General features: G+C 46.0%; 3 protein-coding genes and 1 long non-coding RNA gene across 13 annotated transcripts; 2 read left to right on the forward strand and 2 right to left on the reverse strand.

The window, feature by feature from the left end:
- Positions 1–614: 614 nt before the first annotated feature.
- SPRTN (SprT-like N-terminal domain) lies at positions 615–5930 on the reverse strand. The gene is made up of 5 exons (XM_064648822.1): positions 5537–5930; positions 4329–4428; positions 3430–3558; positions 2381–2648; positions 615–2086 (listed from the first exon to the last, which is right to left on the reverse strand). The coding sequence occupies exons 1-5, from the start codon at positions 5839–5841 to the stop codon at positions 1353–1355; spliced, it is 1536 nt and encodes a 511-aa protein (XP_064504892.1). The 5' UTR covers positions 5842–5930; the 3' UTR covers positions 615–1352.
- Positions 5931–6047: 117 nt separating this feature from the next.
- Positions 6048–10375, forward strand: EXOC8 (exocyst complex component 8). The gene is made up of 2 exons (XM_064648821.1): positions 6048–7630; positions 8258–10375. Exons 1-2 carry the CDS (start codon positions 6104–6106, stop codon positions 8864–8866), a joined length of 2136 nt encoding a protein of 711 aa, XP_064504891.1. The 5' UTR covers positions 6048–6103; the 3' UTR covers positions 8867–10375.
- A 9936-nt stretch (positions 10376–20311) lies between these two features.
- On the reverse strand, positions 20312–35371 carry LOC135411366 (uncharacterized). Of its 10 annotated transcripts, none has more exons than XR_010429121.1 (6): positions 34836–35369; positions 30570–31395; positions 30043–30142; positions 25266–25353; positions 25057–25192; positions 20312–22367 (listed from the first exon to the last, which is right to left on the reverse strand). It is a non-coding gene; the product is annotated as an uncharacterized LOC135411366 (long non-coding RNA). The 10 variants fall into 10 exon arrangements; XR_010429116.1 differs by lacking the exon at positions 20312–22367 and adding an exon at positions 25961–26046 and having other exon boundaries at positions 24182–25192; positions 34836–35371; XR_010429122.1 differs by lacking the exon at positions 20312–22367 and adding an exon at positions 24182–24895.
- A 459-nt stretch (positions 35372–35830) lies between these two features.
- On the forward strand, positions 35831–43062 carry RHOU (ras homolog family member U). Its single transcript, XM_064648824.1, has 3 exons — positions 35831–36203; positions 36957–37015; positions 40064–43062. The coding sequence occupies exons 1-3, from the start codon at positions 35873–35875 to the stop codon at positions 40517–40519; spliced, it is 846 nt and encodes a 281-aa protein (XP_064504894.1). The 5' UTR covers positions 35831–35872; the 3' UTR covers positions 40520–43062.
- The last annotated feature ends 27151 nt before the right edge of the window (positions 43063–70213 follow it).

Consider the following 70213-nt stretch of genomic DNA (forward strand, 5'->3'; position numbering starts at 1 on the left):
AAATTCCCCAGGTCAAATCCCACATTTGTTTTCTATTTGTTGTTCAAATGAACAGTTTAGAAGTAAAAGAAGACATTAGGGAAAAAAACCAAACCACATTTAACAATACCCACAATCCTTCCTTCTCCTTTACTCTTATCTGTCACAGTAGGAAAGACAAATGAGGAAACTGATGTGAACAATCATAAGGGAAATATCTCCCAAAAGTGCTTCATGATGTGAGAGACCCTTTGTGGTGCAAATCTTGTCCTCATCTTAAAAACATATGACAGTAGAAATACTTCTGGGTAGTCCCATCCCTACAAATGTCAAATCTCACTGGAAACACTGATAGATGCTGCCGTTTTAGGATGGAAGTATGGAAAATTAACATGGCAAATCAAGATTCAGAATCAGTATTTGTAAAATTTTTCACAGAAGTGCAAGAAAAGTGAAACTGTTTTAAAAATAGGTTGGAAAAGCAGAATTTGATGCAATCTGTATTCACCAGCACCTGTTTTTACAGGGAAATTTAAGAAGGAAAAGCATTAAATCAGAAAGGCTCTATTAAACCAGACTGTTACCAGATATACAGAAGAACCCACTGGTAAGTAGCACAAAATGGCCAGGCTTAATGGAAATTTAAAATTCAGTAACAATTTATTTAGAGTAGGCAAGAACAAAACTATTTACATTAAACTTCTGTAGTGGCATTATTTTTAAAAATACAAAATGTTTAAAAAGAGTTAAGAAAGCAGCAAGTAATGAGGCAAAACGCACAAACCAGGCTGATACAGCCATTGAAAATGACAGCAGCAAGATATAAAACAATTTTGCTTAAAAACTATGCTAAAACAATTTTATGTTTAAGCAAACATATTTACAGTTTTACAGGTGAGGTATCAAGCTATTTAATGTTTAACCCGTTAAATACTTTAGTGCAACAAGAGAACTATTAACGTTTCAGAAAGCTTATCTAGAAAACATTCCTAACTTTTCATGGCACGATGACTTTAGTACTCAACTGACTGGCCTCTTAGGTACTAACCACCAAGCTGACTGGCTTCCAAAAGGAGTAAAATAAAGACTGTCAACTAATGTAACATTTTAATCCTAATTTGACCTGTAAAGGACTGGAAATTTAACTGAAAAAATCACGAAGGGTTTTATGCCATGTCCAGGAACAGTCTTTACCAATATTGCTAGCAGCTTTTACTTACTAGTGTCAGGATATGGGGGTCAGTAACAGTTTAAATTCCATTTCAGAACAGGCACACAGGAATGTAACCACAGCTAAGCAAACTCTGAGCAAAGTAACTTTCAAGCACTGTTTTCAGACCTGATTTATCTTTTTGAGACAGCTTTCTGTTGTTTCATGCAAGACAAGAATCAAGGTGTTCATTTATTTTAGATTCCAAAACCTCAGTTTCACAGACAGGACAACTGACATTTTTATCCTGCCTCACAGGATTGCTAGAACTTGCAGAGGGCTGTCTAAATTCAGCTTTGGTTTTCATAGTTGTATTTATACTTGACGTGACACCAGTACCCCCTTTTTTAATGAAATACTTTTCAAAGGCAGTTTTGTCTTCCATTTTCGGCCATCGCTGTGGTGTATTAATACATTCTAAGCTTTTTTTCTCAGATGAAACCTGAGCTGTTGTTGTCTGCTCCAGACAAATTTGTTTGGGTGGCCGTTTGGGAGACGGCAGAGCCCTCTTGTTATTTGCAGAGCCTTGGTTTGATTTTAATTCCCTAACATGAGCCATTCTAGCAGGCAATCCACTATCATTCTCATAATCTTCTGTGTTAGCAACGGAGAGTTTAGGAAACTCATGCTTTAAAGTTAAGTTGAACTTCTCACTGCCATCATCGGTATGAAGTGGAAAGATGCCACTATGGGGTAATTTTTCAAATTTTATCTCATTTTTAGGGATTGGTCTTGTCCTTACTGCTGAATGATGCTGTGAACCATGTGCTTCACTGTTTCCAATGCTGCTGCTGGCATTTGTGTCTTTTTCTGAAAGTACACTGTCTCCTCCTCCAAGCCGGTAACCCATTCCACTAAAAGGCATCAGATCTTGAGTACCATGCATTTGTGTCTTGCCTGCAAAATAAGATTAAAAAAAAATTAGTAACTTTTCCGTTTAAAAATCATGGGCTTAATATTTGACATGCTTCATACAAAACCTCTGCTACCTGAAAACAGTGCATCAAACAAAACTTTTTACAGACAATTCAGTTGAGAAGGAGCCTAGAAATGCACAAAAACCCCAGGTCCTATTCTTTGCTAGATAACAGTAACATCTAAACAAAGCTTATGTAGTGGTTGGTCCAAAAATGTTCCAAGAAAACATTTGGAAAAAATCAGTTTGGAAAAGGAAAAGAAATAATAAAATACCTTTGTTCTTTGACTTGAAATGTGGAAGTTTTGCTGTCTCAGTTTTATGCTTTGATTTCTTGGAGAAGTTCTCCGGCTCTTTCACTTTCGTGAATGTGCCTCCACATGTCTTTTGATGGTCATCCCACCAGAGGTCGTGTGCAGAGGGTGCTCTGTTCATGGAGCGCTTCACATACCCAAAATAAGGTCCTCTGTTTTGACAAGGGCCATTGCATCGCCACCAGTGCTGGCGGTACACATCAACCTCATCATAAAAGTTATGATAAATCTAAGTAAAAAAACAAAACAAAACAATAAAACGGTCATTCAGAAAGTTTCTATTTTTGTATCAGTAGCTTACAATATTTTTTTAAAAATCCATTACCGGTCCATTTTTTCCACTACTGCTGTGATTTTTACATTACCAGTTAAAAGAGTTGGAGCCAGGTAAAATTTGATCAACATTTAGCTACCATTAAAACAAAGCTTAAAAAAAAAAGGACAAGATGTGTAGGAATATGTCCTGGCTATCTTGTTTGAACTGCAATAAAATCACTTTGGAAATCTATCTACAATTTCACCCTGAGCAACGAACTGTTTAGAATGCATTGCAAACCATACCAGTATTCTCCCTTCAGCTACTACCTTAATTGATCTTATCAGACACATTATTTTAAAGTATCACCGACGTAAGTATCATTAGCTTCTACTGATATAAAATAACTATAACTAAAATAGACTGTTCTTCCACTCCGAACATGGAGCTATTCTATCCCTGCTATCAATAAGCTGTTTCGAGTTTACCACAAAAGCTTAAAGAAAAATACTTACAGAGAGTATACTTGAAAATTATACAACTAACAACTCACCACATCTTCCTCAACCTGTTCCCACCACTGTCCCCAACAAAATAACTATGGAACTGGCACACACTTGGAAGCAAATTTGTACTGGTACCAACTGTTGAGTGTCTGGCAAGAACAAGCATATTACTCATACCACACTGGGCAACTAAAACACCAAATCAGGAAGAAGGCTCTATTAAATCAGGTTAAGAGGATTATGCTTACTGTGACATGGGCTCCAGTCAAGCGATTAATGCGACGCATGTGTTTGCAGAACTCTGGTCCATGAGATTCACGATCTTTGTAGTTATGAGTAACAAAGAGCAAGGCATGGATCATTTCATGCAACAGTGTCTGAAATTATGCAAATCATTAGATATTTATGGACAAGCCATTATGTATAGTTTCAAAATTAAGCTGCAAGTATTTTAGTCCTCTACATCGATTGCGACACCGATCTTATCTTCAAGCATTCACATGTTCAGTGTGGGTCACAAAAACATAATACTTTGACCTATAAAACCAAATTCCCATACTATCAAAACATACTGGAGAAAATTTCTACAATAAGTGACATTCCAAAAAGAAGAAATAATCCTCAAACTTAAGTCACAAATTATTCCCTCTACAATCCAAAAAAAGAGCCGCTTGTGAGAAAGCTGAAACTCTACAGCATTTCTGTTCATTAGGCAAATCTGAATGTTCAGTCAGCTCAAAGAAGCAGTTCTGACAGAGGCACAACAAGCAACACAAAGTCATATTCTATATCCATATTTTCTGCTGTTGGCCCTTTCAAAACTACAGTCCATGTTTGTTTGAACACTAAAGGATAATTTAGGAGTTAAAAACTTGGGGTCTTTTTTTCTCTTTATAAAGTCAGTAAAATAAACAAGTAACTTTAGACTCCTACTTGAAGTTGTCCATTTAGAAACATAAAACTAAAGACTACCATGATATTGCAACACAAGCCACACAAACATAACAGTAAAGCCACCACTATTTTATGATCTATAAGTTACTGTCTGTAAGAATCTCACTAAGAAATGTAAAATGTTCATATGGAGCAAGGTGGGGGGGAGGCACAATAAATTTTATGTGCAGATTCATGACCAATCTTCAAATACCTCAACGAGATCCTTCCTTGGTCTTAACTTTAGTAGTGGCTCACTCAGACGAATGGAACACAATCCACTTTTTTCATGATATGAACAGATTCCAGCAGAGCTGAAAAGAGAGGCAGGAAGAAAATACAAAAATCTACTTGTTTCTGTAGTACATGAAAAAAATGGAGAATTTAAGTTAAAATGCCATCCCCTTCCAACACACACTAGGTCACTCAGAATATGAAAAAACCAGCAAAGAAAAAAACCCGACAAGTACCTTAGAGTAGAAAAACCTGTTTAGGAGGCAGAGGACTGTTTCCTTTGGAACTCGTGATGGAGTGAAATGCACTAAATGGAGGCTAGAGATTCACAGCAGCAAACACTGACTTAACTGCTGGTTGCTTCAATTTCACTCCTCACCCTCCCTAAATTTTTGACTCATACTAAACCATCACTTCTGTGTGCTAATCCATCAGAAAACACTTGCTTTTTAATTTTTTTTCTTTTTTGTGTTACTGAGTTAGTCCTCTACCAGTTCAATATCCAACGACTTTCAAGTGTCTAAAGAATAGCGCAACCGGCAGAGGATATGACAGGGCAGAACTCCAGCCACCAGCAAGTGCACCTTCTGCAGAACTGCACCCTGCACCTCAAAGCTTTCTGGTTTTGTTTATTCTCAGATTTTTGTATGTTCCCCTTCCTAGTCTATTCTAAGTTTTGCTGATATACCATTTTTCGTTCATATTTGCCTCTCTGCTGTGCTGTAAAACTACCGCAAACACTGAGAACCAGAGCAGCAACACGAGTACGTGAGGTTTCCACAAGCGTCAAGTGATTCCTTCCAGTTTAACATCTCTCCGGGCTTGCCCGCACCCCGGGTAAAGCCACTGATAGCTGCCAGGGACGACAGACGAAAGGCAAACCAGACAATGACAGCGACCCACCCATGTCCTGCTGTGCCAGCTACACCAGGGATGCGGGACATTCAAGTATCTGGGAAGAGAAGCACCGCGCGCCTACGGCGGCACAAGTAGGAGCAGCACGCAGCGACAAATGACAGCTCCTCCTCCCTTCCCCGAGACTCCCAGCCATGCTGCTCGAGGGGTGACGGCCTCTTCCCACAGCTCTGATCCCCCACCGGCAGCTGCCGGGGCCCGTCGGAGGTACGGCGGGCAGCTCCCGACACAGAGCGGCGTCACCGTACCACCACCCGCCCCCCGGTGCCGCACCTGGTCATGCGGGGGCTCCAGGACACCGTGACAGCCTCCAGCTTCCTCCAGAAGAGCGTCTGGTTGAAGTGCACGAACAGGCCGTGCACGTCGGGGCTGGGGTCCAGCAGCTCCCACGCCTCGTCCACCACCGACATCGGGCGGGGGGACGCGCGGTACGGCGGGACATCGGCGCGCTTTGCTGCTGCTGCTGCTGCTGCCGCCTCCTCCGCTGCCGCTGCCTTATCCTCCTCTTCCCACTCCCTCTGGAGCTTGAGCGCAAACAAGAAATCCTCATCCTCCATCTCGGGCAGAGCTTCCGCCATGCTGACAAGTCATGCGCCGGGAAACGGCGGCGTTCCGGCGCAGGCGCAGCAGCGATCCATGGAATGCCGCCCCGTCCTTCCCCAATGCGCACGCGCCGGGGTCCCCCCATCGACCCCGTCCGAGGGCGGGGCGTCCCCACGCGTCACCCTCGGCGGCCGCTCCCACTGGCCGGGCCGGGCCGTGCTGCGCGGCGCAGGCGCGGCGCTCTCCCCGGCGGCGGCGGCGGTGAGGCGGGTGCCGGGCGGCGGGATCGGCGGGACCATGGCGCTGTCGCTGGGCGAGGGCGGCGGCGGCGGGAGCCGGCTGCGGCGGCAGCTGGAGTCGGGTGGCTTCGCGGCGGGGGAGTACGTGAAGCAGCTGTCGCAGCAGTCGGACGGCGACCGGGACCTGCAGGAGCACCGGCAGCGCATCCAGGCGCTGAGCGAGGAGACCGCGCAGAGCCTGAAGCGCAACGTGTACCAGAACTACCGGCAGTTCATCGAGACGGCGCGGGAGATCAGCTACCTGGAGAGCGAGATGTACCAGCTCAGCCACATCCTCACCGAGCAGAAGGGCATCATGGAGGCCGTCACCCAGGCCCTGCTCCTCCAGGCCGACCGCGACGACCCCGCGCTGGGCGCCCGCCGCGCCGCCGCCGCAGACCCCTTCCTGCCGCTGTCGGCCAAGGATGCGGCGGCCAGCGAGGAGGGGCGGCAGCGCACCCTCACCACCCTCCTGGAGAAGGTGGAGGGCTGCCGCGACCTCCTGCCTGAGAGCCCTGGCAAGTACCTGGTGTACAACGGGGACCTGGTGGAGTACGACGCGGACCACATGGCGCAGATCCAGCGGGTCCATGCCTTCCTCATGAACGACTGCCTGCTCGTGGCCACCGCGCTGCCCAACCGGCGCGGTGCCTACCGCTACGACGCCCTGTACCCCCTCGACGGGCTGGCTGTGGTCAACGTCAAGGACAACCCGCCCATGAAGGACATGTTCAAGCTGCTCATGTTCCCTGAGAGCCGCATCTTTCAGGCTGAAAACGCCAAGATCAAGAAGGAGTGGCTGGAGGTGCTGGAGGAGACCAAGCGCAACCGGGCCCTCAGCGAGAAGCGGCGCCTGGAGCAGGAGGCCCTGCCCCGGCCTGCCCCAACACCCCCCGAATCCACCAACCCCTTCGATGAGGATGAGGAGGAAGAGGAGGAGGAGGAGCCCTCTGCTGAGGAGGAGGTTGTAGACCTCTCACTTGAGTGGATCCAGGAGCTGCCTGAGGACCTGGATGTCTGCATTGCGCAGCGGGACTTCGAGGGGGCAGTGGACCTCTTGGATAAACTCAATGAGTACCTGGGGGACAAGCCTGTGAGCCAGCCCGTGAAGGAGCTGCGGGCCAAGGTCGACGAGCGGGTCCGGCAGCTCACAGACGTGCTGGTGTTCGAGCTGTCTCCAGACCGGTCGCTGCGAGGAGGGCCACGGGCCACCCGCCGAGCTGTGTCCCAGCTCATTCGCCTGGGACAGTCCACCAAGGCCTGTGAGCTCTTCCTGAAGAACCGGGCAGCCGCGGTGCAGACGGCCATCCGACAGCTGCGCATCGAGGGTGCCACGCTGCTCTACATCCACAAGCTCTGCCACGTCTTCTTCACCAGCCTTCTAGAGACGGCCAGAGAGTTTGAGACGGACTTCGCTGGCAACAACGGCTGCTACTCGGCCTTCGTTGTCTGGGCCCGCTCTTCCATGAGGATGTTTGTCGATGCCTTCAGTAAGCAAGTATTTGATAGCAAAGAGAGTTTGTCAACTGCGGCAGAGTGCGTCAAGGTAAGAGGATCCGAAGAGGGTGGTGGGACACGAAAGTCAAAACAAAGGCTGCAAAGCTTTAAATCATCTTTTCTAACCCGAGTTTAGCTATTGACTCTTAAGCAGGTGTCCAGAGATGTTTCCTGCGTTGAAAGGTTAATATTCATTTGAGGTTAGTTTGGGTTTTTTCAATTTAACAGAGGAAAGCGTTAAGATTAAAAATACACAGCAAGAAAAACCTTGCCTTTATTGGAAATGCAAAATGTGTTTATTCTTAATTTGCCTTTAACCAGTAGGAGATCCTAAAGTTTAGATGAGTTATATTTGAATTATAAGTACATCAAGACTTTCTGTTTGTTTTCCAAGGGTGTCCTGGACTACATTTCCATATTTTTTGGCAAGACTAACTTTTTCAGGTTATGGGTGTGTGCGTGGGTTATAATGTAATTGTGCAGAGTATTTTTGCAGCCAGGGTTTATCTTTCAGTTATTACTTTGTCATTAATAAGAAGATTCTAAAAGCATTAGAAACATGCGAAGTATGAATAACACTTCTCACTTTTCTGACGATGATAAATTTGATAAACTGGTAAGACATAAAAGGGGCCTGCACACTAATAACATCCTTTGCTTTTCATTAATACCCAAGGTAGCTAAAGAGCACTGCAAGCAGCTTAGCGAGATTGGACTGGATCTCACCTTTATCATTCATGCCCTTCTGGTGAAGGATATCAAAGGCGCTTTACAGAGCTACAAGGATATCATCATTGAGGCCACCAAGCACCGCAACTCTGAGGAGATGTGGAGAAAGATGAACCTAATGACTCCAGAGGCACTGGGGAAGCTCAGGGAGGAGATGAGGAGCTGTGGGGTGGGCAATTTTGACCAATACACAGGTGATGACTGCTGGGTCAACCTTAGTTATACTGTAGTAGCTTTCACTAAGCAGACTATGGCCTTCTTGGAGGAAGCTTTAAAGCTTTACTTTCCCGAGCTGCATATGGTTCTTTTGGAGAGTCTCGTGGAAATCATCCTGGTGGCCGTCCAGCATGTTGATTACAGTTTACGGTGTGAACAGGACCCTGAGAAAAAGGCATTCATTAGGCAGAACGCCTCTTTCCTGTATGAAACTGTCCTTCCTGTTGTGGAAAAAAGATTTGAGGAAGGAGTTGGAAAGCCAGCCAAGCAGCTACAGGATCTGAGAAATGCTTCAAGATTGATGCGTGTAAATCCGGAAAGTACCACCTCTGTGGTGTGAAGTGGTCCTGTGGACAGGGTGTGGAAGCACTTACTGAAAATGTTGTACATTGAATATATGAACTCAATGGGGTTTTTTTGAGTCCCTGAAAAATGCAGAACTGTTAGCTGCTGCATTGCAGAAGCTGAAGATTTAGAATCAATGCCTGCAAGCATGCAATGCTTTACTTGGTGGATGGGGGCTGGGAAAGTGAGAAGGTCGAGGTCACATGTCCTCGGATGGCATATCCTGTAAGAAGGGCTTTTGTAGTGTTTGTGATTTGGGAAATAACTGTAATACACAATTTTTGGCTAATTGTCTGTGAAAGTCTTAAATATATGTACAGCATATGACAGGAAAAGATCAATTCTCATCATGTCACTGTAGGAATTCTTTAAGGCAGAGTTCTGGTAGGAGGGGAAGTGCTGGAGCACTCCCAGTGCGTGGTATTCGGTGAGGCATATCCACCATCCAGATGTGACTCAGCACTGCAGATAAATGACATGAGTTTGCACAGTGTGATTTGTGTGGTAACAATGCAGACTTTTCCATTTTTGTAATATTCAGATTATCTTCATTTCAGAGGCAGATCTAAATTAAAAATGTTTTCAGTATAAGTTTTGGTGTTTGGGTGAAGGGGCTTCTTCTTTTAATGAGCTGGCCTGTCAGCTTAAATTGCAGCTCTCTGAAAACAAACCTGCTGTCAGAACCATTTGTTCCCTTCAAGAGGAGTGAGAATAAACTGCTTCCCTTACTCTCTGTGTTCCTCTTCCATGTTTTCTCATGGATTTCATTGGGGTCACGTCCATTGAATGAAGTGTGCACTGTTTCTTGAGGTGCTGTCATAAATGCATTATGGGCCTTTGTCTGCTGATAGAAACCAGAGTGAAGAGGCCTAAATGTTCCTGAGACTTGCAAGGCAGGGAGAGAGTCTGAAGGTACTGTTTTGTTTGGAAGAGACAGAATGTTAGTTTTGCTGTACAGAAGCAGCACCTGATGAAGAGACTCTGTTGAGGCTTTTGGTAAATGATGTGAACTCCAAAATACAGTGTCTCCTGCAAATGCTATCGTTTCCTGTAATACAGCAATAACCAGTGAGAACTGCCTTTTTTGCAGAAATCACAAGAATTTGGTTGGGAACTCTGATGTCAATGGGGGAAGTTTATACAAATGCTTGTATGTTTGGATTGAATGGTGGTGGCTGTCTGGTGCAGTATATGTCTGTGAAAATAAAATAAGCCAAGTCTTGTGTCAAGGCTGGCTTTAGAAAGCTGTCAGCATCAACTTCTGAGCTGGGTAAACTTCTTCCCCTTTGGTACAAACTTTCTTATTTGTGAGAAAATCATGTTACAGCTAAATAACCTTGTACTAGTCCCTCAGTAAGTGTTCTTTACTCTAATAATTGAGTATCCTGTTCCTCTAGCACTTTTGAATTAAAGCTTTTGCAATTTGTGTTGTGTTAATGAATGCCTTGTGACTGCCCGAACAAACAACAGATGTCACTAGTAAAACATTCTGCATAACTGCTTATACTGGAGCTTCTTCATTTCTGCCTATTTTCACAGTGCTAGTTCAATGCAGTTTTCACTTCAGTGGCTGGTTTTTGTTCTCTTGCTCTTTGAATGCCTTTTGAACTGTCAGATTTTGCAAAGCATCCTACTGCCGCTGCTCACTTGCTTTTCAGTGTGTGGGCCTTTTGCTAGCAAATCATGGAAGTCATATAAAATGTTTCTAAAGGGTAACTTAACTCATTGCTCCTAGCTGAAACTGATTGAAACCCACTGAAATAGCTCTAGTTTTGTTTTAAAGGACAGGGACAGTGAGAGTTAGAACTTATGTGAACATGTTATGTCCAAGAGAGAGCCCCATGGGTTATTTCACTAGTGAACTATTTTTGATACCATAACCTAGTGAGGTATAGCAAAGTGATGTTGAAAGTGGGCCAAGATAGCAACCTGGCTCTTAATCTGAGAAATACTTTCAAGTGGATTATAAGTGAGAGCTCTCTGTGGTGATGGGTGTTTTGGAGGAGAGGGAGAGGGAATGGCTTTTTTTTTTTTTAAGAACACAGGTATATTTCATTATTTTCTTTACAGCAGAAGAAAGCAGAATAAATACAGATGAGCCTTTGTCTGTGTGTGTGTGTGTGTGTGTGTGTGTGTGTGTGTGTGTGTGTGTGTGTGTAAGAGAAGGGTAAGATCTGGGACTCAAGACTGATTATGGCAATGCTTGAGGATTTTACATAAGAAGCTGAATTATAGCTTCCTGATTCCCAGCATTGGCATAAGATTGAATAGGAAAAGAGCCCTATTCATGCTTCTATTTCAAGCTGGTGCTTACTCTCATCAGAGGACAAAATGTAGAATGTAAGTCTGCCATGTGTCACTGTCACTGTCACTGAGCCCTTCATCAATCTATAGCACACAGAGCCTACTGATTTTGTCTTTGCTGTCATCCATGGAGCAGTGGGCTTACACTGATGTTGGTTTTAATGGATCAGGGAATCTAGCATTTCATTTGGGTCATCATATATTCTGTTCTTGTGCCTGTCGCAATTCAAACACACCTGTGGATTTGTATAAACTGCACTAGGTAGCATTGATATTTTGTAACTTGTGGATCTATTGAAGTCATAGTAAAAGAAAAACAATAATATGAAGAAATGGTGTGCAATTAAATGAAACATGCTTTGTTAGTTAACAGAAAAAATTATGATAACAGTTTTGTTGATTTGAGAAAGAACTAGGTTGTTGAGGTTTCTTTTCTTTACACAATGGCATATAAAATCTGGTTTCCTTTAGCTGCTGTGAAAAAATTGTGATGTGTAAAATGAAGATTTTTTTTTTTTTTAATTCAGATGAACTTATGTAAGGATTTAATGCAATAACTTTTCTGAACAATGAAGACCATGTATTAAAACTTCTAGCCATATGACAGTAGTGGTGTGTTTCTGGTTTTATTGCATCATCATCAGAAAGAGGACAGTTCACAGTTGGAGTCCACTTAATAAATTTCCAGTGAAGTCAAAGAGCTTCAGATCAGTCCTTTGTGAGGGAGATGTAGGCGGCAGCCAAGTGATGAAAGCCAGGTGATGTCACTTCAGTTACATTCTTACGAAGTCACTTGAGTGAAGTTGGAAGAAAATGTTTTCTCGACATTATATCTGATTCAAATTGAGTACAGGCTGTACTTTAGTCTAATGGGACTTCTGGTGTGTGAGGTATTATCAACACCAAGGCAGCGTAACCCTTTAGGGTCTGTTACCTTCCAGACATTATTTTGTGGCTGGAGTCAATCCATACTTAACTTGAATGCTGAATGTGCAGTACAACCCATCTTCTCACTAGATGGAGCTTTGTGCACTGAAACCTCAGCAGGCCGTGGACAGGCACGGGCATTAAAGCTGTGCTGCCTTGCAGTGTGGCTTGGCATGTTTTGGTCGCCTGCTGGGGGATGAAGATGCTGCAGTGAATGGTTCAGATGCGAGGCTCAGCTCTTTTTCCTTCCTTGGTAGTGCTTTACTTCTGCATTTTCTAATTCTTGTACTGTTCATTTTTTAATTCTTCAGGTTTTCTTTTCCTGCTGTGTTTCTTTACCATTGGCAGGCATTCTGCAGAGTATCTCGCCTTTCTACTTTTCCTAAAGGTATGTACCAACATGTGACTTTTCTTCCGCCTGAGAAACACTCTGCTAGACCTCAAGCCCCTACAGAGATGTGAAAAGTCGCTTGTCCCAGCTTCAGTTGTAAGACGTTCAGCTTAATGACTTCTCAAAGTCAAGCCTGTGTGTCCTCTTGTTGTTTTACTTCAATATTGGATTGAAATTCCTATGAGACTGCATGCTCACAGCGCAGCTTTGCATTCCAGCACAGTAACATGGAAGGTCCCCACCACCAATCTTATAACTTATACACTCGTTATATTCCCTCTGCTGCACAACTCGTACAATTTAATTGGGTTACCTTTTACTTAAAAATGTTAGTAGTTCTGCAGACTCTTCAGTGTATTTTCTCTGAAGAAAATCAAATCCAGGATGGGGCTTATCTGTTAAGCAGCTTTGTGAGCACAGGCTGTAGCCATATCTTTTTCCTCACACATTGAAGGATTGTGATATGAATTCAATCCCTACAAATTCTGAAAAGTAATGGAGAAACATTGCAAATTGTGGGGAAAATAGGTTTACGCTCTTTATCATTTCACGGGAATGGATGACTGGAGTAATAGATCAGAATTTGACTGAGCTACCTTGGACACAGGGTTTTTACCTCTTGTTTATTTAGGAAACTGCTAATAAAGCTTTAGTGGCCTCAGCGTGCCCTGTAATACAGTTCTCAACTTCAGGGTTACAAGCTGAACTAGATTCTCTGCTACAGATGTGCTCTGTTTGACACACCAGAGAGAAAGTACTAGCAAGAGGCCTGGTCTGTGCTGACCTGTGAGCAGTATTACCCTTCCCAATGTGACTGATCAGGGCAGTTTTAAGGCAATTTCAGATCACCCTTCTGTGGCCCTGTGGTATTTATTCTCTCTCCCTCCCCATGCAGTAGCTGGATTCCTTTCGAGGGCCTGAGCATCCCACTTCCCACACAAGCAGAAGATAATAGGAGAGGCTGGACAGAACCTGCTCCCCAAATTACTGGGAGTGAGCTGTGATGGGCATGGTGACCAGCAGGTTCCACAGGAACTCTGTGTTGGTGAGCATCACCTCGGCACAGGGAAAACAGGCACCCGCTGCACAGGCAAGCAGAGAGGATTGCATTCAATTTGTTCTCATAGACCAGTACAAGAGCTAAAAGCAAGTATGAAAGCTGAGAAATTAATCTCCTCATGTTATGGCAGGAGCTGGGCTCTGAGGCATTGGCTTAGATTACTCAAAATATATTTGGCTCTGCAGCTCTTGGAAATCTTGTTCAGATGTGCTAATATGTTGACATGTGATTATTGAATGTATTGCACTAGGAAGGTGAACCAGGGAGAAGAGCAGGTAATGCTAACTTCACTGCTGCTTGGGAAATCCTTGGAGATGCTTGGATTAATGACGATGTTAAGTTATTAAAGAAAAAAAAAAGCATACAGCTCATCAGCTAATTGCACCAACACACAGTTCTTTCTCTGTCCTTCCAGAAAGCTGATCTGGATAAAATTAAAATGCTCATGAAGGTGAGAGAGTTAGTCAAATTCTTTGTGATATGAGGCATGTGAATCTAAACACCTGCAGACTTGGGCAAAATTAGGATCTGAATTCAAACACCCCCCCAACCTGCCTATGGAGTGACGGAAAACTTTGCCTCAAACTTTTCCACACTTCTGGTCTTTGAGTTCCCTGAGTTTTCAGTCATTCTTACTGCTCCTAAAAATCACAATTCATAGACTACAGTCTGTGCCAGTCTGATTGGTTCAGAATAATGTGTTTTGCTGTGTTTTGTTTTAATTATAGCTTTATAGCACTGTTGCAGTCTGGGGATTCCTATTATGTTCATTTTCAGTTCTTCAGACCCAGTATTCACAATAGGAAGGGGCCTAACTCCCAGCCCCAGCTCCTGCAGGATGGGGTTGTCAGGAGAGTACTTAAAGCTCTGCAGAGAATCCTTCCTTCCTCAGGACTCAGTGAATTTTTGTCTCAAAATGCAGGTCTCTGATAAGCAGCTCCCATTCTGCTGTTTTTCCGCCTCACTAACAATTGGCAAGATTGTTTGTTTTCCCACTCCACAATATAACTTCTACAACAGAGGTGCCAGATTGGCTTTGTGGAGGAAGGAGGCCAAACTGCATGTTGGGTTCGTCTGTGTGTGTCTTAACATAATTCAGGCTATAAACCTCCCTGCTTGCCCTCACCAATGACAATGTCACTCGGGAGGAGGGGGACTGGGAGGGTTGCAAGAAAAGATCTTTGTGCCTCTGACCTAAGCACACACTGGAGAGCATGGTATGTCCCCCTGAATTTGAGAGTCCCTATAGTCAGAGGTAATCAGAGGCTAAAGTGCTTTTCATGAGTGGAGCATCAGTAAATTTCTTTCAAATTTATCAAAACCAACTGGCAAAGCAGTGATGGAGGGGCAACACTAGAGCAATGGCAGTGCATGAGCAAAAAAGTGTGTGTTTCTAGGACACCTCGACTCTAGTGTGACAAATTGTTGTCCCAAACAAAGCCTGCCTCTTCTTCAGTGGGAGCAGTAGGCTCCATAAGTCACTACTGCTGCAACTTTCCAGGAGGCAGCAACAATAGAGTTGGACATGCTAAAATGAAGTTGCCTCATCTGACTGGCTGTAATATGTGACACTGTGTTAGGGTGGAAGAAATGCCCTTGGGAAAACAACAATACTTAGTGAAAGGTGCACAGCGAGGCCAGATCAGCTGCTGTTCTGAGATGTGGCACCAGTGCTGCCTCGTATAGTCCTGGGCTCCCGCCACACACTATCCTCCCTCACTACCCAACCCCAGAACTTCCCACAGTGAGCATTTTCTTCCTGCTGTCCACTGGCCTGAAATAGGTCTCCTCCCTCCCAGTGGGATTAAACCCCATCTTGTTTTCTTGGTGACAAATGATGTGTGTAGTGAGCAGAAGGCCCCTGTGCCACCACCACCCGCCATCTTCACACCAGATAGCCCCTCTCCTGGTGTGCCTGTAATCAGTCACAACTTTTTGTTGTCCCTTGAAGTTTATTACCATTTAAATAGCCTTTCAGCCTGAGACTTCCTGGGGTTTCTGCCTCTGCTGCCTCCTGCTCTGTAAAATTAATGCCAGTAAGATTGTGTCCTCACAGGAAAATGGTAAGGATTTTAAACCCACACAAGTCCTTTTGTGGCCCTTTAGCTTTGAGTGGAGCACTTTCTATGTACTTGACTTGGGGATGCTTAGACAGGAAAGTGTTTATTTCCAACCAAAAATTACAGCACTGAATCCTGCTGTCTGGGGCAATGTTTTTGAGTACCGTGGGCAAATTCCATATTTAACTCAGTATGTGTTTTTAGGCCTTGAAGATTTAAGGGCCAGACTGCAAATGCCTTTAATCAGGAAGCAATTAATAGCACAAATTTCCTCCTTGCAGCCAGTGTAACACTCAAACAGGTAATACTCCTTTGAGGCGATGGCTCATGCCTGTTCACTACTTTTATTATTGTATATCTCTGCTAATTAGTTCCTGTTGGATAGTAGGCCAGGTTGCTACAGGGGGTTCAGATAAAAGGTACAATAAGTTAAGGAAATCTAAAGATAGCTTTAATAAAAAAATCAAATGGTTTGCTTTCCTGTTAAGCTTTTTTTTTTTTTTTTAATTACTATTATTTTTCCTAAAGAAAACTCACAAGCAGAATTGATGCTTTTAATGGAAATTGGGACCAGGTTCACAAGGGTTATTACAAGTACCTTGCTGTGGAGGACACTCGACTGGAGCTTTTGCCAGAGCACCACGATGCTCACCCAAGACCAATCCCAAGTAGGAAACACCTAGTTTGTCTCTTTTGCACCCACCTTCATGCCCAGGATCACAGTCCTGCTTCTCTCTCAAAAATGGTGCTCAGCTTCACTTGGAGAGAAGTGTATGGGGAGCTGGGGGGATGTTTAGAGCTCACTGACAAGTCCCTGGGGCAGTGCATACATGATGTTTCACAGAACAGGAGGGTAAGGCCTCAGCTGCCCCTCTGCCCCATGTTCAGGTCAGGGCCGTTGCTCCACCTGCTATTGCCAACACCAACCCTGTTCACTCCTTCAAACACAAGCCTCACATCCTTCCTGTCCAACATGATGGTGAGAAAGAACAAACTCCCTCATTATGCTGTTATTATAATTTACTAGCAGAAACCTTCCTCTCTGCACACACAACTCTTCATGTTTGACTGTTATAATTGTATTTTCAGAGTTATAAATAACACATTAGCCTGGTTTATGTGTTCATGCAAATCAGGCTATAAAATGGAAGATGAATGAAATTAACTGTCTCCAGAATTCACAGTCCTGTCACTTATTCAATTATTTGATCAACATAATTGCTCAGAGCAAGAGCTAATTGGAAAATGACATGCGTTTACCTTCTCTATTGAGGAGGAGAGGCTTATCGGGTATTTTACTGCAGGCATTTTCATTACTTCCAATATTCTGGAAGAAACAAGGCTTTAAAAAGAGCCAGGCCCAAACACACAAAGCTTGTCTGCTAGCCAGATGCTTTCCCATCCTTAAAATAGCTCCAGTATTTTGCTGTGCAAGGGTTTGAACATGTCTGTACTGCAGCACACACAAGTACCTTGGCACACATATATGGGAGCTGCAAGCCAAGCTTGCCTCCAGGATTCTGCAGCACTAAATGTGTTCTTGCTCTGTATATCTGTATTCATGCTATATGTGTTTGGTTCTTTCTATGACTGGCTCCCATCCTGAGGTGCTGATGCAGAAAATATTGTTTGACCAAGGCAGAAGAGCCTCTCAGGAGTAGGAAAGGCAGAAAGTGATTTTTTTTGGTGCTTCTGATGTAGAAAAGACTGTAATTCCCCACCTTGCCAGCTCAAACCCTGCATTAAGGCCACAGTTTGAAACACTGATACCTTGGGAATGATTTTTTTTGTCCCTTGCCTTGCTCAGATGTTCTGGTTAACATTGTGAGTCTGTACGCACACACACACCCTCCCTGACACATCTGTGCACTTTTTTATTAAATTAAAGTCTAAGAAGTGGATGCCTGAGCAGAGGGGTGGGGATGGAAAGAATCAGGAGGTAGGAGACTCAGATCCTAAATTGGTTCCTCTTTCCATTATTAGCTCTAGCGTTGTTTGGGGTTGGAATATTTAATTTGTTTAAATAAGAGACAAGCAAGCAATTTTCCAGGCTGCATGAAGGGGAGGAAGATCATCTATCAACACCAACAGTTTGCAACCTATTGTCTGCAGGCCCTAAGGGTTATCTGCAGGGGAAGGGAACTAAGGAAATCAACCCCATTGTCAGTTGCCCTAAGTTTGTGACAGATGGACTGTACCTGTGTTGGAAAATACTGGGGTTGGAAAATACTGGGGTCTGCAAATTAAAATTGGGTAGAACCCAGCGTTTTCCTCCTGCTGTTTGTGAGCAGTTCAAGTATCAAGTTTTGCTTGCTTCAAAAAAACCCTCCAAAAGTGGTCCATGGAGCATGTGAGAGCTGAGAAACATGCTGTGCCAGGTCTCACCCCCTGAGGTCTAGCTGTGCTGCCAGCACTGCACAAGTGGTACAGGAAACCTCCAGAAATGAGTGCAGCAGAGCCTATTTGTACTTATACCAGGACATGCCTGATAGTGGAGGTGTTTTAGGGTAGGAAGCAAAAGTAGCCACTAAGGAAATGAAAAATATCCTCACTATGGGTGGCTCGGGAGCTTGCAGTGTATATGTCCCGGCTGTCCCTGAGGGAAGGAGAGTTATGTCCATTATGTACCTGTAAGCACAATTTTGTCATGCTGCTTAGTGGGGATGCTGTGCAGTTTGGACCTGAGGGGTGCTGAGGACACTGGGTGTCCTGTGCCTGCTCACAGCTCTGCGCTGCAGACGGCTACAGCAAGCTGCAAACAAGGATGATGCCAAGATTCAGTGTCCTGTGAATGACTTAAGCCAGTGGACAACTAGCCTCAGTGTGAAGCTGTGATCTCTAAGCTGTGGCTAATGGAATAAATCAGTAACCTGATGGCACCACAGGACACCGCACATGGGGCATACAGGATCCTGTTGCCAGCTCTAGGCACAAAGGAAGGAAAACCCCCTTAAAAAAAATAAAACAAAAAAGCAAAGCAACACAAAAAATATTGTGAATATCCTTGTGAATTCAGGCAGCTGTTACGGCCAAATAGGGGATGGACAGGCGCGCAGGGAAGCGGCCGCTGCAGGGCGTCGCGGTGGAACTACCAGCAGGGGGCGACCGCAGCTGCTGCAACCCGGATCCCAGCCCCGCATCCTGGGGTCGCCGCCGCCCCGCATCCCAGCCCCGCATCCCAGCCCCGCAACCCGCGATCGCCGCCGCCTCGCGCCCAGCCCAGCCCAGCAGCCCCTCATCCCCACCTGCCCTGCACCTTTCACAGACCGGCATCCATCCTTACACGCCGCTCCGCAGTCCTGCCACCCCTCCACTCAGCACCCCTGCGGCCTTGGATCCAGCCCGCACACAGCCCTCCAGCCCAACATTTCCCTTTGCCCACCACCCAGCAGCCTCATATCTCCCCAGGTCGGTGTCCCAGCAGTGCCGCAACCAAGCACACCAGAAGACCTGCATCCAAATGTCCAGTTCTGTAGCCCTGCAGACACACATCCTAGCACCCAGCCCCAAATACCTGCATTTCAGCGTCCCCGCATCCCAGCATTGCGCAGCCCTACATCCTGGGAGTCCAGCAATCCCTACCACTCATCCTCACAGCCCATCATCCAGTGCCATATCCAAGTTGCACAGCAGCCCCAGAGCTTCACAGCTCTGCAGCTCAGCCTCCTGGCAGCCCCACAGCCAGCAGCTCAGCCCAAGCAGCTCAGCAACCCAGCCTAGGGCACACAGCAAATGCAGCTGGCACAGTGCTGCTGCTTTGAGTCTAGGCTTTTTTATGTTTTCTGCCCTCAGGGGCAATGACAACTGTGACTGTGGAGGTGGTTGTAGTTATACTGGGGCTTTTTTTTCCTGAGGCCCTGCTATGGACTGTATTGGCAGAGGTGCTATTTCATTCCTGGGAGCTGGAAAAACCTCTCTAGTGTTAGCTTGCCACAGCCTGAGGAGGCAGCTTTACAGGTGTGCAGGATGCAGCCAGCGTCACTGGTGCTCTCCTGGTCCCACTGCTCTGCAGGGCTGGAGGCAGGAATGCTACATGAGGAAAGGCAAACAGCAGCTGCCTCTGCAACTTCTTGGCTCCAATGCTACAGCTGGTACTTCACTGTGAGCTTTGCCTCCATCAGGAACAGTCTCTCCCTATGCACAGTAACAGATTTTTCTGCAGGATTTTAGCATTAGAAATGAATGCTGGAGAACCTGGTGCTTTTGTTACACTGGGGCATTTATCCTGCCAACTGTGAATCAACAGGATTGCATTTCTGCAACTGGAAAATTCAATAAACATACGCAGAAAAATTATTGTCCCCCAGTTTTTGTCTGTTCCTCTCCACTTTGTTGTCCTGCTGAATCTCATGCTAGCAACTCCTTACAGGAGGGTGGCAGCATGTTCAATCTGATGGAGCACTCCTCACCTGGCTTACTTACAGCAGAGCCTTGCTATTATATCTGAGGCTATAGCACAGGTGTGCTGCTCCTCTGTGAACATATTCCAAAGGCACATGTAGCCTATCTTAGCTGGAATTTCATCCTATTTTTTATTCAAGCACAAAATATCTGGTTATTATTTTCAGCCGAGAGAAGGTGCTTGAAATGGAAAAAGTCCCTCAAGTCAGAAAATGGGATCGAAAATGGGATCAAAAATGAAGGTGTGGAAAACATTTGCAGGCAAACAATAAAAATGCAGTTTGAGAAATGGAAATATTTAATTTCAGAGCTTTCAAGATTTTTTTTTAATTAACACTTAAAAGTAAAATTATTTACATAGTAGAAGACATTTGAATAAAGAAAATATTTTTTTAAATGTCAATAATTAAAAAAAGTGATGCTTTGATATTCATAACTTTTTCCTTATTACTTTTATTTGAGAAATGTACTGGGCGTGTCTTCTTTTGTAACTCTCACAATAAAAACAATAGCTTTGAGGGATCAGTATTTTTGAATTAGAAAACATTTTGCTGAAAACTCCTATCTGGAAAAAAGCTGGTAATAGTTAGTGTGAAAAGTCTAATAGGAACCTTTTAGTTCCAGATGTGTTGTTCTGCTTCCCCTGGTATGACAGAGGTACTTAAAATTAAAGTTCAAAGATGCCGCGCCGGTGGAACTAACTACATATTTCCTGACATTTGTGCCTGTCAGCACAAGGGTGGTTAGACTGCTATTTATAAATCCGAACTTAATTCATTGTCATACCAAAGGGAGCAGTCAAAACCCCAGAGACAAATCAGGGCCAGTGCACCAGAGGCTTTTTCCTAACTTATTTCTGGCTATGTTGTATTCGGAAGAAAGATACACATAGCAAACACAGTCCAATCCCAGCCCTCCTCTGCTGAGTCAGAGTCAGCTTCTTAGGTCTTACGGATCTCAAGTCATAAAGGCAGGATGGTCTTGTGGCTTAGGATATGGACTCTGAGTCAGACTAGTTTATTCATGAAAGAAAAATGCTCCTTTCGTTTATTAGCACATTATTCTCTAACTGGCCTAAGCAAATTGCCACTAGGAAGTTTCAGCTGTAGACATTTTAAAGATGAATAGGGTAAAAAAAGGGAAGCCCAATCGACATTTGATCATTTCTGCAGCAACATTGCATTTATCCGTAACTAGCTGTCCTGGTAGGAAAAGGACAAGCACCAGGGTAAATACCAGAAATATTCAGATTTGTGTTTCAGTCTAGTTAAAGTCCTGTTGATTAAGCTGGGAATGTTGATTAAAGACCTTAAGCTGTGACCCCCAGCAATTCAGTCAGGTTACTCCTGCTGCTCAGCAAGGCTTGAGTTAAATTAGAAAGCAGGATAGAGCGTCAGTGAGTTTATCAGCTCTGAGCAGTGTGTTTCTATGCAGATAACCTGCAAGTACCTCTCTGCTCAGCCCCGGAGTCTTATGGGGGATTCAATAGCTTGTCTGTCTGCTGGTGGGAGATATTAGAGTCCTTCAAGAAAAAAACCCTAAAAACTAATCCTGCTTTGCACCAATCCTCTGGAAATCAGTCATTCAGTCCATATAGTTAATGATCAGTTGGTGGGTTAATAGCCAAACTTGAAGTCAAGGGTTATTAAAGCTTAAAAAAAAAATTAACCACTCAGTGGCTGTCGTCAAAGAAAATACTCAGTTATTTTTTGTTGGTTACTTCTCCCTCTAGGCTGCCATGGAGACTGACAAGGGATATTTTAACTTGTCAAGGCAATAGCACCATAGCAACAAAACCCTGAGAAGCCCATCAGTTTGGTGTACAGGACCTGTTTTGCATATTGGGCCTTTGATCTTTAAGAGTATTTAGCACTGCCAATTTTTTATGAGTGTAGTGAAGAGGTGAAATAGGTGCCTTGTTTAAGTAGGACAATTTATTATTGTCACTCAGCTTCTGAAGGACAAGCCATGCAGAAGAGCTCAAGTCAGGGGAGAGAGGCCTTGAACGCAAGAACATTTACGCTTCGGTTAACAGGGAAGCAAGCTGCATGGGGGTTTGCAGCATCCAGTTCTCATTGCCTCAGAAAAAAATGATGTTTTTATTTCTGCACTTTCAATTTGTGTTTTCTCAGTTTACTGACAAAAGAAATTTTAATTATTTGAACTACAGAAGCTAAAGGTAAAGATAGGGCTTTTCCTTTCTGCTTCGTACTACGGCAACAAGATTGTTGGGCAAACTTAGACTGTATAACCTGTGGTGCCACTAGCTGCCACAGACAGCAGAAGAAATTCAGACCAATTTTGAGGGTATCAGCTGAGTCCGTCACTCCAGCAGGGAAGGAAAGAGGAATCACTGCAAATGAAGTGGAGACTTTTCCAATGAGACCAGAGATGGTGTGAAATAGGTAAATGATATAACATAGCTAAGAACAACTGCTTCCAAACACAAAACTGTAAGAGGTAAGAGTCATTTCTTGTTTCTGTGATCTTTCTCTGATAGAAAGCAATCTATAATCCAGGACAGACAGCACTTAACAGCATCTAGCTGTATATCTGACAGGTCTTGACGATGCCTTTCACAGGCTTTTGAGCAGCAGCCGGCAGCATGAGATGGGCCGGGCTTTGCTCAGAACCCAATACCCATTTGTGCCTCACCCATAGAGATGAACAGTCCTTTGGGGCAGTGCCTGGCACTGGGCAGCTGGTCACACTCACACAGAGAAAGGACCCAAAACAGTTCCCATGAGGTTACCCCATCCTATGGTTTTTAGGCTGCACTTCAGGGACACGCCAAAGATTCATGGGACAAGAGGAGGTGGTCAGTGAAGTGAATGGAGAAAAAGTGAATGGAACAGGTGCATCTGCTTTCACACATATAAACAAATACTACAGTAAGAGAGCAAGAACACTGAAATGTATCCTAGCCTTTGTCTAGTTTCCTTTCTGTTGTCAGTGAAAATCACCATGGAGCCATAGCACTTGACAGTGTTTGGATTGTTTTCCAAAAGTATGGTTGGAAGAGCACTGTCAGGAAACACCACTGCACCCCAGCTGCCTAGAAACAAAATCAGCTGTCCCTAACCATTCCTGACAGCCCTGGGTGTCTTACCGTTCTGGAGATGCTTCAGTCCCTGGAGGCAACTGCAATATGCAATTGTCCACAACATTAGAAAGTTTGTCTTGCCATCTGTATTGAGCTTTCCGTGCTGCAGTTTGAGCTCGTTATGTCTTTCTTTATTTACCTCTACATGCTGTGGAGAACAGATTATTCCCTTTCTCTTTGATGTGGCAAAACCAAACAGCGTTCAGCTCCCTGTTGTTCATACAGCCCTCTCATGGGGATGGCCTATCCTTCCCCGGCCTTGCTGCTGCTAGTGAGCCAGAGATGAGCAATGTACCCCAGAGCAGCCCAGGAGCAGCACTCTCCTCAGCTTTCCTTTTCTGTTGCCTTGGTTTTATTTAGTGCTGTCTTCCCAACCTTAATCACTTGCTTGATGTGCCTCTAGTTCTGAGTTCTTTTCCTACCCCTTAGCTGTGTTTCCTTAGGAGCAGCCAAAGCACATTCCTGTATCCTCTGCACCTGCTTTGCTCCTTTGCTGCCCTTCAGGAGGGCTTCCCTTCCTTCACAAAAGACAGCTCTCAAACCTGTGGGGACTGCACCACACACACACATACACACATGCAACCAGCTCTACATTAACCAAGACTCAAGATAACCCAAAACATGAGAACAACAACAACAAAAAAGAGCCCTGTGTATAGTCAGTACCTGGAGCTAAACAGAGATACCCTACCCCTCATATTTTTTTTGTTAATTGTTGCTCTGGACATTTTTGTTTTATCAGATGGAGAAGGACACTCGAGACCTAACTAATTTGTCTCTTGTCAATGGCTCTTTGTTTTCTTTTAGTTTTTTTCCCCCTTATTTTTTCCCTGGCCCTATAATCATTTCTTTGTTCCCTTCAGTAAGCTGGCCACTCAGAGCATTACATCCCTGTCTTAAACCTGGCTGTATTATGTTCATAACAGCAACAGCAGCATCTGCTGGGATAGCAGTGATGCACGGCCATCAAGGCTCCCTTTGCTAGGCACTGCACAAAAAAAAAAATCTCACTGTCTGAATCAACCCAGCTCCACAGTGACCAGGACAAACGAGATGGAACCCCAGAGGAGAAAGCACCTTTTTATTTTGAAACCAATAAAACACTTTGGACTTTTCTCTCACAGGCACTTTATTGCCCTTGCTAATGGCAAGCTCTCTGTCTATGCGAGTGTAAGCTAGCAGCAAGGTACTAATAAATTAATAAAGTAGAGGCAGGGCACAGGCCCAGGCAGTTGCCCATGCAATTAAATGGTTGGCATTGCCCTTGCATGAGTTTGCTGCCAATGCCCAGGCATATTTCAGGAGCTAGTGTGGTTCTCTGCAGGTGGTTTGGGCACAGCTCTCCTGCTCTGGCGGGACAGGAGCACATCCCTTTGGCGATGGCTGGGCATGCCAATGGGTCTTGGGGGTGGAAAACATTCCTTGGCCTCTCCTACTAATTTGTGTGGCCGTAGACTTGGTGTCTCAGCACTGCACAGCTTATAATGGATTTACTCATCGCAGCATCCCTGTGAAGCAGGGAAGTGCCGATAAGCCCCTGGGTCTGAGAGGAAAAACAAACTCATGGAAATGCTGAAAGGGCTACATGGCTCCAGAGAAGTCTTCAAGTCCCACAGCCCTCTTGTTTCTCAACCTCCTTCCCCAGCCCCAAGTCTTGAAGCCCCTCAGGCAGGTGAGGATGAGCCAGCCACGAAGATGTGCCCCCAATCTGGTGGGGATGCTGAGCTGCCCAGGACCACATGGAGCGAGACAGGGGCCACCTCCTTTGAGGTCTGCAGCTGAGAGGAAACCCAGCCTGCTGAGGCTGGGCAGCTTAAAGCATGAACTGGGCAAGCCTAGTCCAGACAACAGGATCAGGCTTGCACTTAACTTGACCCTTAGTGACTTGCAGAAGCTTAGGTAGGAACGTGGCTCCTCCACCCTACACGCTTTGACTTACTGGGATGTACAATGCAGGGTCTCTCAGAGGCCACATGTCAAATCCATATGGATGGTTTGTGCAGAGGAAATTGGCGGGGTCGGGAAGAGTGGAAGGTACTTGGTGCTTTACAGATACATTGCCTGAAGTTCCCCTGCTGAGAAAAACAGAAAGCAGTTCAGCATCATGCATTTTCCATTTTCTATTTTTTCCACTCATTTTCCCCATACCTGTGTTCTGAGGGAGATGATCAGTCATTCAGCTACTGGGTCATCTGTCTCTGTTACTAGATCATGTCCATCACTATGGTGTCAGGGACTGCAAATACAGAGAATCTGTGTTCATTAATTATGGCATTATATGAAAATGCACTGTTTTATCGACAGTCATATTTTGAGCAATACCATTATTTCGATACCTGAACAGTCACAACTGCACCTTTTGACAGAGTGCCCTCAGATTTCCAGGGCTAGCTCCCAGGCACAAGGTTATAGTCCCTGTAGAGCCATGCACACAGGGGGCAAGGATTTGCGGCAGGAGGAGGGAAGTGTTGGGAGCCACAGCTCCCCACCAGCATGTGATGGGTGGCCCTGCCCCAAGACACCCAGATGCAGTAAGCCCACCCCCGGCCATAACCCAGTGAAGAGCTTTACTCTGCCCAGAGGCCAGCTGGAGGCTTCATAGGGTGGATGGATCCAGAGGCCATATGGATCCAGGCTGTGAAGATTCAGCTGTATTTATCCGAGACTGCTTTTCTTCTCAGCTCACCTCTTACTGACACCTGCACACCTCCTGTGTGGTGGAAATATTTGTGCCTTTCCCTGCTCCAGGGTGCTGATAGCAGAGGTGCAGTGAGGGCTCATTACTTGCTCAGGATGGTGCTGCAAAATTAGGAGGAGGAGGCGAAACCTACTCATGGCCTTACCTTAATTATTATTATTCTCCTTGCTGAGTCTTCTCCTTACTCAGTACTCCCTCTGATAGGAAATGTGCTTTTCGTGCATATAATTGCTTAAAAGGAAAAGGAAAACTCAGCAAAATGAAAAGCACCACCACCACAAAAAAAAAAATCCACACAAGAAACCTGGGCCTCATTCACTCTTCTGTTAATTAGCCTTAAAGAAAACAATAAAATGAGAAAGCAAAGAAAAAGCCTAGGAAGGTAATTGGGCTGGGCTGCTGAAGAAGCAAGAACTGTGGGAAACAGGGAGATGGCTGCAGACAGCATCACCTTGCAGAAACCCCACATTTCTGAGGTCTGCCTCTCCCATGAGTCCTGCTTTGCGGCAAATCAGAGTAGACGGGGTAATTATGACAGCTGTGCTTTAGACTGGTTTAAGAAGTTGTATTTTCCTGACTGCCTTTGGAGCACAACAGCAGATTCCTGCCAGCACAGCTTGGCTAAATCTACCAAAACAAGCAACCGACTAGCCTTCTGGAAGAACTTGCTGGGTTATTTTTGATAGGTGTTTGTTTTCAATGACAAGTTTCCGAGGAAAACAGTAGCATTTTAAAATCTACATGTACAGCCAAGAAAGCTTGTGGACTTTTCCCTCCTTCTTTCCAGCAAATACTTTGCTGCCTCTTTTACAATGCCATTTCTAATGACGTAAAGTGAAGATAAGAATTGTTTGCCCACACTGCCTTGCTCAGTTTTCCATGTGTAGCTTCTGGCTGATTTGCCATGTGCCCCTGCTGAGGTCTCAATCCATTTTCAACTGAAAGCGTCTGGGTTCTTGCTTGGCTTATCATGCCGACACAGCTGGCAACCTATTAATCTCCTGTTCCCTATGCCTTTACTTCAGTGGGAAAGCTTGGTGCTTTTTAGTGGTTTGTATTTGCAGCTAACAGAGGCTGGTGCTCAAAGCCTCTAGGACACTTCTCCACAAAAACCCCTCTCCTGAACTACTGGAGCTGGAAGTGGTTCAGCATTTTTGTCCTTCTTGCTCTAACACTCTCTGTCAAAGATATGGAGATCCATAAAGCAGCTGGAGAAGCAGGTTCAAAGACAGGATCACATTATCTACCAGTAATGCTTTACCCTCATTCACATCTTTAGTCTAAGGACTTCAAGACACCTACAAAGCACTTTCTCAAACACTGATAAATTGAGGCTCAGTTTTCACTCAGGAGGTTTGTTTCCCTGTTGAGCTATGTTTTTAGGCACATGAATTCTGTCAGCTCCCTCCCCAGCTAAGAGAGGACACTAGTCTGTCAAGGTTATCCAGTAAAGGAGCCCTTGGAATCTCATTCTGCTTAGAAAACTGTTTTAAAGTAGCCTGGTGAAAACATTGCTGTGTGATGGTAAACCATTGCCTTTTAGAGCCATGCTGGTGATACTGTTCTGGCAACTCTTTCTTTCAAAATCCAGCTCAAATGCACTAGAATGACAATTTCCTGAGCCCAGCCTTGTATGCTAGTGAAGGACTCCCAACTAGAGACAGGATGCCTGAAAGGGAAAAAATCTCTTATATTGTGGTTGGCTTCTGATTTATGCATAACTATTATGGCTGAAAAGTGCTGTCCTGAAAACCTGGGAATTGAAGGTTTTCATCCTGTCCCTGAAAAGACAAACATAATGCCTGTGTAACTGCTTTCCAGTATCCCAAACCAGCTCACAGTTTGCTACGAAAGAAGATTTCTGGTGGGGTGGAGCACAGCATGCTGAGAAGTGCCTGCTCCTCCCCAGCTGCGGCTGCCGGCACCACGGAGGTGGGATTGACTCGGCACTGAGCTGGCCCAGCTAAGCTGGGGATCAGGGAGGCACCCGGGAGCCCCCATGTACAACCACCTGAGCCAGGATGGTGCTGATTTGGATGGCAGCGTTTGCTCCGCACTAAGTGAATCACGGTCTTTGGTTTCCTGCCTTTGTGTTACCATGCAGCACAGAAAAAGCCATGGCTTTCCCTCTTTGCTAAGCTGCCCCGGAGCCAGCTGTGGATGCTTTCCTGAGATGCCTGCCCTCAAAGTCGGGCAGTTATCACAGAAGAACAGACTGTTCACTTTCAATAAAACTGACACTTGCACTGGCTTGTTCCAAGCCTTTTAATCCCCACCAAGAAGATCCTAGCAACTGCTTTCAGAAGAGATCTTTATATGTGGAAAGGGAAAAGGCTTTTCAGCAGCGGCCATGGGGTTCTTCCAAGTTTGATACCAAGAGGAAGTGTCTGGCTCCAAAAGAGATAACACTAGGACCAATTGTTGTTTTTCAGCCTTAAAGAGTAACCAGCTAAAAATGCATGGGACAAACTGTCCACAAAAGCAGATCAGCACAGATCTATTGGCTAGGCCAAGTTTCACTGGGGAGGCTAGATGCAGAAGCAAGCATGAGAGCATTGCTGGCAGAGCAGACAGGTCTCTCTGTTAACCTCACCTCCCAGCACTGTTAACAAAAGTGAAGTCTCCCACTAGGAAGCTGGGTTCATGAAACTTGGGCTCATGCAAGGGCGTGGATGGCCCAGTTTGCGGTGCCTCTGGGGACATCCCCCAGTGGTGGGGAAGTGGTAGATTTTTCCAGGGAGTACTAAGTACTGAATTCTGTTCAGCCTGGGTAGTGATTGTTTCAGCCCAATCTGGGCATATTTTACAAGCACCTTGAGAAATTGCTTCAGCATAACGAAGCTGTTCAGTGTCCTGATTCTCTGTTCTTAGGGGACACACAGACTGTTTGCCCTCTTGCATTCCCTTTTCTCTTGCAATATTTGCATTTGCATTTAAGACGTGCAAAGCCTGTCTCCTTCCACCTACCTCACTGCTCACTGTCTCCCTCTGTGCCCCATCAGCCTGGGTTGTAGCAGCCTCTTCCCAGTTCTCCAGCCTGGTCTGATCGCATTACCCTCTGTCACAACTCATTTGCAAACAGGGACCTTATTCTTAAATACATCCTTGCATCCCAAATGCAAAGAGATATCTTCACATTTAGGTTATCAATATTTAAAAGCATCAGCAATTTTAGGCCTGGTCCAGACACAACTTCTGCATCTCCTGTTGTGCAGCTGGAGTTCCCCAGCACCTCCCAGCCCTCTCTCTGCAGACTCAGGAGGTCAGATCCCTTATATCCGTCATGCCATAAGGATGTAGATTTTGGGGAAGAAACCCCAGGTCTGGCAGGCTGCTCTGGAACCTGACTCCCATTTGAAGCAGTCCTGAGGCCTAAAACTCTGGCAAGGTGAGGGGTTCAGGTATAGCATGTGGGTGGGGTACACAGAACGGGGTGATGAATTTTAGTGCACACAGATTGCTGGGGTTCATCTGCATTCAAAGAGACTCTGGGTGTTTAATCAGTATGAAAACAAAACAGATGCCTCGCATAACCTTGAAAAGAAAACTGATAAAGGTCTTTTAGCTTGTCTAAAAAAGAAAATGTCTCCTGTACAAAAAATACCTCCAAGGTACAAACAACTTCAGGAATATAGACTACATCACTGAAGATGTAGGAGTGTATATGGGAGATGGTGGACTGCAGTCTAGGCTTGGGCATGAAGGCCATAGAGATCTGCCTGCGGGGTCACATGAAGATGCCCATAAATGTAGGTCACCTCAGTTCCAGCATGGAGTAAAGAGAGCGTTCATATCAGGGATAAGAGCAGGGCTGAAGCAGGAATCAGCAGAGGCAGCCGGCACGGTTTCTTCCCAGGAGTGCTACAACTGTCAGGAAGGCTGTGGCAGAAAAATTACTCACTAGTCTGCTTTAACAGGGAGGGGGATGCATAGCAGAAATGAAAGGTTTTCCCAGCTGCTGGAAAGAGCCCCTAGAGAACAGAAGCATGGCAGACTAGGATTTTGACAGCTGTTTTGGGAGTCCACCTGAGGAACCGGTAGGGTTATGGCAGCTAGGAAAACTACTGAGGGAATTCACACATGGACTGGTAGGTGGTCTGGTAAAGAGCACCTGTGCTGCAGAAACCATGTCAGTTTTGAGTGTTAGCTGCTCTGCTCCAGCTCCTCAGTGATGTCTGTCCAAACTAGCTGTTGTTTCTCTTCTCAGCTCTCTCCTCTGTCACTCACCAGTCCCACCAGTGTGCAGCACATTGTCCAAGCATGTTTTCTTCTCCTCCTGTTTAGTCCTTGGATTTCCTCCCTCTCTCCAGATTGTGGCAAACTGGGACTCCTGTGGCAGAAATAGCATGGCAGGTTATAAATCCTAGTGAAAAGAAGAGCAATGAAATGCAATATACCACAGGGCAGGGGCAGTTCCTTCATTCAGGTGTTTGGCAAAACTGGTAACTTTGTTATTTTTCTTACCAAGACATTTATCTGCCACCACCTAGATCTTACCCAGTGTGTCTCCAGCGGTGCCCAGGCGACCTGCTGGGGTGACTGCTTAGTCTCTGCTCAGAGCCAGCAGGGAGAGCCCTCGGAAGAGCTCCCACCTCTGGTGCACTCAGAGGGGTGTGGGGCAGCCCTAGGACAGTGAGGGGCTTACAGGACAAGCTGGCAAATTGGTGACTGTCACACAAAATCAGGACATGCAGTGCTTTTCAGTACCTGACCTCAGATCAGCCAAAAAGGATTTTGAAAGCGAGATAAAGGACTCACCTCCCACTGTGGTTTCCCTGCAGAGGCGCCGCAGATAGAGGTTAGAGTTAATTTGTTTTCTGAATTAAATAGAAATTTGGGAGGCTTGAAGCAATTGTTCTTTGTTTTGGTTTTGTAGGGTTTTCCCCATGTTTATCTCAACAATTGGTTTTGCCTGTGAGTTTTTGGTAGCCTCTTCTCAATCAGAACTTAGCTGGTAGGGTGGCAAAAATTTATTGTGTTAGTAATGTGTGCAACTTCCTGATCCCTTTCCCCAGGTAGTGAAAACGTCCCTGAAATCAATACTTTGGGCATGAAAATGTTATTAAAAAAAGCCCTGGTAAAAATATAATTTTTTAAAACTACAAATCAAATATATAATAAAAGTGGCAGTATCTTGTAGTTCTCTAGCCCTTTCCCCTCATATTTCTCAAAGAACAGTCTCAAAGGCACTTCTCTAGAGACAGAGCACTCCTTTATATAAATTGCCCTTTCCTTCCCAGGTTGCTGTCCTTTCCTTGCTCTCTCTCTTTCTCCCTCCCTCACTCCCTCCCTTCCTCTCTCCTTCCCTTTTCTTCCCCTTTCTTTTCTCACCACCTTGCATGCCACTGACCCGCTCCACCAAGTCACCAGGATCCTGCTTTTTGGAAAATGAAGGGGTGCATTAGAGATGGGGTTTTTTCCAGACCTCAGGGTTGCTCTTTTCAATAAAGAACAGGATCTTGGTGACAGCCGTACAGAGCAGCCATACCCTTCCCTGGAACAAGCAGCAGTGCATCATGTCATGCTCAGAGAGTGCTGCCTCACTCCCTCGCCTCTCTCTGTGTCAAGCTTTTCAAGTTTCTGCAAGAAAAGAAAAAAAAGAAAGCTTTCATTCTACAAGGCCAGTATCTAGTTCATAGTTTTTGTATCACAGGGAAAAAGATAAGCCAGGGTATAACAATGACCTACTTCACATCCTGATAAAATAATTTCCTCTCTCTGTAATTTTTCTTGAAGAATAATATTTGACTAACACGAGCACGTAGGATAGAGGAAGAGCGTTTCTGGGAACTGGCTGATAATGTGTCAAATTCAGCCCTGAGACAGACAACTGCCACCCTGTTGACCCATGTGGAGTTAAGCCTGTTTATCCCCCAGATTAGAGCTCTGAAAACAATTGGGTTCAAACCTGTAAGATGTGTGCATGTGATAGGGTTGAGGCTGAAAGCTCAGAAGCAGGGGCTATCTGTTACAGCATCCCTCCATCAATGCACCCTCAGCCCACCGCCACCACGGCTGCCTGGGAGCTGCTCTGACTTGCTGCTGTGGTGCAAACGGGCCCCCCCTTTGCAAAACAACTGTTTAGCTCATCCTTTTACACAAAAGGCTACAGTACTGGGTAGGGTACATTACAGTATAGGGCAACCATGCAGCTCTGAATCCACTCACATCCCCCCTCCCCAAGCACAGAAACAATGCAGACTGTTATGGCTCACTTGCTGGAGCCTACTTAGCTCAATGCATTGGCTGTATTTGTCTGCTGAAAGTGTTTAAAAATGTCCATGTGGCATTTTTTGCTTGCAGCATTGCATGAAGGGCTTTCTCACATCATCTTTCGATGCTGTTCAAATGGATTGGCACCCAGTGCATATTGCCCGCCCTCTCATCTTCCACCTACAGGATTTTTCCTTGTGGTTTGCAACTTTTCTCTTAAGGAGTTCTCATACAGGACACGAATTTGCCATTTGCCACTGCAGCTAAGAGGTGACATTGCTCGTACATCCTTGTGCCCTCAGTTGTGCCATATTCCAGCTTGGTGTCAGAGATTGCAGAATGCCTGCTCACCTTCTCTTCAGCAAAAATAGACAAAACAGACCAAGGGCGCAAAAATCCATCAGCTGCCATGACTTCAGCAAGACACACTGCCCAAGATGGCCAAAGCCAACTAGTGAACAGTATTTACTGTACTTACTGTCAACGTATTTACTGTGTGCTGACTTCCAGCTTCATATGCTATTCCACAGTACTAACAAGGTACATGATTTATGGGATGGTGCTGAGAGCAAAATGTAGTTAAAATGTAATTATGGTACTCCTTTTATTTCTTTCCTTGAATAAATGTGGTATGAATCTTGTCTGGTCTATTGACTTTTCTCCAGTTTCTTGTTCCCCGAGGTGGAAGGTTCCCCTGGATTTCTAGAGATGGAAAACTACCAGCTGCTGGGCTCTGACAGGAGAAGGGTAACAAGCATTTTGGCACAGAGATGGAGACCCCTTTTGACAGCTCTGCTCCTCAGGCACAACGGGCCTTTCTATCAAAGCTCATGTGTGCAGGAGACAACTTTCTTGGGTACTGCTCAGGGGAAACTACAGCCTTAAAAGCTGTACCTCTTCCCATTGTACGTGTCTTTTGTTAGCATTGCCTCCTCTTGTATAGAGATGCACCTATATATACATTTAGAACCACGCAGAATAAAAATGAGATACTGGGCTGCAAATGTGGTTCTGCCCTCTGCACAGAGCAGTAGGGAGGAAATGCACCAGAAGTAACAGCATCCAGCTCGATGCAGTTCCCCAGAAATGACTGAAGATACTGTTCCTTGTCTTGTGCAGATCCTTGCTACCTTTGGAGTTTCACTGAAAAGTGATTTGTTTTCAATTTAGAAGAAGGGATACAAGTCTGTGCAATTTATCCATTTTCCTTTTGCCTCCATTGAAGGAAAAGAAGGACCTGTAACAATTTATGGTACAGGGACTGGTACCTGATTTTGGTCAGGAATGTGATTGTCACCTGTACCACTCCTATACTAAGCTGTGCAGTTCACTGTTGAAACAACATCGCTGCTCAAGCTGTTTCCACACTACAGGTAGCTCTGAGCTCCCTCACCATTTCAGCAGAGCAGCCACGCAGTGTCTTCTCATGCCTCTGAGTGGAACACCTGCTGGGCTGAAGGTGCCCAGTCCTGAATTAAACACTGTAATTTTGCAGCCAGGTGGCTGTGGAGCACACTTGCCTTTAAGGCTCTGCTATGGAGGGAGGAGCCCCAAGAACAAGCGTGGTAATAGGCTGCCCTGGTGGTAACCTTTCAAACAGCTGCAGCTGTTTGCAAAGTGAACCTGCATCTGCACACATAATGTTTTTCCCTTTTCCAACAAGAATAAGCCATATTAGCATTATCCTGGCACAACTGCATCCATACTCTGGGGAGTTAGCTGCAATAGTATTGTTAAAGCAATTCAGCTTTTCTAAGTAGACAAGCTATAATTACACTAAATTAAAATAGAATGCTTTTGTTCTAACCTCAGCATCCCCACGAGGACTTGCACCAAAATAACCAAAGGTACAAATTAAGCTATTTCTGTCATTTTAGTACATGCCTGAGCACAGGCAGGCTCCCACTCCAGTTCTTCTACCTGTCACTCCTGGCAGAGCTCAGCTGCCTGGGTGATCTCCTCACAGGCTTCATCACAGAGGGGTAAAAGTATGAAAGCACCCAATGGGGAAACGCTTCTTGGTTGTAGCTGGGTGCCCTGTGATGACTCTCTGGGGCTAATGTCATATGTGGTAGCACTATCTTTGTTAATTTAGGGGAACATAATTCTGCAGGACTGTGGTATCCCACGAGAGGGTCAATGGCCCCTCTGGGTCTTGAGCATGAGAGTCACACTGAGCCCCTATGCTCTGCTGGCTGCTCCATCCTTGCCTCACTGTGCTCCTTGCAGGAAATGGGTGCTGCCACCCTGGTGCGGGGCTGCAGGGCGATGTTCCTTCCCCACACCTTCAACTGCATGCATAGAGCATCCAACCTGGGGTCTTCCCAGCTGCCTTCAGCCACGGAGGACCTTGGGTCTGGCCATGCTTTGGAATGCCCAAAATGTCTAAGTGCACAAGTGCCACAACCCTATGGAGAGCCACAGTGACACTTCCCGTGGAAGAAGCCAGGGCACTTAGGAAAACAAGATCAGCTGTACAGAGTGATTATTTGCATGAGGCATGAGCCTTTGCAGGGCCTTCAGTGGTCCGACCACACAGAGCTTCAGGTTTTACCGAAGGTGGAAGATGACATCCCCACAGGCCTGACACTTCCAGCTCCTCCAGTTACCCTGAGACAGACAGATGGGGCATGATGGGCAGATGTAGCATGTGCTGCAGTACTAAACCATCTGCCTCACATGGGTTTCCATTTCAGTGAGGGAAATAGTAGGGCGCACTGGGAACTCAGATGCTGAAAATGGTAAACTGAAATCCCGACTCTGCCACAGACTTATCAGCACTAATTTGGGTAAATTGTCTCAGATACCTGCACTCGATGCCTGCCAAGTGAGGTATCCCAGGTACTCCAGGTGTCACGGTTCATGTTTGTACAGTGCTGCTAAGGTCCCCAGAAGAAATGTGTTAATAACGTTCCCAATTTAGGGCAGAGGCAAGCCATTCACCAGCCTTTCATTTCCATCGTTCAACTGCAAAACCTTCCATGGCCAACTTATTTCAACGGTGCTAAAAATGAAGTGCCCCCTTTCCCACGGCACATGGCCCAGTTTATCCTTCCCCAAGGCTGCCGGTGGGAGCTCACTGAGCAAACACACCGAGAGCACGCCACCGCAACTTGACGGCTCTCCTGCCCTGCTAAGTGCGATCCGCTCCGCCCCTCCGGGAGAAGGGCGCAGGCAGTTGGGGCCCAGACCTGTGCTGGGAAGCCACCGGGGCCGCCGGCGAAGCCCCTGTCCCGCGGCGAAGCCCCGCCAAGGCCGAGGATACCTCAGAGCGGCGCGGCCAGAACGGCCCCCCACAGCCGCACCGCCGGACAGGGGTGCGCGCGGGCCCCGACGGGGCGGGGCGGCCCCGCCCCCGGCGCCAAGCCAGCCAGTCGCGCCGCGCGGAGAGGTGAGCGGGCCAATGAGAGGCGCGGCCGCGCGGCGGCGACCCGCCCCCTCCGCGCTCCCGCGGCCGTCGGGGCGGGCGGCGCGGGGCGCTGCGGCGCCGCCTGGCGGCCGGTGCCGGTCTGTGCCGGGCCGAGCGGCGCCGGCCCCTCCCCGCAGCGCCGCGCTATGTCACGCGGCGGCGCGGGGCCGGCGGTCAGGACTCGGGAGCGCGGGGCGAGGCGGTAGCAGCGCCGCCGGGAGCCGCCGCCTGCGCCGGGAGCCGCCGCTGCCGCTCGCGTCCGGGGAGAGCCAGCCGGCACCGGGGCTGGCTTCGCGGCGGTCGCGCCGCTCCTGCCGGCCCGCCGGGGACCCGCACCGCCCGGCCGCCGCCGCCGCCGCGCCCCGCCGCCCCCCGGCCGGCGGCCCCGGGCAGCGCGCCGCCCCCGGGTCCGCGGGGCTCTGCGTGGCCGCGCGGATGCCGCCGCAGCAGGAGGGCGAGGCGGGGTACATCAGCAAGCCGGTGCCGCCGGGCGGCTGTGAGGTGCCGCCCGTGCCCCCGCGGAGGGTGCGCAGCGGACGGGCGGCCGCGGCGCTGGGAGCGGCGCTGGGCGGCCGCTGCCGGGCGGCGGGGTCCGGGGCCGCGGCCGTGGCCGGAACCGGGACCGGAGCGGGGTCTGAACCGCGGCGGAGCATCAAGTGCGTGCTGGTGGGGGACGGCGCGGTGGGCAAGACCAGCCTGGTGGTGAGCTACACCACCAACGGGTACCCCACCGAGTACATCCCCACTGCCTTCGACAACTTCTCCGGTAAGTGACCGGGGGGACCGCGGGGACCGAGGCGGCGGGAGGGGCAGCAGGGAGCGCGTCTCGGTCGTTCCTCTCCCAGGGCCGTGGCTTGGCTGCTTGGAGGGGCTGATGTCCAGCTTCGGTGATTTCTTTATTTATTTGTGGGGAGCAGGACCCTACCCGGGCAGGACCGGAGCTTGTCAGGCTGCCATCGCAGGCAGCAGCACCAGCCAGTCGCCGGTGTAACGGAGCCGGGCTGGCAGCGACTGTCGTGCCTGGCGGTGCGACCAGAGCCGAGCTTTAATTGGGAACTCTCCACTGTAAAGCTTAGTGCTCTCGGGCGTATCGGCACCGCCTAAAGGTCAGGTTAAATACCTTCTCTAGCCCGTGCGAAGGGAGAGGTTCTGGGGTTTCTCTGTGGTTCAGCGGGGGCTTTTTCTGTCCCGGGCGTGCTGAAGGTGTACGGCGGGGAGAATAAACTAAACCCTCGTAGCAGAATAAGATTCTGGACTGGCGGGCTGGCTCTTGGCGCTGCTGGGGGAGAGCTGGTGCCGTCACCGCCTACATCATCTCTTGTAGTGAAATGAATCGGAAAGCCCTGAAGGGCCTGTGTGTGCCCAAGTGTTAGCGACAGACTCCCTTCCAGCTCTGCTAAATCGTTGAATCTAAACTAACTGAAGAAAGATAAGAACTGATTTTTTTAATTTTTCCGTAATGGAAAACGTGTAAACTTGGACTCACCTCAGTTTTACCCTCCCTCCTTTCTCTCCAAAGCTGTCGTGTCTGTCGATGGGAAGCCAGTGAGACTTCAGCTCTGTGACACAGCTGGTCAGGTCAGTGGAGCCACTTATTTGATTTCAGTGACAGCGGGAGGGGAGAAGTTGTTCCGCAAAGTTGTCCTGCAAATGACTTCATGGATTTGAAAGTACTCCCAGTGTTTGATCATCTTATTATCCGCTATCATTTTCATTGCTGCTTAACGCCCTGCTTTGTCCGGTGTCTGTTGAAGAGTGGGGGGCGTACTGTGCCTCTGTATAGGGGCTGGCCACAGGCTGCTGCTCTGCTGGCTCAAGCTGCTGCTGTGTTTAGCCTGACTAGAAAGGCTGAACATATTGGGGATCCAACGGCCACCTGGTTTTCTCTTTGAGCAGTTGTCACTGTCTTTATCTTTGCTAAATAATTGCGTTTAAGAATCAGGGTGTTTGGGATGTATGCATGCAAAGCATCCACAGCTTTAGGTGTCCAGAGATAGACTGTGTTTTTGAAGAGACAGAGGCTGAAGGGAGAAAAAAGTCCTGTTGGGTGTTGTCCATGGAGACTTCGTATTTGCCGTTCCCCACCCCCTTAAAAAGTGATGCTGCCGCAAAGCTGAGGTTTGCTGTAATCTAAGACCTGAAGAGATGAGGGTAGCTGATGTCTCTCATCTCCTAGTTTGCCTGATACATAAAAAGAGCCCATTTCTTACCGCCTTATATTTTCTGCAAATCCCTGGCTTGTACCACTCTGAGCAGTGTGCAACACTGCTTGCCAGGGGTTGAGGCTGGATAACCAAAAGTAGGCAAAAATATTTGCTATCTCTCTGTAATTTGAAGGCAGTGGGAGTTAGGATCCTTCACAGCTTTGTGGATCTAGGTCTATGCCTTCACCAAAAACATGCTGAAAAATCTCAGTGGCCTTAACATACAAACCTATTTAGATGAGTAGTAACTGGGTGTGCTACTTAGGAAAGGGGTTTGAAGGGCTACATAGTCCTCGACAGCAGTGTAAGACTCCCATGCGCGCTACAAACCAATGCCGAAATCCTACAAATGGCATTCTGCGAGTACCAATGTGAAGTTAAACAGCAAGACTGTCCCATAATTTTGTGTCCTACTGAAGAGATGGGGTGGTACTACAGCAGCATGGGCTGTGCGTGTTCATATGCAGAGTGTGGCAGGTGAAATTGCCGTTGGATGACAGTCTGTGGATATGTAGTGCCTCTGGAAATGCAGCTGCAAGCTGCAGGAGAGATGGGCAGGCCACCCCGGAAGGCAAGAGGTGCCTCTTGCCATTAATGCTTAAGATGTTTGCTATGGCTGCCCAAGGGCAGCTGGAGTGGGTAGAGTCGCTGCCTTTAAAATTAAAAGATTATCTAAACTGGCAGAAGTTGTCCTGAGTAAAAGATTCCTAGATGGATACTTTGGTAAAACTGCTGCTGACATCTGCAGCTAAAAGAGTACTCCAGACAGAGGGAAATTCTATATCAGCTTCTACTTCTATTTCCTCACTAGCCCAAAGAGGTATAGAGTCTCTGCAGGCCATGTGCCTACCATTGAAACAGCAGGAGTGTACTTGGGATATAAAGGGCACTATTTCATCTTGGTGGAAACCCTTAAGATCTGGGTTTGGCTTCCAAACCCATTGAATTGAGACCTTTTGAGCTTTCTCAGGTAGCAAGAAGAGGCAATTACATGGCAAAGTACCTTTCTGCAAACAGCCCTGTTGTTCAGCACAGCATCTCTCAGTAGATGTGGGGGTTTTCTCGAGCCAAGCAGTGAGAGCCTCGTTTCCTCTGAGGCTTAATCTGAGAATCAAGAGAGCTAATGAAGCTTACTTTCTTGACTCATGTTTTATAAATTGCTGTCTCTCCCAGAGATACTGCTAGAAGAAATTCATTTGAGTGGAACAGGACTTCTGAGGCTTCCAGGGGTCTTTAAACTGCGTATCTTGGGCCTCCAGAGGCTTTAAAGCAAAATCTCACCACTCAAAAATTAACATGGAACACGGAACTTGAAATTCAACAGTAAACTGCTGGTACCAGGGAGATGTTTTCAGCTCTATGTTTCTGTGCACTTTCAATTCCAAGCTTTTGAGAACATGGTCCGTTTTAATTAAAATGTCACTGCCGCTGAGGCAAATCCTACCTGTTCAGGCTGCTAGTGTTACCCTGCTTTTATCCTGCTGTCAGCATAAAAGCAGCCTGCCTGGAGTTAACCCTTGTTTCTAGCTGCATTCTTCCCTGAGGATCAGCATGCCTTTGTTACCATGTTGGCTTTCTTGTGGCTAGATCTTGAAGCTGAAAAAGGGCCATGCTTTGCTGGAGTTTGCACTAAAAGGAAAGAAAAAAACCCAGAAAGGTGGTGCTGGGAGGCCCAATTGCAGTTTGTTTGATGTGGCATGGGTGGGAGGGAAAGGTAAAGCTCTTACTCTATGTAATTGGCATGTTAAGCCTGCACATTGTAAACCATTATTGCTCCCTTTAGATTTAAATCCCTGTGCACAATGGCAGGGAAATTATTCCCCTATCCTGTAGGATGTTGTTAAGTAGTTACCAGTTTAAAAGCCAACTCCAGGAAAGGTACCCAGGAAGGTACCTGCTGCCACATGCCTGCTCTCTGACCTGTCAGCAGAGCAGCTTTGAGGTACATGGGTGCTCCTCATCAGAGCTGCTTACTGACTCACCCCTACACCCTAAGAGGTGGCCCTGTAGAAAGTACTCTCTCCCTCTTTAATTTTTGGTTTCCTGTACTGTAACCTGCTTCCCGCAGCTTTGCTTCTTTGCTGAAGTAGGGCAGAGGGCCTCTGTACAAAGAGCAAAGGAAATATTTAAGCACTTGAAATAACCTGTGGCATGAATCAGAATATCTCAGGTACGCGGGGAAGCCACCACCTTCGTCCTGTGTGCCCAGCAGTGGCAGGGTGCCTGCTGGCTGGCAGCCGTGAGACCTCAGGCTGAGTACAGGCAACTTCTGCTTGTAACACACCTTGTTGGGTACTCTGGGTGCTCATTTTGAGGTGCTTTTTGAGGGGGCAGTGGCAGGTGATCCTCAACTTCTCCAAAGGTCAGCAGCAGGCTAGAGCTGCTCTTCTGTGGGGTGCTAATGCAATTTTGTTCCATGCAGGATGAATTTGACAAGCTCAGGCCTCTGTGCTACACCAACACGGACATCTTCTTGCTGTGCTTCAGTGTGGTGAGCCCTTCGTCCTTCCAGAATGTGAGTGAGAAGTGGGTTCCTGAAATTCGATGCCACTGCCCCAAGGCACCCATAATCCTGGTTGGGACACAGTCGGACCTCCGGGAGGATGTCAAAGTCCTCATTGAGCTGGACAAGTGCAAAGAAAAGCCAGTCTCGGAGGAGGCTGCGAAGCTCTGTGCCGAGGAAATAAAAGCTGCGTCCTACATTGAGTGCTCTGCTTTGACTCAGAAAAACCTCAAGGAGGTCTTTGATGCAGCCATCGTGGCTGGTATTCAGTACTCGGATACCCAGCAGCAACCAAAGAAATCCAAGTGTAGGACTCCAGATAAGATGAAAAACCTCTCCAAATCCTGGTGGAAAAAATACTGCTGTTTTGTATAGGGATTACAAGGACCTGAGTGCTGCTCTGAGGAAATCAAATAGAGGCTATATTAGCTGAAATCTCAATTTGCGTTGTCCTGAGTGTATAATGTAGATCTGTATGTATGTGTATATGTTGCTACTGGATATCTCAGTTGCCCTTTTGAGGGTTGCAGAAGGATTCTTAGTTAAATAATTGCTATAAATCAGGTCTGGCATCCAGTTTTGTGACTAAAACTTCTCATTAAGGAAAAAAAGCACCACGCGTCTGTGAGTGTAGAAGGATTTGTCCAAAGGATTCAACTTCTTGTGTTGTAAGGTGTATGTGATTGACTGGGAGGAGCACACACCAGAGGCCTTCACTGCCAGGGCTTCGCAGGAGGAACGCACAAGTAACGGTGGAAGCGTAGAGCTCTGTACATGGACGATCAAAGGGAAAAATAACACTGTGCCTCCTAATTGACATTTTTAGCTTTAAAACCCCATTCCTGCTCTCTTCTCTGTGTCTTCCCAAGCCAACACTCTTAGGGATCACTTTAAAAAGGGTATGCAAGAGGTGTAATCTATACGCAAATGCCATAGTTAAAAAGGTCAAGAGTATACCTTCAGCTTGTGGTGAGGGAATCTAATCCCTTATGGAGCTGACATCTCATTTGTCACCTTCTGACTTTGTGAAAGTCCTTTCTGTCCTCCTTCCCCTGCCTTTCCCAGGAAGCCGAGTGGAAGCCCAAGAACATGACCAAGCTTTAACTCGCTACCTCGAGCAGTGGTGATTTCCTCTGTATTTTTGCAGATGTGATGACAGTTCATCTATTTCAGTTGAAAGGAATGTAAATACTGTTGTGTTGGGGTTTTTGGGTTTTTTTTAAGCGATGTAACAAATATCCGTGCAGCACCATGTAAACCGCATCTGTTTTTTAAGTCTGCAGCAGGGAATTTCAGGATGCCCGTCCTTATGTTTTAAGGCTGCTAAACAAGTAACAAATCAGGCAGATTGAGATTTATAACAAACTGGACTCTAGAAACTGAGGCTGGTGCATCTTCTTTATGATGCTGTTTTCAACCAATTTAGTGTTTCCCTTCTAAAGGGCACCAGTCACTTTTGGTTGAATCTTGTCCAAGCTTATTGTTGTGAAATTGGCTGAGGCCACCCTGGAAATATAACTAATAATTCTTTTTTTTCTCAGATCAGTCCAACAGATTAACTGAAATGTGCCTAAAATGCAACTGGGGAATCAGCGTAGAGTTGAGTGTGACCTGAATCTGGTTCCTACTGAACTAAGCCTAACTGCAGTTGTAATGAGTTTGAGAGACCTGAGTGATAATGCGACTCTCTGCAAGAATCAGTATTTAAACTTATTCTGCAGAGGATGTTTAGTTTGTGCTGTTTGTCTGCCTTTTTGTGGCCACAACTACTTTTTCTTTTCCCCTAGATATTTCAAGATCAGATTATATTTCCTTTTTTTTCCCCTTTGGCTATAGCCTTGAAGTGACCTTTTCCTTATTCTTAAACTAAACTGCAGTGACAGAAGGCTGGAACCTTTTTTCATCAGAAATGAATCAATGCCTGATATAAGGAACTGTGGAGGCCATTTGAGTTGATAAAGCTGACCACAGTTTACCTCCTGGCCCATTAAGGAAAATGACACTGTGAGAATGGATTCTGGGCTGAATTGGCATAGGCTCCACAAGCAATATTTTTTCCTTCTCTACAGCTGAATGAGTGCAGAATGGGTAATGTTCCATTGCTGAAAACTTGAAAATGGGATGGAAATCTTTACCTAGGGCCTAATTCAATAAAAATATGTTGGCTTCTGCACTGGAAGAGCCTGGAAAAACAGTTTCCATAGCACAGAAGCTGGATGCATTTAACTTGGTTTCATCTGGTTGGTAATGGTTTAATGTTTACTGGTCATGAAACTAACATCTGAGCCTTTGTATTTGTTACTCAAATGCTTTGACAGGATTTCAGATATGCAGTCATACTGACATCTTGGAGAAAACCAGCCAGATTTCTCTTGGGTGCTTTGGTTGTCTGTAAAAAACAGTCTCGATCAATCAAAAATGTGGTTTTGGGGAGGAGACAGGCTTGAATCTGAGCAGCTTCCATTTGCAAAAATAACAGAATTTCTTCTGCAAGATTATACTGCTTGGTATCATGCTGTACTGGAAGCAGTGGATTATATTTTATAAGCGGCCTGTTTCATAGTCTGGAGTAGCATTACTTTTAAATATAGCCAGCTGTGACTGTTTCTGAAGATGTGATTTATATACAACTTGTTATAGCCCTTTACTAGGTGTATGTAAACTGAGGTCTAATAACTTTATGGATACTTCTCTACACGGGGCTACACAGGGTCTAGGTTTTAGAAATATTACTTCTAAAATTACCAGTATTTTATGAGCGCAAATGAGGGGGAGATGTCCCTATGTAGTTTATAATCTGATGTGCCTTATAAAAAAAACTCTCTTCTGTTTTCTAAGTGTAGGCTATATTCCAAAAGAAATATTTCATGTGAGAATGATATAAATGAGGTATTTGAAAATAAATTCTGACCTGTGTACGTGTCTGCCTCTGCTGTGTGCTCAAGGAGGCTGAAGGGCAGTCCCTGGACATGCACTGTGCCGATACCCGGCAGGGAGGAGGCAACTGCACTGCCAGCCTAGGACTGTGCTCCCAGTGCCCCATCAAAAGGCCTCTGCTCAAAAAATACAGCCTTTTCCCGCGCTGCCCATCCCCAGGGGGCTGGGCTGGATGGGAAGGGTACGATAGCCGGCATTCTGTCTCACTGCCAACACAGCAGCATCTTGCTGTGTCCCTGTGAGGCATGGGCAGGCTCGTTGTGCCTGGCCCCTGAAAGTGGGGTGAGCAGCCAGAGGAGCACAGCACAACTGGGGACAGCTGGGGGAACACTAAGACTGGTGATGTGGTCTTCTACCTGCTGCACATTGTGCCACACGTGTCCTGGGGGAGCCAGAGGGCATTTTTGGAAGAGTGGAGCCCATTCCCTCTTGACACCAAGGGTCTTGTCACTCCTTCCTGGGTCCTGTCCCTCATGCCAGGGCCAAGGCATGCGAGGTTTGAGGCTTTTCATGCCCAGGACCTGGGTGGCCATAGCAGAGGGGCCTTCTGCACTTCAGTGCTACTGTGTTAGCCAAGTGGGGAGCAGCATCTAGACCCCCAAGCATTTCCACAGAGCCAGTGTCCTGCTCTGAAACTGCTCTGGAGAAGGAGCTTTGCTCTGGATGAAGGTTAGTAAACTGTCCCCATTGTATTTGGTTTTCTGGGAGCTGAGAGGAGCAGACATGCTGTCTGGGATGGCATACCAGGTTGCCCTCCCATGCCGCCTGTCTCTTGGGTTGTGAGGTGGATGCATTTTCAGCCATTAGAATGCACACAACCTTCACAAACTAGAGGAAGGAGATTGTTCCTTTTTCCCATGATTGGTTCCTCACTGAAGCAAAGCCTTGGCTTCCTTTCTGCTTTTTAACTGTGATCCTGGGGACTGCTGTGAGGCTGGTTCACCTTGTTCTGCCTGTAGCACAGTGACCCTACCTGAGAGCCCAACTTGCCAGCAGGCTCCATTCTGGTGAGTACCTGGTGTTGAATCACCACTGCTGTTGCTGGTGCCTTCAAAGAACCACTTCCATGGGCTTTCTGCGCTGGACAGTGTGGTCGATGTGTACTGGCTGGGAATCGAATCTCCCCACCTTTGTGTGGTAACTTTGCAGGAAACGGCGCTGTGCTAGCTGAGAGACCAGAACCTGCCGTTGCCAAGTCCTGGCAGAAAAATCCCCCTGCTACCTGTGGGGCCTTGCTTTTCTGGCATCTGGACAGGGCTAAAGCAGTTCAGTTCAGCTTTATGCCAGGGTAATCTTGTGCATGTGGGTGCTGCTGTGATCAAGAGGCTCCCTCAGCTGCCCTGCTTCAGATACTGGATGGGTCAGTGGCTGAGGCTGATAAGGTCATACTGAAGGAAGCCCACTGTACATAAGATTTTCCAGGAATGCTGAAATTGCTGCTGGTTTGTGATGGATGAAAGTCCCCAAGAGTGAATTTTGTTTTACTTCATACAAAATTAAAGTGCTCCAGGAAAAATTCAACTCTTTTTTTTTTTTTTTTTTTGATGGAGAAAAATGTCACCTTTACAATTTCCCCCTCTGTATTTTCTGGATTGGACACACTTCTAGGATATGATTGAGGATTGACTAGAGCTGATACATTGACAAATATGGCAGTTTTGGGAGAGGGTGTCTGTAAGGAAATTTCACCACACTCTTACTTTGCTTTTGATTTTCTTTCTAAACATCAGCCACTGCCCGCAGAGAGGGAGAGACTGCTGCAGGAGATGGTGTTTTTGTATGACCACAAACAGCTGATCTAGTGTTGACATATGTATTATGCTTAAATACTGAACTTTGCTGAAGCACTTTAGTGCCCTTACAACTGAGCAACCATTCTGAGCTCTAGTAATTGATTTGCACAGAGGTTTGTACAGAAGAGACCTCTATCAATTTCTGCCTTTGATGTTGCCCTGGCATGCAGCAAGGTGAGGAGAGGGGGAAAACAACTGCACAGGAAAGAGTTGAGACATTGTAAACCTGGAGAGAACTGGCAAAGGGATTCCTGGGTAATGGGGAGTAATAGATGCTACTTTTACCGATTTTAGGCATTAGCAGATTAAAAGCCCAATTAGAGTAATGCATGAGGAAATGAACAGCCCCAAGGAGGGCTGTTAGGTATAAAAATACAGCCTTTTCTTTAGGAAATCTCAAAGCTGTGGATAGCTGGAAGCTGGGAGGAAATGTCACTACACTATAGGGAAAAATCACTGTATTTGTTTGGTTCTTATATTCTCTCCCCAAGCATCTGTGCTGACTAGGGACGGGATGTGGCATGAGGTGGACTTTTGGCATCCATCAGCCTGGCTGTCCCAGTGTATTTAATGTTTTTGAAAGAGCAGGATGGGTTTCAGGACAACAGCAGGGCCCCAAGATCCAATAGGACCTTCTGAAGCTTTAGCTTCCCCTATAGCCGGCAGCCAGGAGGAAGACGTAATGGGTGAGGGTTGTTCATTACCCATTTAGTGCAGCCCTCTATGTATAACCTGGGGAACAAGCAGTTGTGTAATTCAATGAATTTTACCATCTGAGGCAGAGTATTCTTCAGCATTACCGATTTATTTCTCCACACTGTTTTAACAGACTGGATACATCAGTGATGTGTATGAAAAAGGGCATAAATCCTTGGCTTGGAGCAGCTTTTTAAATTCAGTCCCAGGTTTTTTAATTCAACAATAGAAATGTGTCTAGAGAAGGAAGCATGAGGAGCAGCCCTGCTGATCTGCAAGGGACTGCACCAATTTTCTGAGGAGCTCCCCTGGCTCAAGGAGACCTGCATCAGACACTGATTGAGACGCTCATGCTGAATGCAACAGTGTCCCCAGGCATCCGTTGTTCCTTAGGTCTGTGCGTTTAGATCGGATCCTGATCTTATTATTTGGAGGCAAAAGAGAAATCATTTCCGCTAGGTCAACAGATTTGCAGACCTATAAAGCTTTATTTTGGCTGAAAAAGACTCAAGCAGGGATCCCTGTTGAGCTTCTGGTGCTGCAGGTATGCTTATAATGACATTGCCTCTATATGGCACTTTCCCCCTGACTTCACTGTGATGGATAAATATTCATCCTCTACTACTGCTCAGAGTTTTGCTGCTCTTTGTGGTCCCCTGGGTCCAGCCCACCCACTTCAAGTCCTGTGTAAATTTAAGCCTGCCATTTCTGTGCATAAGTATTAATTATCCAAAGGAGCTGGTTCTAGTGTTTGCCTAACATAATCACATAGGAGTTCTTTGGTTATTGTTCATCAGAGAACAGGCTTAGTCACTTTGTTTATGCAATCCCAAAACAACACCTGTTGCGAAGTATTGTGGTCACCCTTTTTAAAAAGCGTGTTGTCATCATCAGCCTTCCATGTACCTATCTGATTTTTCTGACTCCTGGTCCACAACTTATTTAGTTAACTCCAAACATCTTTCTAAAGCCTCTCTGACTGGGAGGGTAATTTTAGCAGCAGTGGCTTATTGGGGTTAATATGAATGGGATAAATATGATATGGGATAAGCATGGTCCTTGTTCAGACAGCTGCTACTTTTCCTGTCATGGTGGAATGTCCCTGGCCATGTGTGTGCCATGGGCCCTCTGTGGCCACCTTGCTTGTGACCCTGGTGACAGAATCACTTAGGTTGGAAAAGACCTTTAAGATCATTGAGTCCAACCATTATGCAGTACTGCCAAATCCACCACTAAACAATATCCCTAAGTGCCACATCTACATGTCTTTTAAATACCTCCAAGGATGGTGACTCTATCACTTTCCTGGGCAGCTTGTTCCAATGATGCCAGCCCTTGAGGTGCTGCTACTTGTTAACAGTAGCAGAAAACAAGTTCCAGGCAGAAATGTGACTTTTTTGTTTGGGGTTTCCATTTTCAAGTTGCTGATGGGGTGAGAACTGCATGCATGGTGTCCTGTCTTTTGTCCTGACAGGCAATTGGTCTTCTGTAGTTCAGAATGGATAATAACACCATAAAACAGCTGCACTGCTTTCCTCTGCCTCGCTACACCTCATAGTCTTTTGGTGTAGGAACACTGAACAAGATTTATCTGAGGGCAGTGCTTGAACAATAGGCCCTGCTCTGCCACCCTCTTTTTTCACAGCCTCCTCTTCCTTACATTCCCCTCTCTATGGGCAATTTTTTCATTTACTTTTTATTCGAAACGGCATGTTACCCCAAAGCCTGGTGCTCAGCATTTTTCTGCTGCCTGTATCCCATTCTTCCACCTTTTGAGCTCTGTCATGGCCCTTCCACATTTTAATTACAAGCTCAGCAGGCTTCAGGCTTCCCTGTTCCTCAGGGCTAAGCAAAACCACTCCTTTTTCTTTCCCCTCATTTTTGTAATCTGCCACAACCCACCTGGGTGAATCTGGGGAGACAATGGGCAGCATATTGCAGAGACTGAAGATTGGGTTGTGATAGCGAGGGGGTAAAGTCTCTCCCACTGCTCGCTGTTATGGTGGTGATAAGGCAGCTCCAAAAGCCTGCCTGTGGGGCAGCCGTTGACTTCTTGGGGTGAGGGCGCCTGTATCTGCTGGGCTACAGGCAGAGCCCTGGCCATTTTCAAAGGGCTTTGAAGTACCCTCTGACAATCTCCTCTGGGAGATAAGAGATTACCGGGAGAGGAAGGCGTTCCTGGAAGCAGTTTCAACATGCACGTATGTTTATCCAGGCTGGGTAACCCAGAAGGAGGCCAAAAGCTGGGCTGCTGACACCGGAGAAGATACACGGGGATTCGAGCAGAAAACACAAAGTAATGTGAAACCTCAAGCTTTCAATCAATCCGTTTTCTAGCATCTGACTCAAGCCTGCAGTTGAATGAGGGCAGACATTTGTGGGTACATGCCTGCCTAGTCCTTTCAGTATCTGCATGGAGCTGTTACTTGTGAATTTGCCTTCTCCCTTGCTGATGCCAGCTGCCCAGGCAGCTGCGCAGGACTGCCAGCCCCAGAGATCTCACATCTATTACACAGAAGTATTATGTAAATAAGTATTTGCTTTTCTTTGTTTTAAACTGAGCTCCCATTCATTCCATCACATACCTCCTAGCTCCAGTGTTTTAGGAGGTAGTGTAGTTTACAGGTAAAATAGGTGGCCAGGTGACCAGGTAAATGGCAGCGTGACTCGATCTACCGCCTTCTCTGTTTTGTAGACCACCAAACCACCTGTGTTTGCTTTTTTCCTCCTCAGCTGAAAAATCCCAGCTTTTATTGGTGTCTCCTCATAGAACAGTTGCTCCACCCCCTAAATCATTTCATTTGCTGTCCCTCTGGGTCTCCCTTAACCCCACTGATCCATTCCTAAAGAGCAGAGAGCAGAGATGTAGGCAGGTCTATATCCCACGTTTTCTTCTTCAGCACTGTTTCAGGTACTGCCCAACATTTTATTGGTGATGTTTCAACACACTTTGATGTGGAAATGTTCTGAAAGTCCAGCCATCCTATCCCCAGGACCTCCCCTTATCCCCAAACATGCCTTTACCCCTTACAACTGCAGCAGCTTTCCAAAAGGTTTTCCTTTCACAGAAGACTGGCAGTTTCCCAACAGACTATTGTCCATGTGGTCCACTATGCTACTTTTTATTGTAGCATCCACCCTCCATGTGAACATATGGAAATAATCTTTGTTGTAAGGGTGGTACTGGGAAAGAGAAACTGCCCAGGGGTTCCTCTGATCCATTTTTTTCTATGGATTTTTTATCTTAGTATGAAAGTTAAATATGAAAGTTAAGTGACTGCTTTCTGCCATCATTCCCTCCATCTGGAGGACACGGTGAAAATTTTCTACTGCACCTCAGCACTATAAGGCTCCAATACCCTAGGCCAAGATTTTCAAGCGTGACACAAGCCTTTTGCCACTTTGCAGGGTAGCTCACCAGAGGTTGTTCAATAGTTTTGCTGATCACTGACCCCACGGAAATCAAGTTCCTTTATCATTATTTCAAGTGTGATTGCACAAATCCCCAGTTGCATTTTGCCCTTAGGAGGTTACAAATTCTTGTGCTGCCTGAGGTGGGAGGCAGAGCGGCAGCATACAGTAATGTTCTCCTGCCAAAGCGCTTTGAGAGAGAGGTCACCATGTCCTTCTTCAAAGTATAACTTAGAACTGATTTTGACACACTGGATAAATATTTTGTGCAGAATGTGTCATTTGCCCAGTTACAACAGATACTCAGTAGATTTTATCAAAAGTACATTGAAAACGTTCCCATCATAAATTCAGTTGTTAGAGGCACTTGTGGAAATACAGTGTTTCTAGTGGGGTCACAGAGAGCAATTGGCCCAGTAATTTTAAAATATTCCTAATCTTCTGGGAGATTGTGTACAGGCTTTCAGCAATGTACATCTGCTGTTGCTTGACTTCAGGCAATGGGAACATTTGACTTACTGTTGCTCCAGGCTAGGAAAATAATGGAGTATGTCATTATTATAGCTGCTGCCTTTAGCAGGAAAATGCAAAAGAAGCAAGCAGGTTGGACTCTAACCTGATTTTGAAAGAGGTGAAACTTCCACTTGTTGCATTAGGAGCTTATTGTCACAACGTAGGGAGCAGACTGTGGAGATTATCAGGCATTTTACCGCTATGAATCCAGAAAATCAACTGATTCATTCAATGTTTTTGGAAGTAGGAACATCAAAATACTGATGAGAAGTGGATAGGAGGCACTTGGCAAGCCTGATGAAAGGATGCCTTGATAAGCACTGTTATGGTTTAGGATCCAGGCCAGATTTTTAGAGTTCTTCATCTGAAGGGTCAGCTAAAGTAGTCACTAAACCCCTTTAAAGTGCCACAAATCCATCCTAATTGGGACCAGGTGGTTCTGACTGGGGGATGTGTTTGCTGGTAAAGTTTTCCGGTGTGAGCCAGGACTGGCTGACCAGGAAGCAGCCCCAACCCCTCATCCATCTGCAACAGTTCAAAGTGAATCAACATGTCACAGCAGCTTTCTTATGGGTCCTTTGTGTCACTTTACTGTACAGCTGAGTGTCTTAACATTTATGAGGCTTGAAACGTTGACCTGCGCTTTGGATGCAAAGGACCACAGAGGAGAGAGTGGCACAGCAAAAGAAATGGAAGTGGCGCTGGGCAGGGTCAGGGCTGCAACCAGGCAGTACCCTGGGACTGCTGGGGCTCTTCTCAGTCCTGACAGTTGTAATTTCTGTAATAGACAGAATAAAAAGGTGTTTGGGTTTGGGGAGTACTAGCTCCTAGGGTCCTGATTTAGCACAAGCCCCCATTTGCTTTGTAGTCCAGTTTATTGGCTTCAGAGGCAGGTTTCCATTGGGGGACAGAGGTTGCTGCATGGGCTCCCATTCATTTTCCCTGACACTTGGTATTTCTCACCCAGGTATTTCTGTTTCTGATGATTAGCAATCGAGATGGCAAAAAGATAGCACAATCTGGTGTTTCAAATAGCTTTGTCTCCCTGGGTTGACCAGAGTGAAGCTTCTCAGGGCACCTGGCCCATAAAATCCCCATGATGGAAGGGCTTGATGTTGCTTTTTTTTCCCCATTTCCCTCTTCCTATTCTAGTTGGCGGTGGTACTCCCAAGATCAATGTTGCCAATTAATACTTTCCCTGGATGCTGCAACCAGGCTGGAGCTTCTGCATCAAAGACTATTCCATTGCCTCATGCAGGTCCCCAAAGCCAACACACATTGCCTCTCAAAAGCGAACACTTGAGTGGGAAAATGCGTAATAAATGGAATGGCAGCATTGATGGTGCTCATTCGGAAAAGGAGATAATCTCCTTTGTTTGCACTACCACATGTTAATGGATGAAGCATCTGCGACATTTTCTCAATAAAACTGATGCTGGATTTGTCTTCATTGCCTAGAAAATCCTCTTTAATCTTGTGAAATGATATCGCTGTAATAAGAAGTACATCATGACTTGCATCACTTTGCTTTTCCCCCTCTATTGTCTCGATCCGACGTGTGGTGCCAATTTGCAAATATTTAGTAGGATTATAGCATTAGGCTTGTGTGAGGCAGAGAAGCATCATATGTGAAAAGAAAGAGAAAAGATGGAATTTATTGCATAAATGTGCTTCCAGATACATTTTGTTTAACAGTTAAGGTCTTTTGGTTTTATTTCTCCTCCAGTAAGCTTTGCACCCACCATATTCAAGCCTCCACCTTTTATAGCTGCTGATAAAAATTAGACAGTCCTTTTGGGCTGTATTTTGACACATTAGTTAAATAAAAACCTGATTTATCTGTGATTCAAAATGGCAATGCTAAGATGTAGGATTGCTCTGGCTGGGTAGCTTAGGAAGGCCTTAACTTCGTGTGCTTTTCTAAGCAGGCAGATGGGGCTGTTTATGTGAAGACACAGCAGGTTTAGGTGAAACGAAGAGGGAGAGAGTTGGGGTTTTTCCCTTTGAGGTCTGGTTCTTTGGCCTGAAGACCCAGATCTGCTCCTGGTTACATTGTGTAACTCTAAAATAACTTGATTTACAGCAGCCCGCTCTGGATTTAACTCTGCTTAATTGATGGCAGGGTCTGGTCCTTATTACTCATTCTGCACCCAGCCAGTTTAAAGGGTCAGGGAAAATATCTGAGGAACAGAACTGCCTTTGATCTTTGGTTTAATATTTCTGCTACATTTTACATACACAAAGAGCTATCATGGCCTTTTGCTAAGAATTGTTCAACAAGGAGAGATGTGAAGTGGTTGCTGTGATGGTGAGGAAGCTTCTGGGATGTGTAAAGTGTAACGTAAAAATTGGTGATGGAAGAAGATGGAGTTCTCTCTCTATTATTCCCACTAGTAAGGCTATATGCAGGTAAAGGAAAGAAAAATGGTTAGTGAATAGAGGGCTTCTTTATTAGATATTTTCATTTGAAATTGTTAGTTTGCAGTAACACAGAGAATGACATTGCGAACACCAACACTGTCTGTGTAATACGTAGTGAAGTAGTTGCATCCAAGAATCCGTATTTCCAACATATGCCCTACACCTGCACTACCTACTCATTATTGTAAGTACGGTGGTAAAGAAAAAAAGAGATAAGACATCTCAGTTTACTGCTTGTACATGCTGACTTTTGTGACATCAGTGCTGATATTTAATTTCCCCACTGTCCCAGAATATAACAGGAAGTGTCATCAGGTTTATGGAGAGGTGATACATATATCTGTAACATCTGTTCCGGATGTTCACCAGGGCCCAGTTAATAAGTTGTATTTGACGCTGTCTGAGCATAACTTGCTTTTCTTCTTTGCTTTGCAATTCATCTGTAGCAAAACAATGGATGGAGACTCGAGAGGTGCTTTTCAACGCCACTCTTTATGAGAAGTAATGCAGCGTAGCTTTCCTGGTGCACCAACAGCTCCAGTTTTCCTGTGGAAACCCATGCTTTCAAATCAAGTTATCAGCCAGGCAGAGCAACCAGTGGTCAGAGGGTCAGGACTAGCCCTCAGAGACTGTTTTAGTGGGCTTCCAGATATGCATGTTATCCAACAGGTTTCCAGGACAGCCAGACTGTGGTGACTGCTCTGTATTTTGAGGCATCAGAGAAGAATGAGGTCCTCTGTTGGAACTGTCAGAGTTTAAGTCAGGTGCAGATTGTGCAAATGATTTTCTAATGTTGCAGGGGCCCAGCTCTTGACCAGCAAGGTGGGATCAAACACGAGGTGTGAAGGGAGACAGCATGTAAGCATGCAGAGTCTGCTATGGGGAGAGAAAGCCTTAGGTACTGGAAGGGATGGGCTTGGGAATCAGAAATGTTTCACTTTTAAATCCCTACCCCCGGTGAGAGAAAATTCATTACCATTCTCTGTTGAGATATCTGTGGGGGACCTATATGCAAAATGATAGTGTCTAGAAAAAAAAAATCACATAAGCTTGCATTCTCAGCAAATTCCTTGTACTGATCAGAAAAGGAGGCTTTCTTTAAAGGCTGTTCCAGTCTTTCAGCTGAATACATACCAGGAATGAAGAGCTCTTCAGGTCTGTATTGACATTTTTATTCAGCAGCATATAAAGCACTGCTGCCCCATAAAAATTCAGTCTATCTGGGGTATGTGTGTGCAAATTTTGTCTGCTTTTTTGCATATTATTTCCATGACTTGTTGATATTCAAGCTGACGCTGTGGAAAATTGGCTGTTTTCACTTCACAGAGGGAATTAATTATACTTTTGCTATTCTGACTTGCAGAATTCATGCCAGATAATTTTCAGATAAGATTAGGGGACTGAGCAAACCTATGAAAAGCCAAACAGCCCTTGCCATATTGAGGAACAGGCAATCAGAAGCCAATTAATGTCCCCAGGAAGGTTTATACATTTTGGCTTGCATCCAAGTGCAAACAAGATAATGGCTGGAAAAAACACATTTGTCCACAGCCTGTGCCAGCATTTTAGCTTGAAGTCCATTAATTGTTCCATATGAGATGGAATGATAGGACAACCCCATGGACAGACCCATGGGTCTCCGCAGAGCACTGGGTGAGCAGCAGCAGCCCTGCTGGGTGAGTGAGATGCAGCCCTGCTTGCTCATGTGTCCTGCTTTAAAAGGACCCCCATCCTGCTCCATTCAGGAGAGGCTGTAAACAAACCTAAATTGCCTGGATCACCAGGTTACGGCTGCAAAGGGGACACGCACCAGTTCTGAGCTCCCTGCTCTGGATGCTGCCCCAGCTACTGCCAGTCCCTGCAGTACTATGTGGTCCAGGACTCCCCTGGGGTGTGCTGCAGCACGCACCCTGCCCACACAGGCCAGGAGAAGAGGAGGGCATTGCTTCACCTGGAAATACCTGAAATACCTGTAGACCACACGGTGTTCCCTCATTACAGGCTTACCCAGCTCCCACAGTGATCTCCCTTCCTTAAGTTCCAGCTTTTCCTCTCTTTTCTCTCCAGGTCTTGCTCAACCTTGGCAGGGCAGGGATTCGCCCTGTTCTCCCCTCCCAGGGAATACACGTCCTCTCCTGGACCTTGCAAAGGTTTGGGTTTGGATAGAAACTTTGCCTTGTGGGGCCATTCCTACAGTTTTGGAGTGGATTTTCCTTTCCTGGAATCTGCTGTCCAGTACAGGCACAGTGAAGAAATTTCCTCTTGTAATTAGTCCTTGAGCTTTCAAAAAAATGCAGCTTTTTAAAGGGGAAGGATTTTAAAACCCTCACTAAATAGGGAAGCATCCAAGCTGACCCATGTTTTGATTTTATAAATCATGCTTCCCGTGGACCATAAGATGAGGTTTGCTTTATACCTACATGCCCAGAAAATGTATCCCAGGCCTTCCCTCTCACTGAATGAGATAAGTCAAGGGTCAAAACTCTCTTTTTCCTTCAATGGGTGACATGATCTCTCTCCATCCTTGGGCGGCAGGTCTGTTTTCAGAGATGGGAGCTGAAATCAGAGTTTGATCTGGGGTACTCTACTTCCAGCAGAAAGACCAGTTGTACAAGGAATATGTGAATTTTCCCTTTCAGTAACAAGCAGCACTGCAGCCACAACAGCTCCTGCCCTAATTCATCCCACTGAAACCTCTGTATGGTTGGTGGTAATGCAGGCTTTTGTTTCCACAGGGAGAGGCTTTTGGCAGGGAGGTAGGAGCAATGGGAACATCCAAGCAGCATTGCTGAGGGAGCCCTATCCTTTCTCAGGGTGCCCAGGCAGGCAGGACCTTGCCTCAGCCCTGCCCCAGGAACAAGGTCTTCCCGCAGTGTGGCCATCAGGGCAGCTCTGAGCAGAGGGGTGCATGAAGAAAAGGAGGGCTCTGGGACACATGAACTGCCCATCCCTATCCAGCTCCTATTATGCAGCTGAAGAGAGCAGGTAGTCCCAAGCATACCCAGCTGTTTGCTGGGGAAGGGAAGCTGTGTATCTGGGGCAGCCCTTGGTATGAAACTTCATCTGAAGTTCACTCTCATACCTCAGTAGGAAAGCAAGGCACGCAGTGCAAGGCACCCAGGAAATGCATTTCACAGGAGCTATGTCCTGCCTTCGCAATGGCAGAAGCAGTGTATGTGCCCTATACTCAGCACCTTGGATTTGCTGAGGGAAAGTGGATGGGTGCTGCTGTGTTAGAGTGCCTTGAGCCTTCCAACTAGCAGTAGAAGGCTCCTTCAGGATGACCAAATCTTTGTAAGAAGGTAGAGCAGCACTTGGACTCCTGTTCTGAGGTTGCACTGCAGGGTTCAAATGTGGCATAAACTCTGTAGAAGTGTCTCCTCTGAGTTTCTAAAATACAGAGAAAAACCTGCCAGTCTTTGAAAAATGCAGATTTCATTCTATAAGTTTTTTATAAGTGTTCTATAGACATTTTTTGTTTTTAACATAAAGACCAATGTGGATTTTATGTCACCTCTAAGAAACCTTCATTTACCCTTTAAAGAACTTGCATTTACCTTCTGAAGACCTGCCTTATAGTTGAGCCTGGAGGGCTGAGCAGGATTCCTCTCTGAGAATTCCAAAAAACTTGCTTCCGTGTTTCTCACAAGGATTTTGAACACCCCACAAAGAAGAATCACAGTTTCCAATAAATGCGTTACACAGGATGTTGTGCCCTGAGACTCTGCCCACAATACAGACCTGGCCTATAATCCAGAAGTTTCCATTTTCCGTTGTGTAATCTCAATGTCTGTCTGCTTGGGGCACACCAGCTTCCTGGCTAGTAATGTCACTTGGCCAGAGTGCAGACTTGGAGATTTACAGCAACTTTTTCTTTGCAGTTGAGTATCTGTGTAATCATCCATTCCCTCCATCACCTGGACAGCGTTCACAGCCCTTGCAGAGCCAAGCACTCAAGCTATAAGCAGACATCCCCAGGCGTATTGATCTTTATTTTACCAAGCCTGAGCACACAAGTCACAAGTGAGTGACCTGTGTAGGAAAGTCTCTCCCAGCCCTCACAAACAGAAGTGGCTGTCAGTGATTTAAAGCGGCTGTCTGCAGAAAACAAGGGGACGATGGCTCCATTGCTCTTCACACAGCAGGGAGCAAGGGAGCAGATATCAGGCTCGAGCAGGCCTTGCTTTGTGTCAGTAATAACCGCAGGGTCACAGGAGGATTCTGTTATTAAAGAAAATAAATTTGGGTAAGTTGGGCAGTTATTCTCCAGTGGGCTATTTGAGACTGATTGATTGGCCCACAACTGGTACCGGGAACACGAGGGTTCTCTGACCAACTGCTGCTTTTACAGCCGTATTTCTCCTTCTCTCTCCTCTCCACTTTGTTTTCTTTAATAGATGAGGAGACTAAAATGCAGGTGAACTCTGTGAACTGCAAACAATGGGAGCTCAAAGCTTCTTGAATTGAGACATTCAGAGGCAGCACAGTATGTATTTTGTGCTGGGCAGAGGGGGCTTTAGTTCCTCTGAAGGAAAGTAAGTCACTTGTTTGGAGCAGGCACAGCATAAAGGGAATAAAATAATTGAATTTGAGAGAAGGAAGGAAGGAAAGAAAGAAGGCAGGGAGGGAGGGAGAGGAAGAAAGAAAGAAAGAAAAAGAAAGAAAGAAAGAAAGAAAGAAAAAAAGAAAAAAAAAAGAAAGAAAAAAAGACAAAAAAAAAAGAAGGAAAAAAAAAGAAAGAAAAGTGTGACCATAATCAGGGAAGGGAAATCAGCCCCTCCAGATTCTGCTCAGTGACTGCAGCATAGCACAGCTTGGAAGCAGATAGCAGCTGGGGAGTTGAGAGGAGGCAGGTATGAGGGTTCTGATAGGAGAATTAGTATTTGAATGCAAAAGAAGGAAAAATTAAGGTGGTAGGGAGAAGGTGTCTTCAAGAACTTGTGTACAGGAGGGGATATGATTAAGAGGACAAAAGAGAGGAAGTCCTCTAGAGGAAGTAAGCACAAGTTTACTCTCAATGTGGGCCTCTCAGTGTGATACAAGGGAAAAAAATGGCAGTGCAAAACTGGGTAACTGGGAAGCAGTGGGTTTCTGGATACGGACCCCAGGTTTAATATAACTTAAAAGGAGACTCAGTAGTGCATGTAGATGGGGAGGTAGACTGTATTGCCCATGAAATAGGCAGCTTGGAGGGTTTGGAGAGACAAAGAGATGTAGCAGCAAAGTTCTGCATCAGGAAAAAAAGTAGTGAAATGAAGCAAGGTACTTAGGAATTTGTGTCCTACCTGACTGAGAGAGCAAGAGGGATGCAAAACAACAAAGAACAAATGCAGGTGGGAAGGAAGAGATTAAAGGCAATTCTGTCTTACAGGACACCTCCTGCTGCTCGTTGTGAGCCTGGCCCAAGGCATAGGGTGAACTTTCAACAGGATAGAGCCTGCATTAATAGCAGAGACTGCTGAGTCTCCAGTTTCCAGGCACAAACCACAGCAATCCAGCATGAAGAGCAGCTCCCATGCCTTGGCACCTGCTGAAGACTGAGAACAGCATCTCTATGTACAAAACATCAAGGAGAAAGAAATATGTTCTATCCATTGTTCTCTTGACTTAGAAATGACATTTTTATGGAGCTGGAGATTGCCTGGAGTCTGTGGAAACTTGGGAAAAGGCACTATCACTTCCATCTCCTCTGGATGGGGGGGGGGGGGAATTTGTTGCTGAGAAGGGTTTGGCCTGTCCAGGCATGGGGCTGCACAGGAATTGACTCCTGCAGCACTGGTCCCTTAACATCAGCAGTAACCACCTGTAATGTGTGACCTCTGAGTTGGTAAAAACCCTTTTATCATTGCATCCCCCAGAACATATTTCAGGGAAAGCAGATGTATGTTCACACTGCCTTGGGTATTACCACAGGATGGGCCATTTTGGTGATGCATGGGGAGTATTTCTTCATGTAAGACAATGGGCTGCTCTCCAGACAACAGGGAGGTTACCTGGGGTGTGTTTAGCAAATAACATTTATTGTCCTCTGTGGGAATGACCGTGTGAGGTGAACAAGTAGTGTCCAGCAGAAATATGCTAGCAAGGTGGAGGAGAAAAAGTCCTCAGTCACATGGCAGATGTGATAGACAGCTGTCACTGCACAGTCACACTGTTTATGACTTGAATGAAAGACAAAAATAGAAAGCAAGAGAATAATGATTCATTTTGGGCAAACAAGGTGGAAAAAATACTGGTAAAATCTAGTGATGTTCATCACCTAGGAAAGAGTTAATTCCTATGAGACTTCTCTACGAACAGAGGCTGGGAAGACTGACATCTCCCTCAGGCAATGATCAGCCATTGAGATTTTTTCCTGATGATGTAACAGTTGTAATGTGACATCTTGCACGCATTTCCTGGTTGGGGTAGTTATCTGCAGAACAGGAATGATACCCCTACACATTGGTCTGGCATTTGCCATGATGCCGTGAAACCCAGTTGATTTATTTACTTTTTAATAAAATCAATTATTATTTTATTAATCATCCCTTTGTTGTGTTGCAAATCCCTTTGTTGTGGGCCAAATTCTTGGTTTGCAGCTATTCCAGCATGGACCTTTATGTTAACATATAGGATATAAATGAGGGGATGCAATGGAGGGAAATTATTCCAACCAATCTGAAAGTAGCAACCCTCATTGTGTTGGTAACAGGACAGTGAATCCAAGGTCCTTTGTTTGGTGTCCAGGAGACATGCTGGAAGGGCATTTTGCTCCTGCTGGCTCTTGTACATATATGTATATACCTGTCTGCCTATGTGAATGTCTAAAATAAGATAGAGTAGCTCAAAAAGCACCAGGCAACTGAAATCGAGGCCGGGCTGCTTTTCCAGATTAAATCTATAGTCTGTGAAGGGAAGCGATCATTTTGTGATTGCTGTGGGCTATTTTAGGTATCTACCACAGGAGAAGATGAATTGTTTCCTGTAAATGCTTGTTTATCTCTTTTAACTGAGCCCAGGGTGTCTGGCTCACATGTAGACGATTCTACTGCAAAGTCTGGGCTGAGACCATAGGCAAATTTCCCAAGAGGACCCCAGCCCCATTTAACAAAGAGCTAAGCAAATAGGTTCTTAGATTTCAAGGAAACAACTGAAAACATGGCTACTAAGGTTTCTGAAATGCTTCTCCTATGTTAACTAGATGGTCATGGAAGTCTTTGTTACATTTTCCCTTCAAAATGGAGTATTGGTAGCTGAGCTCAAAGGACAGTGCTGGTGGCAGCACAAGCACTTCAGAGAGTGTTGGCAGCCAACAGCCCCAGCCTGTCTGTGGGAGCTCCTGAAGACAGAAAGGCCAGGATACTTAGGCAGCTAAGTGCTGAGTGTTCCCCAAAGTTTCTGAAAGAGTGCCTAGTGAAAAAAAATAAAGGCTAGCAAGGTGCAGCAGCTGGCTTGGGGCTGCCTTTGGAGAAGGTGTATGTCTGGCTGCGACAGAGGGGAGCCAGCTGAAGTAGACAATATCCAATTGAGCACAGCCAGAGTGCTGTAGGGGATGGAGGAAAGGCAGAAAGTTTAGCAATGCTGGATTTGTCCTCTTAGGGGAAGAGGAGGTAAGGAAATGGGGCCGTTATAGTGAAGAGTGCTTTGCTTTTCTTCTGTACCTTCCAGCTCAGGGCATGAGATTTTCACGCCCTCATATCACTGAGAGGTTGTTACTTGTTTCCACCTTTTACAGAGGAAAGCAGAGGGAAGGACTGTTGTGAATGAGCTCACAGAAAGCCAGGAAATCACAGCACTGGGAAGAGAGCTGTAACTTCCAAGCCCTCATCCTCTACTTTGTTGGCAGGTTGTGCCACACATATTGGAAGATTGAGGCTTTCAGACTACCTATGCAGCAATATGTACAGCAAGATAGATACAATTTAGGGAAGAGAAGAGGGTAAAAAAATTGAAAGAAGCATTTTAAAACTTTGCTTTTCCAGGGCAGCAGGAAGATTGCTGAGATGATCAGAGATTCTGAAGAAAGTGGGGTGTGCACCAGGATTTTCATTAACAGTGTGCAAGTGTCCTTTTGAACAAGAATTTTGGTTCAATTTCAGTTAACATACAGCGAAGGCCACCCAAAGTACTGATCAGACTAGACAGAATCATCACGAGCCTTGCAATGATCTGTCAACTTAGACTTCTTTTTACTTCCTCAGTGAGAGCCATCTTATGACATCTGAGTGTGCCTCAGTTTCCTTTCTAGGATGGAGAGATCGATACTACCTGCCTGTGGGAAAGTGAGGGGAGGAAAAAATATCTTTGATATAATCATTCCTTTGGTTTCTGATGCTGAGGTAGAAAACGCTCAGACTAAAAAGCCTAGTAGCTGCTGCTAGTACACAGCTGAACAGAGCCATTCAAGATGTCAGGAAGGGCATCTCTGGGCTAGAATCATGGGATTACAGAATAATTCTAGTTGGGACACCTGAGGAGTCTTTAAACCAAACCCTGCTCTAAGCTAGGCCAGCTTTGAGGTCAGGCCAGGTTGCTCAGGGCTTGAAACAGAGGGGGCTTGAGAGCCTTCAGGGATGGAGACAGCACAGCCTCTGCTTGTCTGGGTTGACTGGTGGGTGAATATGGAGGCAAGAGAGAGAAACCTGTCAGAGGTGGTTTCATTTTGGAAAGGCATTAATGAGCCATCAGGCTAAACTGTAGTCAAAATTCCACATCTGGTAAAACCTGCTTGTCCCCAGTTTCACTGCAAGAGCTGCAGTGCAGTATGGTGTGGCACTAGTGTGACTGGCTCAGCGCAGAGCAATGGCTGAAGATAGTCCCAGTAGATGTTGCAGGCTACCCTGACCTCACACTAACTATTAGACCTTGATTTTATTAGTCTGCTATTAAAGTCTGGATGTATTAAATATATTAGATCCAAAGTAAGGTGGGTATATCTACTACACAAATCAGCATGGTGACATGCAGATATGGCCTTAGGAAGAAAGTAGGTAAATATTTAGAGAAGATATGCCCCTGGCTTCTGAGAGAAAATAAATAATATGTAGTGGTGTTTGATGAAAGCAATGAAAACAGATATTCTTTTTGGATTCTTCTCTGCTTAGAGCTTTTTTCCTCTTCCTAAAGGAAAGCCCAAAATATTAAGGACTTATTCTGCAGGAGACTGACATTCTCTTCTTAAAGCCCTGAAGGCTTAAAGAAGTTCAAATGTAGATATTTGTCAAGTGAAGCGTAATGATCAGTTTGAAACTCAGCTTAAATGCTGTCTGTGTTCTCTCGTTAGTCAGGCTTCTCTAAGTCCCATTTGCACATCAGAGCTGCACATTGCCTTACAGATTATTATGGTTACTTACAGTGGCCACTGACAACGCTCCTAGTTTAACAGAGCGTCTTGTTCCTGCAAAAGGGATGCTTTCAGACAAAACCCAGGGAAGGAAAAAGAAGTAGCAGCACATTTCAGGCACATCTTCTACATGTTCAACAGAGATCAACACCTTCACTGGGGGCCAAAAGTACATCTTAAGATCATCATCAACAAAAGCCGCCCCACGGTGCCAGCCTCCCATTGCCCACCCCAGCCAGCTTCTACCTTCTCCATCACGCTTGCTCGCTTCTCCCTTGGTGTGACCTAAAATCAGCACTAGGCACTGGTTTTATCCTATGAACTATGTGTTCAAACAATCCCAGGCTTCTGAAGGGTTGGGCTCCAGGCAGACAGAAATCCGCCTTCACAGCTTGCTCCATAAAGAGCAGGGATGAGGCCATCTTGCATGCTCCCACCATGTCCCAGAGCAAGCAGGACAAGCAGTCTCCACACGCAGCTTGATTCTGTAATAGTGCAGCATGGTTTTGCACACATGCAGAAGAACTCTCTTTTCCCATCACTGGAAGCAGCTCAGCAGGAGATGTGGGAAGGATCACCCTGTCCCTGTTAGTGACAATGAGGAGCACAGCGAAGGTTCTGGATCTCTGAGCAACATAAGGCCAGGAGTACTTGAGGTTGCAGACAGCATGCAAGGCTGGGTTTGTCACCGCCCTGATATCCTCCTGTCATATTCAGAATGTCACCATTCATCCCCATCCCCAGTTGGGGATGGAATAGACCTCAGCAGACATTTAATAGTCTTCAGGGTTTTGAAGAGGGAAGGTAGAAGAGAATAAAGGGTTCAGACTTGTCTTTATGACTCAGACAGCCTTTTTTCCATTTTGTCCTTGCACCCAAAAGGCACTGGCCTGGCCCCTTCACAGTACTCAAGTTCACAGCTGGCAAATGCAGTTACCCCTGTGGTGAACCCACTGATGTGTGCCCAGAGAATTTCCTAAATCTTTGTACAAGATCACCTTTTTTGGCAAGTCAAAGCATTGACCTTTACAAGGTTTTTCAAGGTCTTCACAGAACATCAAGGCAACCATAGCCATATCTTATACTTCAAAATTTCCATGCAGTTACAATTGTCTTTCTTGGATGTGAGTTGCCAATAATATCCACAGAAAATACATGTATCTCAGATCAGTCCTTGATCAAGGTGGGAGTGGAGAGTGGAGGCATCATGTTCTGCCTGACCTGTAATATCTCTTGGCTCACTATGAGATTTAGATGAAGGCGGTTTAGTCTAAGAGTCCAAATTTCTGGCTGAGCTGTTCTGACCCACTGTTTCTCCTGGCTGGGCATATAAGTAGTACCATTTCGGATCATTAGTGTCCCTCAGATCCTATTTGCATGATCCTAAGCTTTGACCTTCCTATACTTCACATTTAGCTTTTTCTCTACACTGGATAGATGCTTGGAGGAGAACCACGGGACTGTCAGAGGGACTGGGGCAGGAAACGGTTTCATGAGCCAAAGGGAAATTGGAGAAGGTTAAAAATTAGCTGTCTGAGTTCTCTGCTGATATCAGTTGGCCTAACATAATGGAGCTGCATTAATTTACTCTAGGAAACCATCTGACACTATTCTTGGTGCAGGACTGTGCTGACAGAGTAGTGACCTGTCTGGGAGAGATGGGGAAGGCGTCTGCATCCTGTTCAGCCCTGACGCTTTGGTGCGGACTTTGCATCCATATTTGCTACCACACAAATGCCACAGCAAGAGACAGTGAGGTTTGCATATGTGAAAAATATTAAGTCTGGATGCAGGAAAGACTTTGTAAGTGCTAAATCACACCAAGTTTTCCCTGAAGTCTCCTCTGAATCTGACCCAGTGTTCCTCAGTAACTTAATGCTCTGTAGATTTACAGTGTTTGCCGAAAACAGTTTGTATGAAACCTGACCAGCTGAAATAGAGTCTATCTCCAGCTTGCAGAGCTGTCATTAAACATTAACAGCAAGCAGCTGGGCCTCCTGTGGACCGCACTGACTTGCACTCCTGTCACTACTAGTGGGAGCAAGCTTTGTAAAGAGAGGGAAGAAAACACACCCTTGGTGTGTACAACCCAAACCATGAATCAGAGGAACAGAGGAGCAATGGGTTTATACTGGGACTCCCTCTCTTGGCATCTGAGGGTGAAGTGGGAGGCATGTGTCCCTAAGATGAGAGGCTGGATTAAAGAGGCATGGAGCTGCCTCAGGAGCAGTCATTCATACTGTTTTGCTTTGGTGTTCACATCACTTTCGGTCCAGCTCAGCACTGCAGCATGGTTAGGCAGAGAGGCCATTTCACAGGGACTTAGGTCCAACAGCAGACAGCAGAAAGAAAAATAAAAAAGGGATTTCATTGATGACACTTGAAATGGCAACCATGTGACCTCCCTGCACTGTGCTAGCTGCTCCAAGCAGATTCAGGATGGTGCAGATGCCTTCCCATGGCAGGGCCAATGCAGGAACTGGCCACTGCTACCCTGGACACCTCCCAGGCTATGATTCACAGCAGGTAACATCGTTTTTTGCCCTACAGACCTCATTGCTCTGGCACATACAGGTGATGGCATTTGTCCCTGCTCACAAAGGACAGTAAGTGTATCTACTGCCACCAGCCCTAGATACAGTTCAGCAGATAGCTGTGCTAACTCCACGGAAATCCTTCAGAAGAGAATTATTGGGGAAAGGAGATGAAGACAGGCAAAGGCTTATGGGCTGAGAACATGAGCGTCCCAAGTTGTATTTGCCATGTTGTGCATTATTCTGTGGTGAATGCCTGTCTGTATCCACTTGCTGATAGGGCAAATAGACAGCTAAGGAGCCTCTCATCTACCTGTGCGATGCTATAACCCATGAGTGTAGGCAGCTACTACACGTAGCTGTGACACAGTGCCCATGGCTTTCACCTCCTCTTGGGTATACAGCCATACCTCTGGGCTTACCTTTTTAGGTCCATTTGCAATCAATATCTCAGGGACTGAAATCTGGGGTAATGACCCTGCAGACCACCACACTAACCTGTCCAGAGCCCTGACTTGGCCTTCCTCCTGGCCTCTTTGCTGTGCAGCACCACACAAGCGCAGGGTGCAGGCTGTGGCTGTCTGCTGATGGCTGCAAAGCATGTTGCTTCACCCATGTCTGGTTATGGTGGGAGCCTTGTCCCAAGCCTCAAAAAAGACACACACCCAGCCGGTGAGGGGACCAGCAGTTAGGTAATCAGTCTAAGTATCTCCTGATGGTCCCATCTCTCTTAAATGAGATGGAGTGTGTTGATCCGGTGAACACTGTGTGGTGATTGATTTTATATGGCTCAGCTAAAGAAAAGAAACCCCAGGGTTTGGATTAGTAGATTGATTTAATCCGGATTCTTCTCTCCAAGTGAGATCTGCTAGATACTTGAATCACATCCTTATTCATATAAAATATGCACAATTTGCTTTGTGTACATGCAGGAGTCACTTGGGGTAGCACCACTCAACTCCGCAGAATCAAAACAAGCTGGGCTCAGGATATATGAACTTTGTGTCAGTCCCAGCCCCTGTGTCTACAGAGGAACTTGATGACTCTGTTTCCAAAAGGAGTGGAGTTTCAGAATGTGATGCCACAGCTGCATAGGTAGACAGGCAATTTCAATTGAAGCTAGTGGGAGACACGAAGCTAAGAACTGCCAACCCTACAACCCAGCACACAGGGTCTTGGAAATATATCCCATAACCATTTCTTTTCTTTCTTTTTTTTTTTTTTTAAATTTACTAGAGATTTCTTGGAATGGTGACACATTTTTTTATAGACTGTGTGCTTCATAGGTAACAGAAGTAGTGTTTTTCCAACCTAGACTCAGCAGTAATTTGTGTTAGAGAGTACAGGGGAAGACACTGAAACAATACATAGGAAGTCTTTAAAATACAGAACAAGAGCACTCGAGTTGATGAAATAATAATTGGAAGCTGTATTCATCAGCGTATTTAAGCATCTGCCTGGTTCTGCCCAGAAACAATTCGACTCACTTCACTAGGATTAATCAGGAGACTACAAATGAATACTTTAAAATATCCTGCAGAATAATGGCCTGAGCAAACAAAGCTCATTCATTTTTTTAACATGTACTTGTTTCAGGGCCTGCACTTTGCTTGCCGGAGTCTCTTGCAAGAGCTTGTGTTACTGGCAAACATAGAGTACATTTCAAAATCCTCTGTGAGAAGTCATGGAAAACAGATTTTTAAATGCCCATTCTCAAGCAGTCATGCCAGGAGAGCTGGTGCCAGTAGGGGAAGAGCCCCAGTGTCATGTGATTTATTTTTCTGGACAACGCAGCTTGGATTTCATGTATCCACATTCCAATATTTCATGGAATAAATATCCAAACCGAGTTCTGTTTTAGATACCTGATATGTACTATATGCTTGGATAATTAATAAATCTGAAGAAATCTCAGTATTATCCAGGCTATTCTGCCCACAAGGAAAAAGAAGTCAAATGCTTCCCTACCCTGAGAGCCACTCACTAAATTGCAGCAATACCACTTCAGTTTTCCAAGTGCATCTTCCATTTCAAAGCACTTTTCAAATGTTAATTAACTCTAACTAGAGCCTTGCCAGAAAGGGAAATATTATCCCATACTAGACAGGTGAGGAAGACAAAGACCTAAAGAAGTTCCCTTCCTTGCCTGAAATCTCACAGGAACCAATGATGGACAGAGCTGGGGAGCTTTTTTGCTTTTTTTCTTTTTTTTTTGATTTTCCAGTGTCTGGTCTTGTGCTTTAGCTGTTTGGCTAATCTGTGTCTAGACGCTGCTTCCTTGTCAGAACAGGACCATTGTGGAGGCTGCCTCCCTGCCTTTGAGTAAGGGTGAGGAGTGGGAGGTATGTACCTCCACAGCACCAGGCTCACACTGAGGTTCACCTGTGGGTGAGGAAAGAAGACCAAGACTGAAAGGACTTCAGCCTCTGCCTGAGACCAGGTGGACAGGTGGGAGATGGAGCAGGGGGATGCTGTCTGGAGGAGTGCAGATTCACTTCTTTGCACCTCCAGCAAGGCAGCCAAATTTCCCTAAAGCACTCCGCCCACCTTGGCCTGGGACATCTGGGCAGCAACTCCTGGGTTGGCTCCTCTCCCCCAGAACAAGGTGGGGGACAGCTGTGCACTCACTGCTTGAGTCTCCAAGCCTCTCTGGGAAGGGGGATGCAGCCTGGATGGGCACAACTGGCAGAACTGCAGCTGGTCAGGCTGCCAGCTAAGACTGGATGATCTCCAAGCCTCCCTGAAAGGCACCACTTGGAGAATGGAACATTAAGTACTAGCCAGGACACAGTAAAAGGGTGAAAAAACTCAACCTCTGCTGGAGAAAGGAAAGTCTTTAATTTCAGACTGGGTGCTTGGTCCTGGAAATGGTTCACAACCACCTTTTTTCTCATGCCCTTCCCTGCAGCACGGCCTTGCATATGAGGAGAGGATATATGTTAAGGCTACTCACCTTTACAACATGAGAGGCAGCAGACTGAGGGCTTATCTGTGGTGAAAAGGACTTGCTGGGCCATCCCAGTGAATATACAGCTCCATCCTTGCAAATAAAATCCAGATTGTCCTGCTGGTATAGTCCAAACCTGTTCTTTGATGGAGACAAGCTGTATCAGCAGCACTGTATAGTTTCCTGTGTAGTTACACTAACACTAGGAAGAGCATAGGTTAGAGAGATAAAACATTTTTCTTGTATTCCTATAAACTGATGTAGCATTACTGAACTACCTTTTAATTACAATGCTACACTGTCCTGCTGCAGCATACCTTGTATTTTCCTATTATACCTTGTATTTTCCCATTATACCTCATATTTTCCCATTTCTCTGCCCAGCAGGTTGTAAAACACTTCAGCTGTGGTTAAAGCATCTTGGGGCTTTTTTGCTGGTATTATAATGAAAGGCATTTAGTCAGCAGAAGGCCTCAGTGACACTTAAATCCCCACAGATGGGCTCCCCCTGACCCCAAGCCCTGTGCTGATCTTCAGCACAGTGCGAGCTCACCCAGGGGAAGGGCTCCAGGAGAATGGTCCTTGCAGAAACTATCCCTGTTTCATGGATGAGCAGTTTTAACCCCAGGAAGATTACGGAATACTATCCCTCCAGCCACCACTGGCGTGATGGTTACTCTGTTGTGATTAAAAACACATTAAAAGGTGGACAGAGCTATTGGGGATTATGCAGGAGCCTTCTCTCCATCACATTATGACAAGGGGAGTTGTGCCAAGGGATGAGTTGTTAGGGGCAGACATCTGCCTGCTTACAGCCCTAGGTCTTTGAACCCAGATACTACCACAATTAAGTGTACAGTTCTGGGGGAGTGAGGCACCAGGGTAAGACCATTAGAGAGGGACTTGCACAGAGTGGAGATGTGAAATGGGCATGTGGGAGCCTTGTTGGGATGGGGTCACCAGCCATGCAAGCAGATGGGAGCCATCCCATTGCCTATTGGCAGCTCCCTCACTGCTCTTTCTCTCTGTAGGAAAAGATGAGAAGTGTGTGTGTATGTGTGTGTGTGGAGGCCGGGATGAGCCACCCATGCTGAGAGTCCTAGCCCAGAGAGTAAGGCAAATCCAGCATAACTCACAGACCAAGGTGTCATAATGTGGATCTAAAAGTGGAGAAATTAGAGCATGGAAGACTGTGCATCTGTCTGTTTTAACTCCCATTTGTGTGATAGGAATAGGCACTGAAAAAAAGAATGGTAGAGCATGTGTGTGACAGGAACACACTTTTTTATATTCCCATAATTCATGCTTTACATAGCTAAATAAACGTTAGTGAGCTTATAGGAGACAATGACATAAGTCTGAGCTCATGACAGAGAGAGAGAAAGAAAGAAAATTTGCTGGATCCACCCATAAAATGAGGATCTTCCTGATTTTTTTCTCTTGACATTTACAGAATATTTCTTCTCACTAGAAAACTCCAGAACTATTTGGCAGGTGTGTCTTAAAATGTTTATGACCATACTCATGACTTCACATCTGTGAAACATTGTCTGTGCAGGAGACTGAGGGATAGCTGCAGGCATCTTTCCTGGCTATTCCTCTACAGTCCTCTCAGCAGATTTTGGCACGTCTTCGTCTTACATGAAAAAGCAGATGAGAGAGAGAGGGCCGAACCCCTTCTTAGCCCGGAGATATTTCAAGGCTAAATCTTCTCAAAGACCTTAGGAAGTTCCAGGCTCCAAATTCTCCTAAGGCAGCCACTACAGCACTGGTGTCTCATGCTGTGCAGATGCAAAAATGGTCAGGAAGGAGGTCCAGAGACAGTGGGACCACTACCACTCTAGCCATAGCAGAGTCACATCAGATGAAGCCAACATGGAAATTTACTGAGCCAAGGGGGAGAGCCAAATCCTCCATGCCAGACAAAGTACCAAGTTGTCTCGGACTGATAACAAATTCACCAGTACCAAAGTGGACAGATGAGCCTCTGTGCCTGGCCTGAATGAATGTCAGGAAAAGCAATCACAGGATAACGCCAGGATTTGGAGCTGGATGTCTAGCTCTGCCATTGCACACCTTTGTTTCAGTGCTGGCGGGAGCACAGTGACCCCAGTGGAAGGAAGGCAGTATGCCAAGAAAGTGTCGTGGCACAACAAGGAGCTACCACTCAGCCATCAGGACAGGCTGTACCTGTGCTCCTGACTTGTTCCAGCTGGGCAGTGAAGATTCCTTGACTTAGACCTCATGGAGAAGAAAGTTATTTGTTGAGGGAGGAAATGCACCAAGTAGCTGTTGCTTGAATGAAGCAGGGGCCATGGTTTGACCACCAATTTGAAAGCACTTTCATAGGAGCACTATTCAAACCTGCCACACTGCTCTACCTCTCCTTCCCTGTTAATAATTGCTGTCACAGTGCTGCTGGTGTCAAGTTGCTATAGAGGCACTGACTAAGCTTCTTTGCAAGCTGCTTAATAAATAGAAGAAGATCTTTCCCGAGATTTCCCAAGCTTTCTTTTCAAACAACCAGCTGCAGAGCAGCCTGACTCCTCATTGCCTCCCTGCTCCCTGACCCAACACCCACCTCAGCTCAGCACCCTGGTCCACTCCAGATGACTTACCCCAACTGTAGTGACAGGAAACTTGCTTTCCTTAACAAAGTCCCTGCTGAGTGCTGTTTAACACAAGTGCCTCTTCGAGTGGAAGTGGTGAGGTGCTGCTTGGCCAGTGCCAATCAGTTGCCCCTCAGGGCTGGCACCATTTACTGATGTGCCCCCATGTGTTCTCTCCCTGTGTCTCTGCCATATAGTGATGGGGCTTGTGCCTACTGATGTCACTTCATAGGCCAAATGCTAAAGCAATCACCAACCCTTAATTTCAAGTGGAGATTGTTTTTAAACTTCGTGTATCTCCCCAGTCCATTACACAGTACCTATCCTCTCTCTCTTCAGGTTTCAGCCTGCCTCTGACTGAGTTGCAAACAGCAGTATCCCAGCATGACTGCTGTTTCCTATTCCCATCACTGGCTGTAATTAATGGTTGCTAAAGGAAGATCAGGACTGCCTTTTACATACATTTCCCCACCCAGCACTCCCTCAAGCTCTGTGTTACTCCACTGGAGCCATGCTGATTTATTAGAGCTCAGGCAGACCTGTAGTCATAACAGGCTGGGGAATATTTTCTATACAAGCTCAGGATTAACATAGGGGTTCAGACCTTACTCAGACAAAGGATTACAGTGTGGGTAAGTGGAGTCCTGGTATATAGATATATCTAATGAGCCTAAAAACCAGTGGCTGGGGAGATGACAGAAGACACCATGCAGAACCCAGACCATATGGTCACTGCTGCCAGAGCCGCAAACAGCTCTCTGGGCATGCAGCATGACATGTCATGGCATGGGCATGGGCACTGCCACCACCCTCCCAGGTTCATCTCTCTCTCCCTTGACTATTTTCATCATTCCGCCACAATTTTTCTGTTCCCTCAGGAGGC

This window comes from Pseudopipra pipra, chromosome 3, assembly GCF_036250125.1.
Source record: "Pseudopipra pipra isolate bDixPip1 chromosome 3, bDixPip1.hap1, whole genome shotgun sequence".
In the NCBI taxonomy this organism is placed as follows: Eukaryota; Metazoa; Chordata; class Aves; order Passeriformes; family Pipridae; genus Pseudopipra; species Pseudopipra pipra.

Excerpts from the sequence above, each read along its gene's own strand:
- SPRTN (XM_064648822.1), bottom strand. The coding sequence starts at position 5,841 with ATGGCGGAAGCTCTGCCCGAGATGGAGGATGAGGATTTCTTGTTTGCG. Across the intron at positions 4,429-5,536 it reads TGGAGCCCCCGCATGACCAG|CTCTGCTGGAATCTGTTCAT; the intron begins GTGCGGCACCGG and ends CTCTCTTTTCAG. Across the intron at positions 2,649-3,429 it reads TGACTGGAGCCCATGTCACA|ATTTATCATAACTTTTATGA; the intron begins GTAAGCATAATC and ends TTTTTTACTTAG.
- EXOC8 (XM_064648821.1), top strand. The coding sequence starts at position 6,104 with ATGGCGCTGTCGCTGGGCGAGGGCGGCGGCGGCGGGAGCCGGCTGCGG. Across the intron at positions 7,631-8,257 it reads CTGCGGCAGAGTGCGTCAAG|GTAGCTAAAGAGCACTGCAA; the intron begins GTAAGAGGATCC and ends TTAATACCCAAG.
- RHOU (XM_064648824.1), top strand. The coding sequence starts at position 35,873 with ATGCCGCCGCAGCAGGAGGGCGAGGCGGGGTACATCAGCAAGCCGGTG. Across the intron at positions 36,204-36,956 it reads TGCCTTCGACAACTTCTCCG|CTGTCGTGTCTGTCGATGGG; the intron begins GTAAGTGACCGG and ends TTCTCTCCAAAG. Across the intron at positions 37,016-40,063 it reads TCTGTGACACAGCTGGTCAG|GATGAATTTGACAAGCTCAG; the intron begins GTCAGTGGAGCC and ends TGTTCCATGCAG.